Genomic DNA, 72,089 nt, shown 5'->3' with positions numbered 1-72,089 from the left:
TTTTAAAAAATAAAAAGAATTAAAACAAAGAGACTTTTCATCACAAGAAATTATCTCTCTTGTTGCTTTTGCCCCAGGGATCCCGTTTTCTGAAAGAATTTGATCCAAAATAAATGATGATAGTTTTCAATTAGTACTTAACTAATTTCCCATTTTTTAATGGATTGGAGATCTACAAATTACTAATCAAAACTTCTGATCGACAGAAATCAGACAGTAATTCCAACTTGAAGCACAGGTTGTTTAATATTTTAGTCCATTTATTAAGTATTACTAAAAATCAATGTGAATATCTTATAGGCTTTTTTTAAAAAGGATTTTATTTATTTATTTTACAGAGATCACAAGTAGTCAGAGAGGCAGGCAGAGGGGGGGGGGGAGTAGGCTCCCCGCTGAGCAGAGAGCCCGATGCGGGGCTCGATCCCAGGACCCTGTGATCATGACCTGAGCCGAAGGCAGAGGCTTAACCACTGAACCACCCAGGTGCCCCTAGGCTTTTTTTAAGTATTGAGAAATACACATGGCCTCCCCTTCCCAGCTCCGTGTTACCTTTGTTGGTCACTCATGGTGTGGTGTGAGTGAAGAGTCACTGAATGAGGGGCTGGGGCTTACTGTGAAGAATGGAGGGCCTCTGAGGGTGGATGGGTTGCAGTCTCCTGGTGGTGTAAGGAAGCTGTGGTGAGGATGGTTGGGATTCACTGTAAAGTGCACAGTGTACAGAAGAAAGATTGGGGGTTCCTATGGGTGTCAAGGGGCTGTGGAGGTGAGGGTTTGGAATCTGAAGGACTTGAGGGTTGTTACTGTGGAGTGTAAAAGGGCTGTGGTGGGTAAGCCTTGGAGTTCACTAGAAAGTGTCAAGTATTTAAGATAGGTGGGGTTTAACCTGGACTGTGAGGTGTTTGAGAAGGGAAGGTTGGGGCTTATGTAGAAGGTGACATGGCTATAGGGAGGAATGATGGGTACTTAATATCTAATATAGAGAGGTTTTGTGGAGGGGGGGGATTGAGCTTAACATGGGAGTGGAATGGGTAGAAGTGTGGTGTCGAGCGAAGGAACGACCTTTTCCATGGAGTATGACATGGTAACAGGTGCAAAACTGCTGCGGGGAAAACCGAGGCTTACTGTTTAGTGTGAAATACACATGGGGAGGGAGGAACAGTGCTTAACACAGAGTGTGAAGTGGTTGCCAGAGTAGGAGGGTGGATGCATACCATGGAGCATCAGGTGGTTTTGTGGTGGGCACATTGAGTTCCCTCTGGAACTTCAAGGGCTTGTGGGGAGGGAGGATTGGGGTTCACTGAGATGTGTGAGGTGGTAGTTGGAAGGAGGGCTGTCTTTTCTTGGAATATCAAGTGTTGTAGGAGGATGATTGTTGATTTACTATAATGTGTGAAGTGGTTGCAGCAGAGATTTGGTGCTCAATATGGAAAAGTGGTTGGGTTGTGGACAGGAAGGATTAGGGCTTCCTATGAAAGATGAAGTGGTTAGGGGATGGTAAAATCATGGTTTGTTGCAGTGTATGAAGTGGCCATAAGGAGGGGCAAGTTTTGCTTCATGTGGAGTGTGAACTGGTTGTGGCAGGGAGAATTGCCATCTACTGTACAGTGTGAAGAGATGGGGGTGGGGAGCTTATGATAGGATGTGAAGTGATTGTGTCATCAGGAGGATGATGGCTTTCTCTGGAGTAGGACGTGGTCTTCTGTTGTATCTCCAGTCTGCCCTTTGTGTTCTGCCTTTCCACAAACAATCTCCCCAGCCTGATTAGTTGTGTCCCTTCTTAGGAGGAAACCTTAGAATCAAGAGAAATTTCTACCACCAGTACATACCTCCATTCCTCCTCTTATGCAGCTGGTATTATTTGAGGACTTACCATGTGCCTGGCCCAGTCCCAAGAGCAGTACATGCAAACAGTATGAAGAAGACACAGGTTCTCTTCCCTCATGGGGCACTCAGTCTGAGAGCAAACGGGAGGCTTGAGCAGAGAGAAAGCAGGTCACTGGGTCATGCATGAGCTCTGGACTCCATGGAGAGTGTAAATTGCACTCTCAGGTTTCTATCTCAGATATCCACTTCAGTTCTTCAAGATGAAATGGTGCCTGGCATTCAAGACAGACATGCTCTCCTGGATAATGAAGGTGAATCTGACAGCAGCTATTTCTTTAGGGATTTTGGACAGAACATGGGAGGTGTCATAGATCCAGAGGCCCCTAACACTGGTGATCTCTGGGTCCTCTGGGACAAGGACATTAGTGGGCAGCATGGAATAATATGGTTAAGAGCGCAGACTCTGAAGTTGGCTGAACATGGCCTCTCATCTCAGTTTTATGATTGTGTTGTTTAGCCCAGGTGAACATCCTCTCCATGTTTTGGTGGTTCTCTACAGTGTGTCTCCTTTCCAATGTGTAATTCATGTTTCTTGTTGTTGGACCAATAGCAGCATGGACTCCATTAATCAAATGGGCATTTGAGGGAGAGTGAGATAGATTCATGGAGAAGGAGGCAGGATTCAGGGAGTCCATTCTGTTGGCACAGATTGATACAGAAGCAGCCTGGTTCAGGAGTCCTCAGCTGGGGAGGCAGATTCTGGTTCACAATGCCATGATCATGACAGGGCAGCCTCTCTCTGGGTGGGTTGGTTTCTTGGTGTGGCTCTGAGACTCTTTCCTGGTGGTTTAGCCCACATTCTGTTACTTCAAGCTCTTAACCAGTTGTGGGAGCCAGCGACATCTTTTAATGGACGTCTTTCTTTTAAAAAGAGCTAGATTTAATCATGTTGTCTGCAGTGAAGAAACATGACCAGTACAACTAATTCACTTGGAAACTTTGAGCAAATCAGCCTGCACAGATCCCTTGGCCTACAGGGGCAAAACAGCCTAATCATTAAGGACAGAGGTTCTGGAGCAAGACCACCTGGATTTGATTCCTGGCTCTGAGACTGTTACATGAACTTGAAAAGTTACTTCACCTCCTTATGTTTCTGTTTCTTTTTCTACAGACTGAGAATAATGCTGTCTTTCTCATGGGGTTGTTGTGACAATTAAACAGGCTAATTCATAGTAGGCACTTAGAAAAGCACATGTGACATATGAAACACTAAGTATAGATTAATTATCATTATCACCCTCTCTAAGCCCTCATTTTCCTCTTTTATAAAGTTGAAGCAACATATAACAATTAGGTGTTTAATGATTTACTTGATAAATCTTAGCTTGTTTGCTTTCCTCCTTTCTTCTTTCCTTCCTTCTTCCCTCTCTCCCTCTCTACCTTCCTTCCTTTCATTTGTCTTCTTCTCTTCCATTTTTCCTCCCTCTTAACCTCCCTCCCTCCTTCCCTCCCTTCCAGAATTGGAGAAGGGAAGAGATGACTCTTGACCAGAAACTGAAGACCCCTTAAGACAGTTATCAACGTATTAATAATTGACCTATTATCAATTTTTAATTTCTTCTTCTCTTTTGGGCCATCTACAATTACAACCACACCCCCCAAAATAATGCATTACCCAGGGAGAGACAGAGACTGAGAGGGAGTTTAATAACTATGAGTTGATAATTTAAGTCTGCTCTAAGGAGTCAAGCAGCTAATATTCATTTAAGCTCCCACTGGGCAAAGAACTTTCAGCACAATTTTTGTTGTTGTTCTTTTTCCTTATTTTTTTTAATTGCCAGGCTTTTAAGTGTACTTCATATGCCTTTTCTTTTCTTTTTTTTTTGCAATGTTCATAGTTTGTGGGGTTTTTTTTCCATTTTATACTGTGAATAATACCTTGTAATTAGATAGGAGCTGTTTTTCTTTATTCTCAATAATTATGTTCCCCACTAAGGAAGGTAAAGTTATTAGAACATGAACTTCCTTAGGCAATTATCATTACCACTCCGAAATACCTATAATTTGGGGGAAAACAGTAAAGAGACTTTAGATCAACAGTATAATTGACACTTGACCCACCTTTCTTTTCCCCATGTAAATTGTATCCTCTATATGGCTTGTATTTGTTTTCACTGCAAGGCATGGAAAACCTGACTCAGCTTGGTTTGGGAACCAGGAGGACATGAAAGATGGGCTCATCTATAGCTTGAAGTGGCCCATTTTCTTTAGTGTTAGTTCCATTCTAAGACAGGTGGAAGCTAGGGGATACAGCCTATGTTCTCCTAGGTTTATATCCCACAGAGAAGGTAAAGCTTCTCTTCCTTCAAAATTCCCACAAAATGCTCAGGCCTGATTATCAATGGACTAAATCACATCACACAGCCATATTTGGAAATCACTGGAACTAGGATAATGCCATGTTTTGATATTCAAAATCTGAATCACAGGTTCACCCAGAGCAGGTATAGACATTGAGGAGGGATAATGCCACAATAGAAAATCAGGGAATGGTTACCAAAATAAGAGAAAAAGGGTCCTGGACAACCCAACAAACCAATCATCTGCTGTGGTCATCTCCAGATTATGTTTGGACCATCAGTTGAAGAACTGAGGTCTTTTCATTAAACCCAATGTACATGTTGCTCCTACTGAAGTACGTGCTTGTTAGGTCAATGGGGTTAGAATCCTGAGATTTCAAAGTCCCACTCTGGATTGGTGATTTTCAGCCAGGAAGGACACCTCACACAGGGTGGGGCAAAGGGAGAAGGCAACTGAATATTGTTGGCAAAAGCTTTTGAAGTCATTTGAAAAAAATATATACTTAATTATAGACTTAATGACAAGTACATGCCTGTCAAATAAGAATCAAAGTCTTATTGTTATAATAGAAACCACACAGGGAATGGAAGATAACATTATCTTAGCCAATGACAATGGGTTAAAAAAATACTTTGCATATCTGCACTAACCAACATATCATCCACAAGAGGAGCTCCTCTTGATAATATACTGGTTAGTGCAGCTATGCCCCGAGAGGAGTGTATGCCATGAGAGGAAGATACTAGAATTTCAATGGCATGAGATTACTATGTAAAAAGTACTCTCACTTTTATTGAGATATAACATTTTAGATTTGCTAAAATGTCACCTGCCAACTCTGACCACCAAATTTAAGTTTGCATCCTGCCAACTGCTCTTCACAATTATTCCTCCACAGCCTTCACCACGGGGTGTGCTTTCTTTTTTCACCTGTTAATTGTCTAGCTTCTTCACTAAATTAAGTGTTCCATGAGTACAAACAGTGTGTCAGTTTTGTTTTCACATTATATTTGATCCCATAGGTTCAGGGAAGAGCATTATTTTAGTCAGGATAGGACAGTTTCTGCTATGGTAACAGATGAATCTCCAAATCTCAATGACTTAGAAAACCAAAGGTTATTTCTAATTCACGAAAAAGCCATTTCAGTATGGATGAATTTTCTTCATCTAGCCATGCCATTTGGAACATAGGTCCCCCCAGGTCACCAAGGAAGAGAATGAGAGAGACAGAGGAACATTTTAACTGATTAAACTCATAAGTGATACATTACTTCCACTCAAATCCATTGACCAGACAAAGTCACATGGCCCCAATCTAACAGTAAGGGGGACTGGGAAATGTAGGTGACAGCAGATGTGTGGAGAATGTCTACTGCCTTGACCACAATTATCCCCAACTTTTCTGGTTTCCTTGAGGAGGAATTTACCCTAAGCCCGAAGTCCTCTGTCCACTCTCTGTCTTACCCTTCACTGGGAGAGGAAGGGACTTTGCTACTAGGTTCGTATGGGAGAAGGAACTAAGCTTGCTGTAAGAGTCCCTCCCTTTCTATAACTCTCTGGAGGTGTATATGACTTCAGAGAGAATGTATTCCGCTGTGCTCCTCCACCCTGCAAATTTTGTAGAAGAAGAATACCCGCCAACACGCACAGAAATGGGAAACCCTGTGACAGTCCAGCAGTGCTTGAGAATGGGTGTACAAATCAGTTGCCTTCTGCTGTTGGTGGTAGAAAAGCTTTTCTCTGTTCCTTATAGCCTTCTGCCCCTCAGTAGTATTTGTCTATAATAGTGGTGATGTGTGAATCTCCCTGTCTAACTTCAGCATCTTCCTCTCAATTGGTTCTGAACTCAGGCTGAAAATAAGAGGGATCTTGATGGATCCTGCAGCCCAGTGCCAGCTTGCTCAGTCCTAATGAATTCGATGAATGAATGAAACTGGAGGACACCTAAAATATTATCTAGACCAACCTACCCTTAGCAGACATCCAGAAAGGTGATTTGATTACTCAGAGTCCCTTATCTCGACAGCTGATCAGCAAATCTCACTTCATCTAATATGCTGCTGATGGCAAACACAAATAGAATGTAAAGCAATATTTTTTACATGGCTCTTTCTCCCCATAATTCAGAGACCTTCCACAAGGAGGAGGAAAACTAAAAAAAAAAAAAAAAAAAAAAGTTAAACTCCTCTGAGTATATTTCATACTGTTCTTTTCCAGAAGGTAGGGGGGCCAATTCTTTTCCTTTCCCCACTCCTGCCGCCAAAACTATTGAATATTTTTGGGTGAATCATTTCCAATCTAAACCGATAATCCTTACAGCAACCTTTTCTTCCTCAACCATAAAAACGCGGTAGCTTGTTAATCATACAACTATTTAACCCAGACCCTCCCTAGTCCTACAACTGAGCTCTGAGCCTATTACTTATAATCTACCCACCCACACATATTGAAATGAGATTATTTTTCCCACAGAAAAGAACCTGCAGTTACACAAGTTCCAGCTCTGTTCCAGAGAGTGATAAAAAGGAGAAGGAAAAGGTCCGGAGTTGTTTGATAGACTTCTGAGGAAGGAAGCGAAAGGATGAAAGATTACCTTCCCAGGTACATAATGTGAAATAGTGTTCCTGCAAACATTCAAGAGTTCCCACCCTCCACCTGGGCATGCCTCCCTAGCCCTTTGATCTGGAAGCCATCGTAAATTACTGATAGTTAAAGGGGTGGTCCCAATGAATGCACTTATCTCCACTCAAAAATTAATAGCAGCCGGGGAGGAAGACTATCCAGGAAAAGAACACCATGGCAGACAAGAGCCCAGACTGAGGAATGCTTAGGATGGCAGAATGAGAAAAGGCTTTGGGGTCATATAGACATAGATTTTGGTCTCAAACTTATCACTTAGTAGCTGTGAGAGTCAAAAACACAACTGCTAATGGGGTCTATGTGCTAAGAACAATATTAGGTACTACAGTTGCAACTGTCTAAGAACTCAACAGAGGTCTCACCTGCTCAGAGCTAGACCCTCTCCTTGAAAACAAGGGTGATAAATTGATCTAATTGTTATAAAGTACAGAGACCATACAGGGACCATGGGTGGCTCATGGTCAGCATGCAGTCAATAGAAATGATTATTTTTGTTCACTCTTTGGGAAGGGCTAATTGCCAGGTGTCCTGGAGAGTGGGAGTCATTCATCCGAGGGCCAAACACCCAGCTGCAAGTCTAGAGACATTTCCTGATAAAGAAAGTTTGGAGTTTGAGTTTCAACCCTGACCATCCCAGAAACCAGAGTATGTCCTGTATTAAAATGACATACTACTTGGGACACTGGGAGGGGATTGAGAGGAACGGGACCTCTGGACTAAGAACCTGGAAGTAGAAGCCAGAGATGAATTTGCTGGGAGACTGCTGGAGATTTGGAACTTAGATATGCTTTGACTTTCCATCATTCCTTCTTAGAGAGGCAACTATAAACATCGTAAATCAGTCTATCCTGCAAAGATGAAGTTTCAGAGGCAAAAAGGCAAGGCTTGTGTTCTCTGGAACTGTTTTCCTGATCTCTCTCACTGTTGCAGCAAATTCCAGATCCCTTGGGCACTATGGCCTTATGCATGGCCTCCTTGTGTTGCTGAAAAATCCATTATTGAAATGTCTCTCTCCTCCTGAACGGCAACTCTTCCAGTACTAGAACTGTGTTGTATTTGTGTTGATACTAAGTGCCTTACACACTGACATACAGAGATATTTATGTACATGAGCACACTTTAAAAAATTAGAATAATACTATATAAGCTGTTTGGTACCCTCCTTTTTTTTTCTCTTGAAATTTAAAATTGTTTCCTTAACTTTTTAGTGGTTGGTTGTAAGTACTTCATTGTATAGACATATATAGACATAAGATAATGAAATTAAGCATTCTACTATTGACAGATATTTATAATTTATCCTGTTCTTGTTACTTTCTCTTATAAACTATCCATAGTGTTGCCATGACTGACAACTTCCTAACAACAGAATCCTAGAAGTTGTCATTACACTGTCTTGAGTATAGTGACACAATGAGTAATAAAGAACAAAAGCTCTGGGGCTGAAGCACATTGATATCTGTATGACTTTGGGTAGGATATTTAACTTCTCTGAGCCTCAGCTTCCTTACCTCAAACCATAGCTGATAATAATAACTAACTAATAGGGTTGGTGCAAACAATAAATAAATTAATATACTTAAAGCACACAGAACACTACTTGTAACATAGCCATTGTTCTATGAATGTTTGCTATTATTATTTATATTTAAATCGTTGCATCTGACAAGACTGGGAGACCATTGAGGGCAGTGACCTTTTCAAACCTCCACAACCTGGCACTGAGGGGGAGTTTTGTGCATGTTTGCTGAATAAATAAGAAATGCAGATGTGGAAATCAACTATTGACCTGGCTATTACCCAATATTCCACAACAGGCAGATCATTAGTTTGGATTAAATCTCTATCCCCCAAAATATATTGAAACTTACCAGTCCTTTGTAGCTTAGTTTGGCATGAGCTTATCGGATATTTTCTAGACATTGATTGACAAAGGGAAGGAGAAAAACACATAAAGGAATCCAAGTGCCCTAGAGAAAGACCAGAGCAGATATCATAATAAAATCAAAGGGTAGATGAATGGGAGTGACCAACCTGAAGACAACTGTCAATGGTGCCCAGTTTTGTCCTGGGTTGGCTCTGTACCTATACAATTATATTAGAGTCAGGCTACTATTCACATAACTGTGGCTGATTATTCCCCCTCTGTCAACAGATTAAACTTGGAATGAGGAAGCAAACAGGAGAGGAAGCTGATGGTTACTGAGTGCCTACCATATAACAAAGACTTTTAAATAATGATTGTATTTGAATATTACAAACACTGCAGGAGGTCTGTATGATTATGCCCTTCCTACAGATGAGAAAACTGAGATACTGAGTCTCATTTTCTCACTGAAAACTGAGTCATGCATAGTCAAAGACCTAAGAAACACAGAGCAATGATTTAAACCCTGACCTCTTTGCCTTCCTGTTCTATCCCTTCCTAGTTTAAGCAGAGCCCAAATAGACTTCACTCCTAAAGAACTGAAGTATTGCAAGCCTGGGATTCTGGCTTCTGACACTGGTCAGGAAAGGATAGTACATTAACTTTAGATCTGATCCATAAAACTGCCAAAAAGACAAGCACAGTCATAGCCTTTGTTTCTGCTTAGGTACCATAGTCGGAGATGGGAAGGAGCAAATGTGTTGAAACAGGTAGCAATAAGCCCGCCCCCTCTACAAGTGGGAACTTGCATCATCAGAGAACTAATGCTGTTGAATGTTCTGTAATTAAGGGGAAAGCAGCACAGCTGAATATCTGAGACAGTATTCCAAATTTTGTATAAATTTCCTTTCAATCACCAGCTTCCATCCTGGTTGTGAAAAGAGGGAAAAAAAGAAAAAAAGAACAGAATTCTGTTCTTAGTGTTCATTTTTGACTATCATACTGTGATCCTACTCAGAAAAAGCTAAAATGATTCAATGTAGTCCCTATGAGTTTGGCATTTTCTGGAGAAAGTGCAGATATATTTGGAATATATGTACTGCTTAGGCATATGAATCATTTATATTCTAGAGTCAAATCTGAGATATATATTCAATCTTGCTTCCAAGGATTTTATAAAACAAATCTTCCATTATTGCCTTATGTGTTATCATCTCTTAGTGGGAAAATAAACTGGAGACTAGAATTTATTTTCCCACCTATACAAGGGGTTAAGTAACTATACAAGGGGATTAAGTAACTCATCTAAGTATAGAAAAATGAGATGCATTAAGAAAAAAGAAAAGAAAAAAAAACTCATTCAGGGGCTTAGAATAATAAATTTTAAAGAGACCTTCTTATATGTCACATCTAGTGTGACATTACCATAACATTGCCACAACACAGAGATTGTCTCTAGCATATCCCTGGGTGATGACCATCCAAATCCCACTTCAGTACATTCAAAGAAGAGATGATGTGCTTCCTCTCAATGGGATCCCATTTTTCAAAGCAAAGATTCCACATGATCAATGAAGATACTCAGCAGTTATTGAGCAGGCCTGGAAAATGTTGTAATCTATCTGCAAGGCCATGTTAATACCAGGTGGTTTACTGTAGGTGAAACTGGTGGTTTACTGAAGTACTAAGTACTGTAGTAACAGTTATGTATGTGGCTGCTTCAAAAGCTGAGTCAAGACTTCACCCATCCTTATCTTTAATTTTAACCTTTTTATAGGGCTTCTATTTACAACCTTGATGTATTGAATATTTACTGAATGACGAACACTGATGAAGCACTTTCAAAGCTTTGCTCATTTATCCCTTCAGTCACTCCAATGAAGGATTACTATCACCATTTTATAGATGAGAAAATTGAGGGTTAACAATTTGTCCCAGTGAGGGAAGCCATTTGTGAGTGGTAAGTGCTGCCCTCAGAATTACTAGAGAGATCTCTAGAAACAGTAATTCCAGCTGATGGAAGGTGATCTATTGGAAGAGGGGACTTCTGAAATGGGCACTGAGGATGAACAGAGAGGAAAGCATTCCATACAAAGAGAATACCATGAAGAAAAGGTCTAGGACAGTGAATCTGTGAGACTTCTTATAGGTAACACCCCTGACTCCCTGACCAGGCTCTCTTTACTGTACCATTATGCCTGGTGTATATTTATTAGTTGCCTTATTTGTGGCTCAGATGTTTGACTTCACAGTGCTTGACCCTGGACATGGGTCTCCAAGCTCTCAAGTATAGGATTTGTTCTTCAACCCTACTTGATGTCATCATGGCAGGGATGGCATCAGAGAATCCTGGAGCAGGCAGGGAGGGAGCTCATTTCAAGAGCCAGACTTGGATGCACAGAATGCTCAGAACTCCTAATCCCTTTGTAAGTTGAAGATTTTCTTTTCCTTCAGTGATACCTGTAACAAATTTTGACTAAAGGGAAGAACTGACTCCACTCACCAAATGGCAATCAGTTATAAGTACCAACCCTCAGGGAATCACTCCTCTTTTAAAAAGAAAAATCTCCTTTAAATAATTACACATTGGCCTCTGGGTTAATGCAAATTATGGGATACACTACCAGGGCTTCTGCCAAGAATATATGAGACATTATTTGTAATACTCAATGCCTTCTGCTTTGAGTTATTAATCCATTCTGAGCTTTAATGAGATCAGCTGTGGATCTAGAACATTCTGGAGAGTTTGACACTGAGCCAAATGAGAGGAAAGTAGAATCAGAGAAATTGTACAGCTGGGAAGGTCTTACGAATGGCTTTTTTTCCCTAGAGTTTTCAAACTTGTTTTTAACAATGGAAACCCTTTTTCAGACAGTATCTTAAATGGACCGTGAGGTAGGAGTCTACTGCTCCTGTTCCTGTTTTGCCTCTTTCTTGATAAAATATACCTAAATTTTCTTTCAGAAAATACCCTGACTCCATTTATACTGTGGTGATTGGCCCTGATCCAGTCCATTGGGGCTGCCATTAACATTTGCAACCTGAGGCCAATGCTGGCACAGGAAGCAGATCTGAGAAATACGAAGAAATGAGCCCCTAAAGTAAACATAATTAACCTGTGGAACAAGGTGTACCTGAAGCCAGTTGTCCCTGGACTTCTTAGTTATGTAAATAAATAAATTATCCTTTGTGCTTAAACCAGTTTGAGTAGGATTTTCTGTTACTTGAAAGTGAAAACTAGGTAAAAGACTCCAAAACTCAACAATATAGAAAAGATAAAGCCTTACTCCTCTAGTTGAAGTATGGATAAGAAAACTGGAGCAGAACTCACTGTGTACTCCCAGAATTTCCATAAAGCTCTGTCAAAGGACTCTACTCTCCAGTCCTAACCTCTTTACAGATGGACAAACCAAATTCAAAGAAAAATACTAAAAATAATGACAGCACACTTGAAGAAATTAAAACATGGTACAAGCTTTTTTTCTTTTTTAAAACAAGCTTCAGAAAGTTAGGCAGAATGAGTAGTTACTGCCTAAATATTACAAAAGATTTATTTAGGGAAATCACAATAATAGAGTATACAAAAATAACAGTAAGAAAGTCACTAATGATTACACCACAATAATTCATATAATATAACCATGTTTCACAAAGTCCATAGAAATCATGTTTGCTACCTGATCATGCTTTTTATAAGCTTGTCAGAGAAATTTCTGGTATGTTCTGATAAAAAATGCACTTCCCCTTTGGGATCTGGCTTTATATTATGCCTTTCATATTTCCTTTTCAGCAGGTGGCACACAGCTTCACAGTGTTCTCTTGAAGACCATCACCATTACAAGATATATCCTTCTGATGAACTAAAAGAAATGCAACATTCAGATCAAAATTTGGTAGCACAATATGAAAGGCACTTGGTAGACCATTGTGCTGTAGCAGACTGGTAAAATATCACAGTCTATAAAGGTCAGAAAACCTGGCAAAGTTCACAAGTCAGAGAGAGAAGAATCTGACCATGAATTTATAATTAATGACTCATTGCCTCTTTCATTTAAATGAAGTTACCTACATAGAGGATCTAATTCCACAAGCCACACTGACTTTCTTTTTTCAGTGAGTGAAAAAAACAATCTAGTGGTTAGATAAACAGATTCTAGACCAAAACTTGAAAGAACATCATTTCCTTCTGTCTCTTATCTAAAGATGAATCATTGCATGACCCCTTTCTGAAGTCTAAGAACAATTTTATAGAAATGGTACATGATTAAGTTTGGAACTCAACTCATTAGAAAAACCTTTTATCCTTCTGTTTGATGGAATGGAAATAGTACTAGCTAGAAATACCTCATACTTTCTGGTTAAAAGGAATTTATTTTTGGTCATCGGTATGAACCTTGTTGTATAATTTTTTTTGTTTCTTGCTCACTCATCTAATATATTTAAGTAAAGGAGAATTTTTTAAAACTTCATTTGTGGGACTCCTGGGTGGCTCATAGGCTAAACCTCTGCCTTCAGCTCAGGTCATGATCCCAGAGTACTGGGTTTGAGGGAATACTGCTCAATAGGGAGCCTTCCTCTTCTGCCTGCCACTCTCCCTGTTTGTGGTCACTGTATCTCTCTCTCTCTCTTCCTTTGACAAATAACTAAATAAAATATTTTTAAAAATAAATAAAAACTTCATTCACTGTTAGTGAAAGTTGCTGAAGTATTTGAGAAACCCTCAAGGGACTGGGAGTTGATATATTAAAATATGATTCAATCATGAAAATCCAAGGAAATTATCTTTTCCCCATACACAGAAAGACCAATTTTGCTACTCAAACCTCTTCATCTTGTTTGGGCTATCTTAGGTCAGTGAAATCATCAATAACTTGTTAATAGAGCCAATGAGTTACTAGAAATGCCAGTTGGGTAGGTATCAGTAAAATTTGAGATGATGCAATTTTTCTGAGACCAGAGAGAGACATTGAGGGATCTAACATATCATGACAATATGCTACAGAGTTATTTGCCTGAATTCTAAACTGCTTCTGCCATTTACTAATTATGTGAACTTGGACAAATTATTCATCTCTCCTCAAATGACTTTCTCGGTTTTCTCATCTGTAAAATGGAGAGATATATGGTACTTAATAGGGTTTTTGTAAAGATTAGATGAGTTAATATATATTTAAGACTCTTAAGATGATTTCTGGTATATGATAAGCACTCGATGTTAGTCTTTATTAGCCTATTTGGCTAGTGCAACTGACGAAAGTAGGCAGTTTGTGCCATGAATAGCTTCACCTTGAGAAAGATTGAGATAAAAAACTAGATCTCACCAGCCAGATAAATGTCATGTTAGTATTTCAGGTCAGTCTGGATGTTCACTTGTTGTGGTAAATGGAATCCTAATATTCTCCCAAGATTTCTGCCCCATTATGTGCAGTCCCTTTATAATCTCCCACACCTAGGTATAAGCAGAATCATGTGTACCATGGGGTACCACTCTTGTGATTAGGTAACTAATCAGTTGACTTGGAGTTAACCAAAAAAGAAGGTTATCCAGGAGGCCCTGACCTAATCAGGAAGCTCTTACAAAGGACTGAGTTCTTCCAGAAATTAAAAAGGGCTGAAGTGTGGGGAGTTCTGTGGAAGATTCCATATGGCAAGGATCCGAAGTGGTCTTGAAAAACTGGAAACAGTCCCTGGACAGCAGAAGAATGGGGGTCTTGGTCTTATACCACAAGGAACTCAATACAAGCCTGAGTGAGTCCCTTGCTCCAGAGGAGATCACAGCCCCAGCTGGTACCTGGATTTCATTTTTGTGATACAGCCACCAGAGAATGTGGTTGAACTCTAGCCTGAATTTTTAGCTACAAAACCGTGATATAATAAATTGATGTCATTTTAAACTACGACATTTGTGGTAAATTGTTATATAGCAATAGCAAAATAATACACTGCAAATGATTTAAGTTGTACCTCATCAGCTTGGCTCATGTAAGGTTAGAAGGCTAGACAGTAAGAGTATACAGTCACCACCTTGCTTCTCACCTGTCCTTGTGAAAGAAGCACAACTTAGGGAATCATGTGGCACCAGCAGGTAGCTTCTGCAAGTCGATTGCTGTCATCCCTCAAATGCCTCTAGTTCCATCAGTACAGTCCCCAGAAGACCCTTACTCTGCAATAGCATCTCCTTTAGGCTTCTATTTAACAGAAATGGAAAAAAAAATCCTAATCACTTAATCTGACTTTGGTCTCCCAGAAATGCCCCTAACATCACCACTTACTTCCTTCATAATGTATATCTATGATTATCTTGTTTGTTGTCTTCCTGGCCTATATGGTGTACTTTATGATTGGAAATTAAGCAACATGTAAATAAGACCTCTATCTTGCTCATATCTCCAGAGCCTGGACAAATGGCTGCCACCTAAGGAATGTTTGCTACATGAAAGTATTAGAGAGAAATATGGACAGTGTCCTGAGAGCAAACACATAATGCTGTTACACATTCATATGCCAGGCATTTGTGCACAATTTTATTAAAAGGCTTTCGTAAAACATCATTCATATTCTTGTTTTAGGATTGTTGATACTGTTTTTATGAGATCCTGGAGGACAGAGATTATATCTTCTTACCTTTGTGTTCTTAGTTCTAAATATAGTGGTCAGTGCATGGTAGATGCTTAATAAATGTTTGTGGAATATAATGGAATTGATACTTAAGTTATGAAAATCAAACTATCCTCAGTATGGCCAGGCAAATATAGATATAGATATATAGATACACAGACATTGATTTGACTAACTGTAATTTTTTTTTAATTTTATGAGCTATAGCATTTTTCCACTTCTTTCCTAACTCTTAAGGCTTTTACAAAAGTCTTCTTCCAGTATTCATCTCCTTTTTCCATATTAACTCCCACAAGCACAAGTTTCTCCAAAACTTGACTAAATGACCTTTCCATCTGAAGCTCAGTCAGCCCAAGAGTACAGACCAGCTCCAATGATAGGTCATAGCATTTCAACAGCATCAGCCTACCCATTATGTATGATTTTACAATAGGTGCTCTTCCATGCCATGAGCTGGTTCTGACCCGGCAGCCTTCCCATCTGGTTTTCTGATGCCCCTATAGATATCTGCATGCAGCTATGGCTGTCCTTCCCTATCCCCCCAATACTGCACTTTTCCTCTAGGTGAACTCTCTGTCCCTCTGCGTGTAGAAAAAACTACACATAATACTCACTACCTGCCAGGCTTGAGTGTCTCCTACTCTTGATCTATTTTTCTTAAAAGACTTTCCAGGTATCCCATTTTCCAGGAGAACTGTAGATGAACTGCAACACTGAAAATGGAGTGTTAGTCTCTCCCTCTGGTCCCAGAGCCCCCTGCACTTATCTCTTTCACCGCACTTAGCACACGGTTGTCTAATGACTAGTTTTTATGTCTGTCCCCTTAAGTAAGCTCCTTGAGAAAGTGTTTCATTTCTATATACTGAGTTCCTATCATACTGCCTGCTACATAGTCGGTTCTTAAGAAACAGAGTTTGAACTAAGAAATAAATATACCATGAATGAAGGTACTATAGGCAGAACAATACCCTCTCCCCAAAATGTCTACATCTTGAATTCCAGGACCTGGATGGTAAAAAGACTTTTCAAATGCGTTTAAGGACTTTGAGATGAAGAGATGATTCTGGATTATCCAGACGCACCCATCACAATCACAATAAACACCCTTCTAATAGGGAGATAGTAGGGTCAGAGTCAGGGGAGGAGATACAGCAACAGAATTAGAGGTTGGAGTGATGGAACTGCTGACATTGAAAAGGGAAGATTCATGGAGCCAAGGATTTTAGGCCGCTGCTAAAAGCTGGAAAAGGCAAGGAAGCAGATTCTCCTGAAGATCCTGCAGAAGGAACACCGTTATTCTGACACATTGATTTTAGCCCAGTGAAACCCATTTTGGAAGTCCAAAACCCAGAATTATCAGATAATAAATTTTTTTGTTATTGTTTCAGGCCACAAAATTGGTGGTAATCTCTTATAGCAGCAGAAAGAGACTAAGAAATGAGTGCACAGGGAGGGAACTATCTTACAAATCTCCTCTTTATAAAAATCTGCTTGCATTGCTCACTGTCTGTTAGTCAATGGTGTTAAGTCCTGCCAACAATAAGAACCATGATTTTTATCTGTGGTAAAGCTCTCCCATCATCTCCTTGGCTTCCTCCTCAACTTTGTGCTGAATGTGATGTGGTTGAGTGGAAGCAACATGGGCTTCAAGAGCAGAGAAACATGAATTCAGTCCTAGTTCCATTACTTCTCAACAGCATGCATTAGGACAAGTACCTCCATACCTCTGATTCTATTTCTCCATCTCATTTTCAGCATTGTTATAAGAGTTAGACAACAAACAAAGAAATCATAACAAAAAAGTGGGTTATCTATGGTAAGCAAGGCAGCCTTCTGAGGAGGTGGGTGAAGTATTCACACTAGAGTGTTTCTTCTCTGGACATCCACGGGATTGTGTGGTGGCAGGAGGTGTGGATAGCTAAGTTCCTTCTTCACCTTACAGAAGGAGAAGACTTGGTGCCAATGGGCAGAATCATGGAAGGAAAAAAGGAACAAAGAAGTTTGGATGGTGATCACAGCTTTGTAGTAAAGCTTGAAATCAGGTAACGTGATGCCCCCAGTTTTATTTTTGTTTTTCAACATTTCCTAGCAATTGGGGGTCTCTTCTGATTCCATACAAATTTTTGGATTATTTGCTCCAGCTTTTTGAAAAATACCAGTGGAATTTTGATCAGAATGGCATTAAAAGTATAGATTTCTCTAGGCAGTATAGACATTTTAACAATGTTTATTCTTCTGATCCAAGAGCATGGAATGGTCTTCCATCTTTTTGTGTCTTCTTCAATTTCTTTCATGAGTGTTCTGTAGTTACTTGAGTACAGTACCTTTACCTCTTTGGTTAGGTTTATTCCCAGGTATCTTATGGTTCTTGGTGCTATAGTAAATGGAATTGATTCTCTAATTTCCTTTTCTGTATTTTCATTGTTAGTGTATAAGAAAGCCACTGATTTCTGTACATTGACTTTGTATCCTGCCACATTGCTGAATTGCTGTTTGAGTTCTAGTAGTTTAGGGGTGGAGTCTTTTGGGTTTTCCATATAAAGAATCATGTCATCTGCGAAGAGAGAGAGTTTGACTTCTTCATTGCCAATTTGGATACCTTTTATTTCTCTTTGTTGTCTGATTGCTGTTGCTCGGACTTCTAATACTATGTTGAACAAGAGTGGTGAGAGTGGGCATCCTTGTCGTGTTCCTGATCTCAACGGGAAGGCTGTGAGCTTTTTCCCATTGAGGATGACATTTGCTGTGGGTCTTTCATAGATATATTTTATGAAGTTCAGGAATGTTCCCTCTATCCCTATACTTTGAAGCATTTTACCTGATTTCAAGCTTTACTACAAAGCTGTGATCACCAAGACAGCATGGTACTGGCATAAAAACAGACACATAGACCAGTGGAACAGAGTAGAGAGCCCAGATATGGACCCTCAACTCTATGGGCAAATAATCTTCGACAAAACAGGAAAAAATATAGAGTGGAAAAAAGACAGTCTCTTCAATAAATGGTGCTGGGAAAACTGGACAGCTATATGTAGAAGAATGAAACTCGACCATTCTCTTACACAGTACACAAAGATAAACTCGAAATGGATAAAAGACCTCAACGTGAGGCAGGAATCCATCAGAATCCTAGAGGAGAAAATAGGCAGTAACCTCTTCGATATCAGCCACAACAACTTCTTTCAAGATATGTCTCCAGAGGCAAAGGAAACAAAAGTGAAATGAACTTTTGGGACTTCATCAAGATCAAAAGCTTCTGCACAGCAAAGGAAACAGTCAACAAAACAAAGAGGCAACCCACGGAATGGGAGAAGATATTTGCAAATGACAGTACAGACAAAAGGTTGATATCCAGGATCTATAAAGAACTCCTCAAACTCAACACACACAAAACAGACAATCATATAAAAAAATGGGCAGAAGATATGAACAGACACTTCTCCAATGAAGACATACAAATGGCTGTCAGATACATGAAAAAATGTTCATCATCACTAGCCATCAGGGAGATTCCAATTAAAACTACATTGAGATACCACCTTACACCAGTTAGAATGGCCAAAATTAGCAAGACAGGAAACAACATGTGTTGGAGAGGATGTGGAGAATGGGGAACCTTCTTACACTATTGGTGGGAATGCAAGTTGGTGCAGCCACTTTGGAGAACAGTGTGGAGATTCCTTAAGGAATTAAAAATAGAGCTTCCCTATGATCCTGCAATTGCACTACTGGATATTTACCCCAAAGATACAGATGTAGTGAAAAGAAGGGCCATCTGTACCCCAATGTTTATAGCAGCAATGGCCACGGTCGCCAAACTGTGGAAAGAACCAAGATGCCCTTCAGTGGATGAATGGATAAGGAAGATGTGGTCCATATACACTATGGAGCATTATGCCTCCATCAGAAAGGATGAATACCCAACTTTTGTAGCAACATGGACGGGACTGGAAGAGATTATGCTGAGTGAAGTAAGTCAAGCAGAGAGAGTCAATTATCATATGGTTTCACTTATTTGTGGAGCATAACAAATAGCATGGAGGACAAGGGGAGATGGAGAGGAGAAGGGAGTTGAGGAAAATTGGAAGGGTATGAACCATGAGAGACTATGGACTCTGAAAAACAATCTGAGGGTTTTGAAGGGGCGGGGGGGGGGGGGAGGTTGGGGGAACCAGGTGATGGGTACTAGAGAGGGCACAGATTGCATGGAGCACTGGGTGTGATGTAAAAACAATGAATACTGTTACGCTGAAAAGAAATTAAAAAAAAAAAGGCGGGGGGGAGAAGTTTGGATGGGACAGGAAAGGTCAGGGGATGGCAGAAGGCAGCAAGGTCAGTAGTGTAAACTACCCCAGAACTTCCAAATCACCAGAAAAAAGATATAGTACATTTTTTTTTTTTATGGAAACACATAAAGGCTAATTCATAGAATTTCTTTGACTTAGGGCAAAATAGAAGTCTCAGGTGGAGGGTGTTCATGAAAGAGTAAGCCGTGGGGCATTAGCAAAAAGTGAAGGGAGGACTTTGGACATCCATGGACCATGAGGATGAGAACTGAGCCACGCCTACCCAGCTTTCCCACAACACAGGATAGGAGTGACTGGCAAGTTACACACAAACAGCAAGGATTTCAGTGCTGGGGGTGTTCAGTACAATTTCTCCTCCCATTTGGAACACTTGACTTCCCAGTTTGTTTACATAGAAACATAGGAAACAGCTGATCTGAACCAACAAGAAAACAGTGGGGTCGGCAGGTGGTCGTAGCAGTCAAGAGATCCATTTCCCCCTCCAGCCCAGGATTTATCCCCTTTTTTCTCAATCTCCTCTCTGCCCTCTGGGCCACTGCTGTCTGCTGGGGAAGACTTAGCACAAAAGAGCAGGTGGCTTCACAGGCTTCTTTAGGTAATGAGTTAGAACCTTTACCTAAAGCCAAGCCCAAGGATGCTTCCAGCTGCTACACACTGGATATTGACAGACAGAAACGTGTGTGTGTGTGTGTGTGTGTGTGTGTGTGTGTGTGTGTGTGTTTGGGTTTGGGTTGACAGGGAGGCTGGAACATCTTCATAATAATCAACACATTCATAGCTGTTTCCTTTCCCTGCTCCTCCTGCCTTTCTTTTTGTAAACCATAAGTTTCTTGAATCACTTGATTCCTTTATGGGGTGATGAAAAGAAATCAAACCTAACTTTAGGTAATAAGCTACCTCTTCAAGCAATCAACTTTATGCACAATTTTCAAGGAACTCCTCATTGCCTCTTCTGAACTGCTATAGGAAAAGACTGGAAGGAGATAGGCAAAGACCAACAATATAGGGCGAGGCCCCTGGGCCCCTCTTAAGCTCTGGGTAAATGAATTGCATTCAGAGGACTAAGACAACTTTGGCAACTTAAGGCAGGAAATGTGGTCATTACCAACCCAGAGCTGGGTGTGCAAACACAGCCTCTATGTTTATATATATTTTTCCAGGTTGTGGACATTGTTTAAATGCGAAGGGAAGAAAGTGCAAGAAGGAAATCCTCTTCCTTTTGACAAGACCAAGCTTCACATGCTCGACCTGTATCTTTCGTCTCAAGGAGCAAGTGTCACCTCCTTTGTGTTGGGCATCAGAGAGAGAGATCACAAGCCAGCATTGCCACCACTAATGCCAGTCATTCAACAGTCATTTATGGAACACTGATTATATGACAGTCACTATACTGGGTGCCCGGGTTATAACAGATGAACAAGAAGTGCATGTCCTTTCCTCCCCCCCCCCCAGAGCTCTTGGTCACTGTTGTGGTTCACTTTTTCACACTCACCATCACTACCACCTTTCTTCTCATCATTTAAGGCAATCCTGGACATCTAATTGTGCTTACAAAGCATGTAAGGATAAACAAACATGAACATAAAAATAAAAATAGAATCTTAAAAAAATAAAAGAGTGGAAAATAATCACCTGGTGATTTCATTAAAATGCAGATTTCCAGGTATATTTGCATATTATGATTTAGAAAATCTAGAAACAGGTCCCAGGACTCAACATCTTCAAAACAATCTAGAAGATTCTGATGCAGGCATTTCATGGCTCACATTTTGCAAATACAATCTTCTGTTAAACTATCTTGTGCATTTTTGTCACATTCATTGTGTTTTGAATGTCACAACAGCCCAAGAAAGTAAATGGGATAGGAATTATTATCTCCAATTTATGGATGAGGAAAAGAAATGCATAAGATTGCCTATTCCAGCTGATTTAATATAACTGGCATCTAATTTTTTCAAGCTCTACACTAGAAATTATAGAGGATGAGACACTCAGTGGATTTGCATTAGGAGGGTGCAGAAGACAAGCACACAAATATGCCAGGTGCCTTCCATGCTGTTCTATCTGGAATTTACTTTAACACTTATCAGTATATACATGCACATAAATGTATTATGGTAACTTTATTCTGTACCCTGAAGGTGGTAAGTTCACTCATTCACTAATTGGTTCATTTGTTTTACCCAATATTTATTGGGCAGTTATTATGTGTCTGACATTATTCTCGGTATTGGGGATACAGTAGTAAATAAAATACACAAAAACATCTGTTTTCATGAATTAACATTCTAGTGGGGGAAAACAGAGACTAGGAAACCACATCACCCTTCATATCTGAAAAGATCTACCCAGCCCAGTGGGCTATAGGGCTGTTTGGGGCCTATTTGATGATGAGTATTTATACAAGTGGCAGAGACTGGCTTTTGTCAAAATATTCCTTCCAGAAGTAAGTTGGGAAGCAGGTGCAGGAACCTCACCTACTAATTGTCATAAACCGTTGTTTATCAAAATAACCTGACATGCCAATTCATAACAGATCATCTCATTTAACCTTTTCCAGTAATATTGGGGTATACATACTATCTCCATTTTACAGATGAGACATTCGAGTCTTAACAGGGTCAAATAATTTCCTGATGTTCATTGATTAAGTACTGAGTAGCAGAGACAGGATATAAACAGGTTTGTGGCCATATCCTGTACAATTTCCACTCCTCTATACTGCTTTAAGATCTTGGAGCAACTCTTAACACTTCCCAGTGACCCTGGGTTTCAGTTGGTCATTTTCTCTCATACCAGCAATATTCACCTCATCTTTGTGCTGCCTCTCTAGCCTTCTGGAGAGCCAGTTTAAGGTTCTTTTACCAAAGAATTTTCCAGGACTCATTTTGTTTGTTGATGATCATGCTCACTTCTTAGCTTGTATTAAATCTTGTCTCACAAATAACTTTTCTTGAGATTAAGGAGTGCTTTCCCTACACTTTTTAAATATCCCACTGCATCTAATATAATACAATACATGTGTAAGATGTATTCTTTGTTCCTTTGGTAGGTAAATTTTAATTGCACCACTTAGAACATAGTGCCTGGCACATAATGAATGCTTACTGAATATTATTGGCTTTGGTAGATAGAATATTCACAAGATTCTACATAATACAATGGATGTTGCTACCAATTTAGATAATCAAAAACAGAAAACAAGAATTTCATTTTAAGATTCTTTGATTATAAACAGCTACTAACTTACCTATTCTTTTAATATAAGGCTTAGAATTCTTGGAATGAGAAGTTCATTTTCAATATATAATGTTATGTATCCGAAAATCTGAGTCAGCAATGAGGTTATCTGAGGCCCAACTGTAGAAATATTTATAGAGGGAGGTTCTGGATAAAGTAGGTAGAAATAAAAAGGAATGCAGAATGTGGGAAAGGGAAGTATGTGTGGGGCCAAGTCTTTATATGACAGGTTTTCTCTTTTATATTATCAGAGGTTAGAGGAAGAAGTAGTGAATGAATCATATATTAAGCTAAAAGGGGCTATTTAAGCAACCCTCTACTTTGGAACACAAAACACATTTCACAGCTTGTCACTTCTCAACAATTAATACACTCAATTAATACATTTATTTGATGTCACTGAAACAGATTTGGCAAGTATTGGTTAATTATGTGTAAAAGTGATAGAATCATAGCGCTTAATATATGCACCTGTGTCTGTATAGATATACAGATCTTGTTTTTCAAGTCCAATACTAACATAAACAGTTCAACAGGGGATTTTATTAATTTATGAATTCCTTCACATTAATGTCTTACAGTGCAAAACACGTTTGTCACATTTATGTATATGTATTTGAAAAGAATAAAATTATCTGAGATTTGTACTTTTGCTGATATGGGAAATAAGTTTATTTTGTGAGCAAGTATGTACAATATAATCAAGGAAAAAAACTGTCTGAACTTTATGTAGATTCATGGATCAAAAATATTATGCCAGTAATAACATAAGAAAGAGTGTGTGTGCGATACACACCCATGTATGTACACACACATAGATACATGTGTGTTGAATTCCTATTAACAGTGATTTCATGAAGAAAGCATTTCTGACTACATTTGCTTATGTCTCTGAGCCTCAGATTTTTCTTCTCTAAACATAAGGATAGTCATAATACTTCTTGTATCAAGGAGATGTCAGAATTAAATGATACAGCATATATGAAAATGTCTAGTTCATGGGGGACATATAATAAAGGTTATTTACTATCTTTTTTCTTGCCTCTATTACTACTTATCATGAAGCTGGCCTTATGCTATCTCTTTGGAGAAGCCATAAGTAGACAAAAGCATACCTGCTCTCAAGGACAATCTTGTTAGGGAACCCAATTATTAATAAATAGATTAGAAAACTTCAAAAGAGTGGGTATAACCAAGCATTCACTTACGTGCTTCATATTCTTGTATATAAAGTAGAGGATGAGAATTTTGAAAAGGGCTGGTTGAGGTTTCCCCAAGGTTTATGCCTCTAGACTGTGACCAGCAAGAATTAGAGACAAGATCTTGAACAAGCCAGAAAAATCAGAATCCAGGTCATTGCTACACTGCAGAGGTACCCTGAATGTCGGAAGTCCCCAAGGAACAATCATGGGCAGCAGAGAGACAGGAGGAAGGACTAAGCACATACTGGATCCAGGCTGTAAGAGCCAGAAGCGAGGAACCAGAAAAGAATACCAACAGGAGACACATCTTCCATCTGAGCCTAAGCTCTAGGACCCTCTCCAGTCTTAAAGCTCACAGAGGCTCACCCCCGACCCAGGTACCAAGTGCAAGATAGGTAAGGAGCCCATGCGTTCTTCAATAACATGGACAGCAGCGTCCTGAACTAGTGGAGCAAGCACTGAACCAGAAGCCAAGTGGCCCAGTGTCCAGCCCCCCTTGTACTTAAGAGCTCTGTAATATTGGGCAAATAAATTCCTTCAATGCCCTCACTTATAAAGGGTTGATGTTTGCTCTCTCTTTCTCATAGGTCATGTGAGACCCAAAGGAAATAAATATGAAGTAGCATAGGTTGGTGGCCAAGGACACAGGCTGCCTGGATTCAAATCCCAGACCCACCACTTAAGCAGAATACAATCTTAGCAAGTATACCTATTTTCATAGTCCTCATCTGGAAAATGGAATAATAAGAAGCCTTTCTGATAGAGCTGCTCTGACTATTAAATGTGACCAGTAATACATGTGAAGTACTTATAAAAAGCCAGACACATAGTAAACAATAAAAGTAAAGTGAACTATGATTATTAATGAGAACCTGGTTTGTGAATAGGTGATGTGGGAAGCACAACGAATTTGGCTTTAGCGTAAGACAGACTTAAGCTCTGATTCAAACTCCACCAGTACGAGCTGGATGATTTGAAGGAAATCAATTAACTCTTCATAAATATTGATTTTTAAAATTTGCACACCAGGCATGATAGTTGACTGTTCAAAGTATTCTTTTTTTTTTTGTTGTTCAAAGTATTCTTATGAAGATTTTGAAATAGCCTATGTCAAACAAATGGAATATAGTATATTTTCAATGAATGGTAATTATTACATGTACATAGAGGATGATAGACATATGTAGAAAGTATTGCTATTAGAATTGATATTACCGTCAAGTTCTTTCCTAATCAAGAGGTGACTTCCTCAGATGCTAAGACAGAAACATTCTTGAATTGTGAGCAATGTGGACCAGCGCACTTGGGAAAACTGAGAACCTCATTTCAAACAAACATGAATACTTCTGCCTATGGAAAATCTGATCAGAACAGACTGATTTCACACAATTCAACCACTCCCAGTGGCTTGCATTTGTTGTGGCATTTTGCCCAGCCCTCTCTCCTCTGGGGTCCCATGTGTTGGTGACACCAATGGGGAGAACATGAAATGTCCTGGAAGAAATGCCACAGGTAGCCTGAGGACATGAGCTCTGTGTTTTGTGGGCCTCAGACCTCAACAACGCTGCCACTGTCCTTCCCAGAAAGGCTGGAAAGTGGAACAAGGGCCAGCTGGACCCAGCTGCCACAAAGCAGACCAAAGTGTTGCAAATGGGCCAGGAGGAAGGCTGGAAGATGGGCTGTTGAGAATGTGACTGGCGGTGTGCTCTCACAGTGCCCTTCAAAGTGCTGGACTCATTCCAGCTCCAAGTTTGCCAAATACCCCAAGGAGCAAGAAACACACTTCTAAATCCCAGTAGGACGTCCTGGCTTAGAGAGCCCACAAAGAAGAAAACAGGCCCAGCAATAATTAATTGTCAAGTACTTTATACCTTGACCCCATTTGATTCTCACAACACCTATGCCAAGTTCATACATAGCCTGGTCCATTATAAACCTTCAACAAGTGTTAGCTATTATTATTATTATTAATGTCATCTTTATCCTTATTACAAATGAAGAGAATGAGGCTCATGTCAGTGAACTCACTTGCCTATGGTACTAAAGTCATTAGTGACAAAGCTAGGACCCAAACCCAATTGTCTACCTCCAAAGCACATGCATTTTGGCATCAAGGCCTGCAGCCAATATTGCTTATTAACCACCTTCTCTGCACCCTAAGCCATAGTAGGTACGATAGCAAAGAGACAGGAAGTATCCACCTCCCAAAAATTCTCCTGTAGTGTTTTTCAAACTATGAACCTAGGCCCTCGGTGGTTCATAAATCCAGTTTGAGGTAATCACAAATGCACTTCTAATGATATTAAATAAAATTTAAATAAAGAGTACATCTTACATAATTCAACTAAGTATTTAATGATACTGTTGTTATAGTCATATATTAAAGCATATGTGTGCCATACTAGATCAAAATGTATCTTCAAAATATACAAAATATATCTTCTAAAGATCGTCGTCACAAGTGTTTGAAAGCCATCAATCTAGTAGGCACGCAAGAAGCAGACACAGAGGTTTATGTGGTACAATTTCCTGCTTTCTAACTCTTCTCATTAGTCTCTTGGGGACGGTATAGTGTGCCCTTTGCAGTACTCCAAATCAAAGAAGAGATCATAATGGCCCACACCAAGATAAGGGAAGCATAGGCTAGGACTTCATAGGTGGGACTTCTGATATCTACTGTGAACATCTCCATTATACTGAGTCCAATAACATGATATGAAGTGAATTTTGAATCAAGCTTTAGTTATTTTCATTCAACATTCGACTAACATGATTTGAACCCCTCTGGGTACCAGTCATTGTGTTAGGCACTGAAATGGGGGAAGGATTCCAAAAACAGATAGACTATTGCCCTGGCCTTATAGAGCTCAGAGTTCCTTCCACAACCATGAACTGAATACCTTCGATGTACTAGGACCTGAGCCAGGAGCTAGAAAGATCAGAGCCAGGCCAACCTATGTTGGAGCCTAAGGCAAAATGAATTTTAATATAATTTTTAATAGCTATTTTTTTAGAACAGTAGGATAGTTGAGATATCAACTCACAAAATTATTTTAAGCATTTTATTTATACCCCAAACTGAATTTATTAAAATCTTACTTCCCTCATTTTATTTACTTTTTTTCTTCCCTCATTTTTTAAAAAAGATTTTATTTATTTATTTGACAGAGATCACAAGTAGGCAGAGAGGCAGGCAGAGAGAGAGAGAGAGAGAGAGAGAGAGAGAGGAGGAAGCAGGCTCCCTGCTAAGCAGCAGAGAGTCCGATGTGGGGCTCAATCCCAGGACCCTGGGATCATGACCTGAGCCAAAGGCAGAGGCTTTAACCCACTGAGCCATCCAGGTGCTCTTCCCTCATTTTTATTAGAAAAAAAAATTATCAATAACCTTTCAAAATCAATTTCTTTCTTATCTCACTTTCACTTGGAGAGATTTCCATGTTTGACAATTTCTCTTGACCAAGCAATGACCTTAATTAATTCTTAATTAACTTCAAGGTACTTGTTCTGTCTTTATTTACAATTTTGGTATTGTGTTCACCATGGAATGTTTGCATTAACTTTTGTTTTTTTAAGTAATGCATTAAAATATTATTTATCTTTTTTTTTAATTGTGTTCTGTTATCCAGCATATAACATTGATTTTTTTTCCCCCTCCCACCAAATTCTGCACTCAGGGTAGTGCCTCACTCAGTTTACCCAATCCTGACACTAAGGGATACATAAATGAAACAGGATGGAGCCTTTCTTTTTCAGCTTTTATAATCCAATGGAAAACTCAAGCAAGTAGACACATACGAGCTAATACTTCCTGAGCATTATTGTTCTAATTACTTTACATGTATTAATTCATTTAATCCTTCCAGCAATCCCATGAAGCAGATATTACTTACCATAAAAAAAAGGAAATTTAAGTACAGGGCAGTTAAGAAATTATTCTGAGGTCACTTAGAGCTAAGAGATAGAGCCTAACTTTGAATCCAGTCAGCCTGGCTCCAAAGCCTAAGCTGTTAACCACTGAGTAGTCGCTAGGTCAAGGCAGGTGATTGTGGCTCTCAACTTAAAGAATCACCTGCTCAGCTGGAGGAACAAAAGTAAACATGATGTCAATGTAGGGTTTTAAACCTAACAGTTAAAAAATAAAACAAAATGGATGCCTGGGTGGCTCCGTGGGTTAAGCCTCTGCTTTCGGCTCAGGTTATGATCCCAGGTTCCTGGGATCGAGTCCCGCGTCAGCCTCTCTGCTCACAGGGAGCCTGCTTTCCCCCTTCTCTCTCTGCCTGCCTCTCTGTCTACTTGTGATCTCTGTCTGTCAAATAAATAAATAAAATCTTTAAGAAAATAAAATAAAACAATTAATAATATTTTGAAAGCACTAGGTAATCGACCCCCAGATAATTTTATTTCCTTCTCTCAAAAGAATGATCTTCTTTCCCTGAGCCATATGCTTCTCACTCCCAAGGTAGCTAATAGCAACCCTCTACAGATGCGAAAATTAATCAGACAGTTTCCTTAGGGTGGCAATATAGTATTGAATTGGCCCTTCCTCCACAGCAGGTAGCCACACCGAATGAACACATGGTACCCATGTTTCTTGCATATTTCATCTTATCGATTCATTCAACAAATATTTATTAAGCACTTATTTGGGGTCAGTTTCAGAATTCACAGTCTCATTTTAAAAGAAAATATAAAATGTCTTTAAAGCATCTATCCAGAAGCCTATTTTACTCTGAATTTCTCTGAAGGGATCCCTGAGGAAGAAGCAGAACTAATGCATGAAGCAATATACTCAAATATAAAACTATGTACAACTCGCATCTGTATTATGGTTTATAGGTTACAAAGTGCTTTCATATGCATTATTTCATTTGTTGTTCATCCTCTGGAATGTCTCAGGAAATAAGTAAAATTAAAATAACATGAATTTAAAATACTCTAATTAAAGAAACCTAAAATCGTAAGTAAGCATTAACAATAGATAAACTTTAATTGTTACCCCACTAAGGAAGAGAATTTGAAAAAATAGGTCATACATACTACTTTCCCTGACTAAGAAAGGAAGATAAAATGCTTGAGCCCTGTCAAATACCACTTGCGTGATGTCAGGTTAAGTCATTAGGTTCTGTGTTTCAGTGTCCTTACCAATAAAGTGAGTGCTCAATCACATGCCAGTTCATCTCAGAGAGTGATTGTGGGGACTGATAATACATCCCTCAAGTGAAGAGAGATGTAAGAGTAAAGATCTTTACACTTCTACAGGCTTAGCACAGTTCCTGCTATGTGGAATGCATCCAACATGTGTGTTAGTAGACTGATGGATATCCATCCATCTATCCATCTGATAGATGGATGGATGGGTGGGTGGACTGACAAATAAATAACTAATTGAGCTGGATCCTTCTATCATTGGGGCCCTTTCAATGAATTTGTACAAACCTCTCATCACATGAAGCTAGTTGTGAGTACTAGCCCATTGATGGTATTTTCCCAGGGCCTTTGCACTTGCTGTAACTACTGCCTGGTATGCTTGTCTACCAATTCTTTACCTTCTTTGTTTCTACTGCCATTTGGATCCCATTCCAATTGTATTCTCAAAAGGATCATTCCTGATTAACCCCTAATATTGCCTTCTCAGTCCTATTTTATCAGCCACCCTGCTTTTCTTTAGAGCTCTTGGTACCCCGAATATTCTTATGGATCTTTGTTGACTTGCATGTATGTTATCTCTTTGTTCCCTTGAATATAAGCTCCAGTAAGGTAGTGAATTATTGTCTCTTACTCACTGTTGAACCCTCAGTTCAAAATATGCTGCTGGCACACAAAAGCATATAATAAATGATTGTTGGATGAACAAATGAATTAGCCTAGACCACCCTTCCAAGTATCATTCTAACCTAATTATCTTTTTAAAAATTTTCTGGTTATTGGCTCATCTGATTTTATTCTTTTGTTCCCAACATTTTCTTCAGGTCTGTCTCTCTATTTTAGAAATTTTCTTATCAAACTTAACCAATTTGAATCTACCATTCACTAATTTTCAGAACTCTACAAATAAGAGAATTTTTCTCCTCCTTACCTGTCTCATTAAAGTCTTACTGGTCAGGATTATTGTTATGTTTCCTGTTAAAAGAGGAACTAGAAATAGATGGATGCACGGATGGATGGATGGACAGATAGGACAGACAGATAAATGAATTATGAATTTGAAAATGCTTTCTAAGTTTTATGGTCATTTTCAGCAGTTAGTATTTGTTACATTCTTTTGTTCTCTCTATAAAGATTTCTCCCATGGATAGAAGATTACTGTTATCCCAGGACCCCAACACTACTCTTCTTTTACAAAGAATATGCACAATTATGTCTTCAATCACCATTTCAGTCATCTGTAGTATACATACAAGCTGAATTTTCCTGTGTGAATTCAGAAACAATTGACTGATTAAGACAAAAGATTCAAACCTGAATCTGAAAATCAAAACATCAACATTATAACTAAACAACCTGGATTGGAGAAGGTGATGTAGAGATATCATGGCAGTGGGTTTTATTTCAGTTACCTGCTGCTACATAACAACCATCCCAAAATCAGTAATGTAAATGAACAGCAATCATTTATTTTCCTCATGAACCTTCAACTTGGGCAGGGCTTAGTGGGGGCAACTTGCCTCTGCTCCATGTGGCATAAGCTGAGGTGGCTTTTCTAAGGCTAGAGGATCCATTTTCATTATGGCTGACTCACACAACTGGCAGGCTGGTCCTAGATATTGACTGAGAGCTCAGATGAAGCTGTCAACTAGGGGTCTTGAATCCTCTCACTATGGGCCTTTGCATGGGCTGTTTGAACTTCCTCATAACCGAGGGGTGAGTTGTAAGAGAATAAGAAGTACAAGAAGTTCTGGCCAATATAAGAGGCATCCACCACAGATGTCTGTCCTTGTAGAACTTAGGGAATGACTAGACTGACTAGAGAGGAAGAGGCTTCTGACTCCTATAACCCAATCAGACCCATTGAAACACAAGGAAATCTTTGCTAGGGTTTCTAGGACAGAGAAGAATATTCTCTTCTGTGGGACTTGATAGTGTGAGGATAGGCTTACAGCAGCTTCAGATATTTTATCAGCATTAGGAGAAATAACCAAGAAATAAAGCCCACACACACAGGAATCAGAGACAAAGATGATCTTACTAGTATTATTCAACTGAATCAAACTATACCTGAAACGGATTCCACTCTTGGACTTTACTTGCATGTCCCAACAAATTCCCTGTTATTTACAAGACACTGAGTTGGGGCTTGATAATGATATGTAAATTCTGTCTTGGAAATTCTCTTCTATCTGGTCCCTCCGTTTCCAGTTACTCCTGTAACGCCTGATTCAGATCTGGGTAAATTGCCTCCCAGGCTTCTCCAGTTGCCTCCCCTTTAGTGAGCTTATCCCAGTGACTCCCACACCCAATGCATTTCTCATACTCTCCACTCAGCACCTTCCCTAACCAATACCCACATCTTTTCTGACCTGGTCACATCCTTTTATTAATTCCCTATTTCCCACTCTATTAAGGATAAATGTCTTACTCTTACCTTCTAAGCCTTCCATTCCACCTTCTCAGCTTAAATCCCATGTAACTTATAATTCATCTAGACTGTATAACTCATTCTCTGAAAAAAAAAAAAAAAGATGCTCCTCTTCTTCCTTATTTCTTGACTTTGTTCTTATCATTCCTTCCACAATATAGATAGCCACCAATTCTTTGATACTCCTTCCATTAAGAAAGGAAGTCTGCCTTGAACATGGACTGACCTTGGTGACTTGAATGACCAATAAAATGCACCAGAAATGCATTTCTGGGAAATAAATGTTTGGTATTTCTAAGGCAAGGTGATAAGGAACCTTGCAGCTTGTGTGTGGACTCCTTAGATATATGCTCTCAAAGTGCTTTTCCTTAGAATGCTGTCTCTCAAATCCCAGCCACCATGCTGTCAGGAAGCATCAGCCAACCTTGCAGAGTAGATGCAAGTAGAACTAAATGCCCAGCTGGCCTTCCGCGGTTCCAGCCATCCCTGCCAAGATACCAGATGTGTGAGTGAAGCCATATTGGACCTGCTAGATTAGCCCATTCATAAGCTGATACCACCGAGTGACCTCATTTGGTGCTGCTTGGAGCAGAAGTGTACAGCTAAGGTCTCTTAAATTCCAGATGGATCCAATAGGTATATCAAATGGCTACATTTCAAGCCAGTGAGTTTTGGAGGTAATATGAACATAACAATAAACCAGAGTCCAGCCAAGTTCACCAAAGAAATAACCATGAGAAAAATCCCTCCTGACAGTTGAAAAAGTTTACGGACAAGAAGTTTTCACTGAAACTAAGTGATAGTAGACAGTTTTAAGGAATATTTGAAGCATGTGATCTCCTTATTTAGCTTGTGATCAATGAATGTATGGAGCTGGCAAAAGAACATCATTGGAATAGAACATTATATGAAAGGGAGTAAAATGAGGAAACAGTGTTACTGTGTTAGAAGTCCAGGAACGACTCTGAATGATAATACCGTGAAAAGAGAAACCATCTGCCTACAAAGGATCCCACACCTAACAGCTTTTTTCACAAAATGTAAAAGACAATCAGTATAGTTTATTCTCTGTGATAAATATTTTTAAATTACTTTTCACAAAAAAGATGATTTTTCTCTCTCCGATGCTCCTAAAAAAGAATGAAAAGGCTATTATCTGTTATTCTAAGTTTCTCTCTTTAACCAAACTCTTCCTGCTGCTTATAATTTGCAATTGATTACAGTTTTACACATCAAAATAGAGGATAATGTTGTGATATTTGAAAGGGGCCTAGGTTACATTATCTATTTCCCTTACTATTATAAATGATCAACCAAAAGAAGAAAAAGAAGGAGAAGGAAGAAGAAGAGGAGGAAAAGGAAGGTCAAAGTGGAAATACTTGCTTACAAATAATACTGCATAATTCTCTGCAGTTTTTCAAACTTTTGTTGAGAAAATAAACCTTGAATGACTTGAGCTTAAACTTTGAACGACTTGATCATTCCCCACCGTTTTCAGGGCAACACTGCAAAAGTAAAACATGGAAGGCACAAAGCAATTTCTAGCATAAAGATTGAGTACTAAACAAAAAACTCTAAACATGCTTTGAGTACTTTTGTAGAAATAAGATACCATGATCTAAAAACATATACACACACATACATATATACATACATACCCATCTCAATATTTATCATTGTTGAAAACTTTTCTTCAATTGGTCTCAAACTCTGCATTCATTCATTCATTCATTCTTACACATATTCATTAAACAAATGTTGATTGTCTACTCATGCCAAATCCTGTACTAGATGCTGAGAACACCATGATGAACAAGATGGACATTTAACCAATTCTAGATCTTAAAATCTGATGGGTAGACCTAAATTAAACAAATAATTAAGCAAATTTTGGTCATAATTTTTGTCTTTATTTGGGTGTGATTTATAAAAAAAGATTTCAACTAAACTATTTATACTATATATATATATATATATATATAGAGAGAGAGAGAGAGAGAGAGAGAGAGAGATAGCATCCAACATAGGGTATTACAAGAAGAGCACCAGAACCCAGAACCAGATGATCAAAGAAGGCTTCTTCCTTGGGCAGAACTACAGATTTATCTTTGTATCATGTAGTCTGGCTTCCTAACTGCAATTCCAGTTCATTTCTTCTTTATCCCCTTCTGTCTTCACTGAGAGGCTACAAATGCTAAATCTTCAGTCTGGGCCTCCTATGAAGCTAGGGATGGTTATAAGACTCAATTCTAGCCAAAAAGACATTAAGGGTCCTTTGCTAAAGTCCTATGATAAGTATTTTCTCTACTTTGTTAAAAGTAAATAGGCACAAGAGGGGAGATCTCCCTCTACTTTGGCCTCCCCTTGTTTGATGACTTTGAATTCAGTTGCTGCAGGAGATCACCATTTTGCAGCTATGAACAAAAACAAAGGAGAATTACATCAGTGGTGGCCTAAAGCTCCGATATTCTTGAACCACTGAGCCAGCCATGGACATCTTGCCATGTGCAATTATGTCTTAATTATTCTAGATTGGCTATTGTGTTACTTAGAGCTGAAAACATTCCTAGCTTCCAGCTTCCTAGAGAAAAAGTGATAGTAAACTGATCCTCCTGAATCATGAAAATATCTACTGTATGCTTTAAGCAAAGCCAGCATCTTATTATATCTGCCATACAGCATGTACTTCTCCATATTGTATATTGTCATTTTCTGAGTTCCTTTAATAAGCTACTGTCCTCCAGGGCAGGAATCAGGACATAGTATTCTTGGTATCTCCAAGCCCTCGTGGAGTGCCAGGCTATACTCTACTGTAAGTTAGTAACCGCACAGTAAATAACTAAATTAAATGAAGGTAGTAGAGATGACACCACTGTTAGTAGTAGTCGTAGATGCGGTGCTGGGGCAGCCACAAAGAGAGATTTTGGTGGAAGTGTTCCTGGCAGTGAGAGTGGTAATTCTTTGGGCGGCGGGGGGGGGGGGGGGGGGGTGTCAGAGGATGGGTTAGGTAATGGTGGTGACAGCTGTGCTAGCAATTGTTGGTAATACAGGTGGTAGTACTGTAGAGTACGGATCAGAAGGAGGGGTGCTAAGTTATCAGGGAGCGATATCATCTTGATAATGAGGGAAAACTTGGTGATAACCTGATTTTCAGTCTATGCCACAGTTTGGGGGAGGAAACGGTAGACTTTCATTCTCCAACAGAGGGCATAGACCTGATGAATTAGACAGCGGAGGCCATTAAAAGAAATTTTGTCAACCTCAGGAAAGATGGCCTCTGGAGAGTCCTTCTAGCTGGTTCCCCAAATGCTTCTTTTTGCCCCAGGACTTACATTTTTTAAGGAATTGAGCAACAAATATAAAAGAGAGATAAACAGTCACACCCAAAGTGACTTCCAGCTCCTCATTGTCTCATGCAAAGAAAAGAAATTCAAGGAAGAGGGTTCCTTCCAAAGAAAACATCCTGGCACCCAGGCAGCCTGCTCCTAGATCTCCAGTAGCCAGCAAGCTGACTCACATTTGTGAGGCTCCCTGGAGCCAGTGAATTCTAATGAGGACATTCCAGGCAGTCAAGTTACTGGGGCCCAAGGGGGTGGGGAAGTGGAGGCTGCCCACACAGGTCACTTTCTAGAAAGCAGGTTCTGAGAATGGCTCTCTGTGCTCTGAGAATGAGATCTCCCTCTTCCAACAGGATATATTCTGCCCATAATATACATAAGTTGAGGGAATTAAAATGTGCTGGGTTTAGTTGGAAGCTTATTGTACTTAAGTTCAGAAAAATTAGGTAGTCATCAAGCTTATTTACTCTGCACTGTATTTAAACCACCTCCCTCCCGCCTTTGTTCTGTAAATAACTATTCCCAAATCCAGACTGCCTATCAAACAACAAACCAATGATTCCGCTAATAATTATAAACCTGAACAATTTAGCACACACCCACATACAAAGGAACCAGATATCACTTGCCTGAAATATTTGACAATCATACAAAAAAGTAAATTGGGCTATGTGAACACAACAGTCATGTCAGGAGCCCTTGGAGAAGGGGTAGGAGCGGGAGGATTTTTGGTTTTTGAATGAAACCTCACCTAAGTAGTCCCAGTTGATTCTTTCCCACACAAGTTCAAGCCTATATATCACTGAGGTATTAGATCCGTTCACTTCCTTGTGCTTTGCTCCAAGAATTAGTGAGTCATGTTTTGAGCACAAATTCTTAACATAGGTGCTACCGGGGAACAAAGTAAAACAAAACGCCTCATTCTCTTATTCATCCTTTGAAAGGAAACTCATGGCGGAAACATTTGTATAACATTCCATTTATATAACAGGAGAGCTAATCAGCTGAAGGAAAGAACGTGCAGCTGAGGAAGGGGGAACCTGTGCGGTTTCTTTTCACAGGGCTGCACCCCTCCCAGCCTAATCAGTTCCTAATGCCCTATCACAGATCCCAGGCCAGCAAGGAAATGTGAAGGCCATCACAGGAGGCAGTGAAGTGGAGGGGAAAACAGCAAGAGAGCCAGCCGAAGTCATTCAGCAGGGAGTAGGAAATGGCTCTGCAGAGAGTTTGCAAAGCATGGACTCCACAGTTGGGCAGCCTAGGGTCAAATCCTGCCCGCTATTTCGAGGAGCCCCTTACTTGGCTCCTCACTGCCAAGACTATGTGGCCTGGGGCAGGTTGCTGAATGTCTCTGTGAAAAGGGGTTTAAAAACCTACCTTCTGTGCAATTTATGTGAAACTGTGTCTGGTACAGAAACCAAGTTCAGAAAAGCCCCTGAGGTCCAGTTTGGGCTTCTCCTCTTGGATCACCATTGTGCTTCCAGTTTCAAACTCCTCACCTTTCTCTGGATCTCATATATTCAACTTTGATGGAAAAAATACAGGAATGTTCTGAAATGGGAAGTCACTGGGCACCAGCCATCGTTCAGTCATGAATCCTCAGTATCAAGGAGGCATCACTTGCTTTGTGGTCATATAAGAGAAAGGAATACAAATGAAGGTCCTTTGAACTTCTTATAGCCTTGGCAGTATCTTGGAAATGTTGGAAAAGACCTTTATTTACCGTCTTCAAGTCACTTTATCAATGCATAATTTTTCTTGAATCTTTTCAAACCAAATGATACATTAGACAAGACTCTGGATGCAGGCAGGTTTTTTGTTTGTTTGTTTGTTTTGTTTTTTATGTTTGTTTTAAGATTTATTTATTTATTTTAGACAGAATGGGAGGAGGGGCAGAATCTTCAAACAGACTCCCTGCTAAGTGCAGAACCCCATGCGGGGCTCAATCTCACTGAGATTGAGATCATGAGATCTCAATCTCAGATCATGAGATCATGGCCTCAGCTGAAACCAAGAGTCGGATGCTTGACCCACTGGGCCACCCAAGAGGCCGGACAGGTGGGGTTTTAATTACAGATGTTCCACTATGCTCCCCAGAGCAACTCACTCTTTCCCTTCAGCAGGCTTGCCACCATTAATGTCAATCTGTTAGTCCTTGCTCTTTTCAAAGAACCAGCGTTTGCTCCTCTTTATCTTTTCTACTGTACTGTTTTCCTACATCATGAATTTCAAGTATTGTGTCAGTTCACGTGTTCTCCCTCATGATTTATTTACTTTATGATTCTTTTTCTAGATTCTTCATTGACATCATTCATTTATTTTCAATAGTAAAATAATTAGCAGTTTAGGTTATCTGTATCTCTCGAACTATAGGTTAACATCCAATAGGTTTTGATAAGAAGGAATCTTCTTTTTATGATTCCTAGATAGGATTTAATTTTTATTTTTATTTATTCTTTGCTCCCATGCTTATCCTGGAGAGGATTCTATACTTTCCTAGTGGTAAAACTTAAAAAAAAAAATGATTTGCTTTGTTATTCTCTTTGTTGTGCATATGAATTTTTGATCCTTGATTCCTAGGTTTACTAAATTATGGTCAGAGAATGGCAACTTTGAAAATCTCTATTGGGGGAAATTTTTAAGGTATTTTTAAATTGTGACTAAAAACAGGTTAGTTTTTTTTTTTTCCAATTGATACTTTGATGTAAGAGAATGATTAATAACCTCTACTATTTGTGGGATCCTTTCATATATTAAATCAAACCCATGTGAATCATTCAAATTGTCTCTATATTTCTGGAATTTTTGTCAAATTTTGTCAAATTTTTGTCAATTTTTTCTGTCACATCATAAAATAAGCAGCTTACCTGCTTATATTTCCAGGACGTTTTTTTCTGTTTGAGGCAAAAAGGTTTATGACATCTTTGATTTCTCACCTCACTATTTCATAATAAGGCCCTGCTTTAATGTTTTGGACTTTGAATTCATCTTTACATGACTGACACTGTCTCGGAGCCTCACTTTACTTATCCGTAAAATGGGACCAATGATGTCTACATTGCAGCCTTGTTGTAAAAATATACAATGAGAGAAACACTGTGAAGGGCCTGGGGGAGTGGTCAACATACAGCACACATTGACCCATTTTAACTCTCTTCCTTCTCACCCTGTAAGTTCTCTGTCTCACAGTTGGAAGAAGGAAATCCTGTAAGTGGAAAAAGGTCACTTGATTTCCATTTAGGAACCCTTTAGAGACCAGGTCATTGGGATTCTTCTTTGCCAGTAACCCCTGGGCTATGGGTTTGAAAGAAGAGTGTAATATCATTCTAGACAGAAGTATGGAAAACTGGTGCTCTGAGCCAGCACGGAAGGGATTCTGTGAAATAATATGCTCATTGTTCTCCACAGTCTTGTTCTAATAGGTCAAGGATGCACTGGTGTATCTGGGGTAGCTATGGATCCTGGGATTTCCCCTTTACCACAAAAGAGATGACGTAGATGTGAAATTCCAGGCCGCTTGCCAATCTTTTGCAATCCGTGCTTCCTTTCTTCTCTCCACTGATTTCTTCAGATTCTACCTCCACAGCCCACCTGGCTTAGAGCATCGATGCTTTTCCAAGCCCCTCCCTCCCCCCTAAACTTCCCAGCAACTCTGACTGTACCCAGGAAGGTGGACTCACTGTTCTGGAAAATGAACTAAAACCACACACAATGCTTATCAATATCCAAGAAATTCTTTTGAGTTTCTTACCCAACACATGAACCTCAGCGTTTTAAATGATACACCCTTGCTCATTAAATATACACTGGGCTGCTTGCTCTCTCTCCTTTTCTTCTCCCCTAAGTGTCTGACAAAATGTTTTCTTTCCCCTGCAACTTTAAATACCTCTACACAGTGACGTCTTTTGAGAAAGAATACATTGCTTAGTACAATAGGCATAACGTTTGTTAAATAGTTCAGTCTGCACCTGTGTATAGCACCACCCTGCATTTTCACAAAAAGCCTGAGAGAAGATGATCCTGGGCACTTTTCTGAAAATGAAATGGAAGCTCAGAAAATTAACCTACCACAGAGTTCTCACCTGGCAGGTATAGGAGTCTAACCCTTTTCTGTTAGGTTTAAAACCATGTTTTTTGTTTTTTGTGTTTTTTTCCCATGCCACCCTCCCATGAAGCTCCCTTGAATATTAGGAGGGCCACAAAGTGAATGTGGTGTGTTTTGCCTGAGTTTCCTCTAGTTTAAGTTGGTCAAGGAGCCACCTCTCCAGCAATATGAGAGTGCGGGGAATCCCCTACATCCTCTAACCCCTTTAAGAAAGCTGCTGATGGTTTTGAGAAGTTTGATGAAGGGAAATCACTAGAATGGAGTTGGGAGGTTCAGTGGGAGGGCAAGGGAGCTCTCACACCCAGCCGCTCTTGGCCAACTGCAAACCCAGCAGGAAGAGATGGATCTTGCTTGTGGAGACTACTGTGCTATCCCAGCATGAGGGAAATGCCTTAAATCCTCACCTGGCAACAGCCCAGCCAATGAGGGACAGTCACAACTCAGCCAATGAGAAGCCACTATGCTTCCAACTCCCAGTTGACTCCAGTGGATCCTCTGTTTATAATGACTCCCAATTCCTTCCTTTTTTCTCTATGAAAGAACATTCTTCTCCTTTGTTCAAGGGATCCAATTATGGTTCTGGCACAGCTTTCTTCTCCTGGACTACAAATCTCTGCTATTCCCAGAAAAACTCATCTTTTGCTGATGAAACAACTGGCAGTTTTTGTTTGTTTCTTTGTTTTTTTTTTTTGTTTTTTTTTTTTTTTGTTTTTTAAGGTTAATAGTCCCAAATGCTCATCTGGCCCAGAAGGACATTTTGTGCTATTTTGTTTGGTGTAAGGATTGACAGTCCTCAGAGGTAGGGTGCTGTGTTTCAGATTCCTATTTTGTAGAAAACTGGTAGGAAGAAATGGGGTAGGAAGTCTCCAAAGATAGCACTATGTTTTCCTTCCCATCCTATATGCACACATCACTCACCCATCAAGATATATAATCCATGTCCTGTTCACTTAAACCTGGGTGGCTTAGAGTAGAAATAGTGCTGTACCAGTTCCAGGCCTAATCTTAAAGAAGACAGGCAGCTTCTCCTTTCACTCTTGAAGCTAGCAACCATATAAAAAAATTAGATTATGTTGAGACTACCATGCTTTGAGAAAACCCAAACTATCTACATGGAGAGCTGCACAGAAGAGAGCAAGGCCCTGTACACATGAATGAAGATTTCTCAGATCTTCCAGTCCAGCCTGGGCACCAGCTGAATACAGCCAAACGAGTGACCTTGCTGATAGTAAGTGGGGCAGAAGAACCAACCAGCTGAGCCCAGGCAATCTGCAGAATCTTAAGGAGTATGAAATCACTTCTGTATAATTTATTCAGTTTGGGGATATTTTATTATCCAAAAATGGACAGTCAGATGGATGTTTACTTCAAGAACAAAGGGAAAACTTCCAGTCTCCCATAATAATTCACCAACGGCCAGGTTTTTGCAACTTGTATGAGAATCACCTGGAAACCTCTCTTTACTAGAGATGTTCAGGCCTACTATAGATTTCACGTTGTAAATCTCCGGTGTGTATATCTCCATGTTTTTCCATTCCCCAAATATCCATAATGTACAGTCACTGTAATAAACCACAAAATAAAAGATTCATTTACTTTCAGAAGTTCTTTCAAAATACGAATTCCTTCTGGGAGTGTTAGATCAATCAGATGGTCGCAGGATTATATCCCTAACTAGATTGTTTTCCTAAATTCTGGCTAGGATTAGCAAATGTTAAGTATAGTGGAACTAAAGATGGAACATGCACACACCCCAGCAAGAAGCTGTTGATTGAGGTCTCCAAAACTGTCATCTGAGCAGTCTAGGGCCTGCTTGAGTCTGGTGGGTGCCCAGAAACCAGAAGACAGGCACAGAGAAGGCAGCCGAAAATTGACAATGCTGAGTACCCCTATTCTGAGGCAATGTCCTTAAAAATCACCTCAGGGGTTACCTTTGGAACTTGTTATTTAGGAGCCTGAGAAATGATTATGGACGTTACTACAAGGGACAGATATTAACACCTGTGTTCATGCCTAATAGCCCAAGAGGCCAGAATATGGACTTTCCCCATTACTTTTATCTTAATTATATAAATAAAATGTGTCTAAAAGGTCAGTCCCTCAAGACTCAAGGTTCAATACCGAAAGCAGAGCTGAAGGGAGAAGTGAGGTGAGGGGATAAATAATAGGGGAAGCCCCTGAGTCTTTCTCCTTTCTTTCTCTGTCACTTCATGTTTCCCCCAAACCACCCCATCATCTCCCCACAAAGTATCCCAGGCTGATGGCTTCTCCCTGAGGAGCTGTGAGTCAGCTCCTCTGAATGCTTTTCGTTTTCACTCTTCTTTGGTCCCACTCATTCTGTACCAAGACACACCTGGGGGTTTCATGCCCCCAAAAGAAAGGAAGTGAAAGGGCATGCATTTCCTACAAAGCTCAGCCTTCCTTTCTTGCTGTGAAGAGAAAATAAATCTATAATTCCTGAAACTTCTTTACTTCCTGTGTTGCTGAGTCAGTAAGAAGAGATGTTGCATGGGCTCAGCACCTACTACATACTAATTGACTTACCTACATTGTCATACTGAATCCTCATGTCCTGTAAGTCTTCCTTCTTGAGATAGATTTTATGATCCCATTTTACAGGTTAAGACACTGAGGCAAAGAATTCTGAGTAACTTAGGAAGTAATGGAGATGGCTTTAGAGCCCTACTTAGACTGACCTAAATCCTATTTTTCTAGCCTACAAAGTACACCTACAAAAAAAAAAAAAAAATATATATATATATATATATATACATATATATATTATATATCTTTTTAATCCATTATTTCAGGATGTGGAATGAAGATTTATCATCAGATCATTTTTGACACCATACAACCCAACCCAATGACCTACTCTTCTAAGTGTGGTTCATGGTCTAGCAGCATCAGCATCACTTGGGAGTAGTATTATTCAAGAGTGGTCCCTGATGGGCCTCATGACATGACCTGGGAGCTGTTAGAAATGCAGCATCTCAGCCGGCCCCCACCCCCAATCTACTGAATTAGTATCTGCATTTTAACATGATCCGCAGGTAACTTAGTATGCACATTAAAGTTTGAGAAGCACTGACCTGAATTAAAGTGTTCTAATTATTTGAACTTGGTATGTCACCGAACCTCAATTCTAAACACAATGCTATTTAAATACTTGAATTCCTAGAACCATCGAATCTCACAACAGGAGGACCTTGCAACCCACCAAGGCAAAATAGGTCATCTCAGGCATCCCAGAAAATTAGTGGCTGAGTCAAACCTAAAGTAACTCCTTACCATATACCCAATTCCTGTCATTTAGTCAACCGTCACATATGAAGCTCATGTCTGTGTCAGCGATCTTGCTATGTGCTGAGAAGTCAGAGACAGTAAGAACAATCTGTGTCCTCAAAGAACTCATGGTCCATTGGGTGAGACAGACAGACACCTGGATGGTTATAAAACAATATGGCAGTAGAGTAACACAGAAAAGTACAAGGTCTTATAAGGCCACCATGCAGAGACACTTGGGGCCCTCCAGAACTCCTGGAGGAAGTGCCACCTTTCCAAACCTATGGACTTCCCTGGTGGTCTAGTGGTTAGGATTCGGCGCTCTCCCAAACCTATGGACTATACTACTTCATGAGTAATTAACTTACCATTCTATCCCCTTCACCATTCTCCCTGGAATAGGGCCTTTCTGCCACTCAAATCTTAATGCTTTCCTTCAAGATTTTTCCTTTCTGCCCTCCATACTCCACAAATTCTCCTTTCTTTATACATCCACAACTCTTACTTACCAGCAGTCTCCAGACCCGACTACATATTCAAATCATCTGAGGAGGTTTTTTTTTTAAATGCCCCGGAACAGCCCCCCAGTCTATGGAGATGATGCTAGGGCATTCACATGTTTCATGGCATCCCATATAATTCCAATGTATAGCAAGGGTCATGGGGACAGCATGTTTTACACTAGTCACTTGACACTTAACCCTGGTACCTCGAATTACAGAGAGATGCAATGTTTTACAAAATGCTTCCACACCAACCATCTCCTTTAGTCCCCATATCAGATGTACCCCCTGTAAAATGACAAGTGAAACATGGTTATCCCATTTCACAGATAGGAAAACTGAGTCATAGTTAAAGTAGCATGCCCAAGTTGCATAGATTGTGGACCTACACTTTCTGACTTGTCCTATGTTGTTTGAAAACAGATATATACAGGAGCACCTGGGTGGCTCCTTTGGTGAAACATCTGCCTTCTTCAGCTCAGGTTATGATCCCACAGTCATGGGATGGAGCCCCACATGGAGCCCCAAGTCAGGCTCCCAGTTCAGCTGGGAGCCTTCTCCTTTTCTTCCTCTGTCCCTCCCCGTACTCGTGCATACTCTTTCACTCTCTGTGTCAAATAAATAGATAAAAATCTTAAAAAAAAAAAAAAAAGTAGATATACCCATGTAGTTAGGAAGAAGGGAAGGCCATGCCTTTCTTTCAATGTCCCCCCCCACCACACCCCACCCCACCCCAGGTCTACCACATGGAAGTTCCTCTGGACAGAGCTAACGGGTCTATGCCAACCATCCATCAGACACATGCATCCCTTCAAGAGTTCACAGGTCTCCCTGAGAAAGAGGAACTAGAAGTCAGTGTAAATCAGATGCCATATGACCAGACACACTTGAGCGAACTCTGTGAGAAAAGGGAAGGATGCAAATAGCCTGGGGTATTGGAACTTTCCTCAAAATCAATCAGGAGTCACATTTTGATTATATGGGCTGATAACAGGATCATGAGGACTGAAATGTTCTAGAGTTTCATTTCGTTCCGCCCAACAGCCACCTGCAATTCTGGCTCACCAGTGCTCATGTGAATGAACCCCTTTTTCCCTGGTCTTGCTTAAAAAGCAAACACGGAAACATTGGCTAAGCTCCCCTCTCTCTCTTTCTGAAGTAGGACGGACTAAAAGAGGCCTCAGCAAACAGGAACTTGGGAAAAAAGGGGTTTGGAGTGGGGGATGGGCAAAAAACCATAATCCTCTTTTTTTTTTTTTTTTTCTGTGTTGTTATTTAAATGGCTTCACTAGACTTCCTACATGATCTGCTTTACAAAAACACTCATGTTCTTGGGAATGTGTTCTACGCATATTTCATTGCTCCTTTCCCAGGAAGAATTTCCCAGGCAGAATTGCTCTCAAAAAAGAGCAAGACAGAAGGAATGGCAAGGGACAGGCTGCAGGGGCGGAAGGAGACACCAAGAGGGTCACGCAGGCCGGCCGACGTCACAGATCCGCGGGTCGGCGTTTCTGCTGCAACCATAATGTTATTCCTATGGAAAGCATGTTTGAAACCAGCAGAAAACAAATGTCCAAGCATCTCAGGCTGTGGCTTTCCTGGGTCACATGGAGTCTTGCTGTCATTTCTCCAGCACACTCAGTCTGCAGCCCTAATGTGCTAATGCCAGAAGGCGCTGGTCTTCATTTTCATAAATAAGCAAACCCTCATAGGCCTTTGGAATCTGATTATATTTGGAACAAAACTCCTCAATCTAGGGCCCTTATCTGACACCATGGGACCAACCCCCATCTCCTAACCTAATTTTGGCGACTGGAGAAGGGCTAGCTTCTAGGGCAGTGCCTAGGCCTGTAAATGGGGTCTCCACAAATATCCTGGGTTATTTTTGTTGCTTAACGCGGTGGGGACGGGAGAGGGGACAAATGACTTTCTCTTGGTTACACAAATCATTGCTTAACTTTTACCTGGAAAAACTCTCGTCTCCTTGTGTATCATTTTTTCGCTAACAGGACAAAGTCCTAGTCTCAGAGAAAAGTTTAATCCCCACATCCCCCTTCTGTGTCACTAACTGGTGGAGAGGTTATTTTCTGTCTTAGAAAACTGACCCATCCCCAGCTTGATTTTTTTTTTTTTTAAAGTTAAGGAGTGAGCTCCCTTCCATTCATTCCCCAGAAATTGATTTTTTTTTTAAAGATTTTACTTGTTTATTTAACTGAGTGAGAGAGAACGAGAGAGAGTGCATGAGCAGAGGCGAGGGACAGAGGGAGAGGGAGAGAGAGAAGCAGGCTCCCTATCAAGCAAGGAGACCTGAGAACCTGACCTGAGCCAAAGACAGACGTTTAATTGACTGAGGCACCCAGGCACCCCCAGAAATTGATTTTCTAATGTGACTACATCCAAAAAGTAACTTGGCCAAAAGGTCAGATGTCTTTCTTTCTCTTACAAAGCTGTCAGCCTAATGGGTAGGAAGATGTTAATAAATACTCACAATGTAAGTAACCCTAAGTGCCTTGGAAAAGGGGGTTGTGATGTCCTAACTCTGGTTCACAGCCTAGCCTGGAGCTTCAAGAAGGGTTTCTCTGAGGAAATGATGTTGCATATGAGACATCTCAGGTAACAATGGGCTAGTGAAAAGAAGCCCGGAGGACAGTGTTCTAGGTAGTGGGAATGACCACTGCGAGTGCCCTGAAAGGGGGCCTGCAGCTGCCTCCTCATACCCTGCCCAGCAACTGGGACAGTAGCATGAATGCAAAGTGAACCACAGAGGGCATGTGATGGGAACACGGAGCAGCCACAACTACGCCTGAAGGGGAGAAGCACCAAGGTCAAGAGAGGTGGCTGGGGAAGGAGGTGAACTAAGATGACCCGTGTGGGAGCTTGATGCCCCAGGGTTGGGGAGGGCAGAGAGGAGGAACCACCTCAGGGAGAGATGAACCCTGTGGGGCACGGTGGGACAAGGATGGTTTGGCATTTCCTGCTGGCATTCAGGGGGCAAATCTGGAAACAGAGATTCCTGTTAAGAGGCTATAGAAGAAACACAACCTCAGACTTCCCTAGGTTTAAAAGCATAGCTTTATTTTTTTTTAATTTTTATTTTTTTAAGATTTTATTTATTTATTTGACAGAAAGAATCAGCAAGAGAGGGAACACAAGCAGGGGGAGTGGGAGGGAGAGAAGTAGGCTTTCCGCTGAGCCGGGAACCCGCTGAGCAGGGCTTCATCCCGAGACCCTGGGATCATGATACCAGCCAAAGGCAGACCTTAATGACTGAGCCACCCAGGTGCCCCTAAAAGCATAGCTTTAAAAAAAGAAACTCGAATTTCTTTTTCTTTGAGCTTTCTTGAGCCCATGTTTTACCTGTATTATTGTGGACCAAGTTCTTTTTTCACTTTTCCTTTCCGTGGGTCCCTTGTGCCCTCCTGATGATGGCCGAGCCCAAGGGTGACAATGCCTTCTATTCCCTATGGCTTGCGGACGAATTGCAAAGTAGTGATGAGCGGATGATTCCGGGGTTTGAGGCACCGCGCAGCGTGCGAAGGCTCGTCCAGAAAGAACGGCAAATGGTGAGATCCCGCTTGTATCGGGCAGCTGAAAACTTTTGGAGAAAATCTAAGGTGTCCAGGTGCCTGGTCCTCACAAATTCCACAGTCATAAAACCAACAGTAAGTCATCTTCCCTCGAAATATTCCTCCCCATCCTTGGGTCCCTAATGTTGACAAGAATACCAGGAATTGTCCTGGATTTCTGAAGGGACCTTTCTAAGATAAGATACAATCAAACCATTTCCCTACTCAGTATTCTGCAAGAGACCCTCATGGCCAGGAAGCTCCCCTCCCCAGCTAAGACTTTCAGGATCTGGCCCCTGCCTCCTTGCCCATTCTCATTGTCTTAAAAAAAATTAAAAAATAAAACTTAATTTCCTCCCTTTCTCTCTTGGAGCATTTCTGCTTTTACCATGCTATATGATTTGTGTCCCCAAACATGGCAAGCTTTTTCACCCCTAAACACCCGCATATGCTCTTTCCCATGCCCATCCCACCACCCTCCCACAGAGGCCACTCTTTGCCTAGAGAAGTCCTGCTTATCCTTAGGTCAGATGTTACCTTCCTCTAGTTACCCTTAGGGACTCTCTTCCACTACTAGGACATAGCTCATTAAAACAATGTTGTGTGGTAATGGAATCAGGAGAAGATCCAGGTGTTATGGGACATGAGGCCTTATGCACATCTAGGGGGTTCTCTTTAAGGGAAAACACAGAAAATACGTATTACAAAGTTGGACACAGCTTATTTAGGTTAAAATATATTCCCATTGCAAATTTTACAAGAACATATGGACCATGTGAACCTCTTACTAGGACTGTGGAAGGGGGTCTGTGTGTGTGAGGGGACCTGAGTCTGAAGTTTCATGAGCTGCATGGCCAATCTACTTCTGACTGTGGGCTATCATGCCTGTCATCCCAGGAGATTGTGAGCTCTTTAGGGTCAGGGACCATGTCTTCTCTCTCTAAGTTAATTATTTTTAAGAGGCCAGCTTTATGCCAGGTCACATTTTATAAACTCATACGTCTTTTCTCTCGATTCTGCATCAGCTAAGAATTATAATTTGTTTGGACTAAAGTTAATTTTTTTTTTTTCTGGAAGTAAAACCTACATAGGAAGTACATGATAGTTGTTCAGAGGTTAATGTTTGTGGGGCACAGGAAACTATCACTGCTCCCAAGAAAGGGGTGTGTTAGAAATTTTCCTCTCATCATAAAGACTCAAAAATCTCAGCCATTTACTGTTAGTTTGTAGCCCAGCAGCTGTTCATGGAAAGTGTCACTTTCTGGGTTATAATAACCAGTTTCCTATACATAGCAGTTGGAAGAACAAGACAGTGAACATTTTCTGCTTTGCAGGCCATATGGTCTCCATTACAAGTCTTATTGTATGCAAAAACAGCCATAGACAATATGTGAATAGACATGGCTGTGTTTTAATAAAACTTTATTCACAAAAGCAAGGGACAGTGGGCTGGATTTGGCCCATGGGCTGCAGTTTGCTGACTCTTGCTCCATACACAGACTGGAGATTCAGGAAAAAGCATGGGATGTATATTAACTCAGTGTTATTCTATTTTGGAGAGAAATGCATCACATGAAACCAACTTGTGGACCTCTCCTTCTAAGCTAGTTGAGCTCTTGCAGTTCAGAAACACAGAAAGTCTGTCAACAACTATTTCTTAAGAGTCTGCTAAGCGCCAGACCCTGCGCTCACCCTAGAAAATCAGTGAGAACAAGATCAGTGGGACATCTTTCTGTCCAGTCTGTGAGCAGGTATGTGTTCATCGTTTATCATGTGCCAGGCTCTGTGTGAGGGCCACGGAATTCATTACTGAACAAGATTGATGGTGCATCCATCCCTCCATCAGCCCATTCATCCACCTATCTACTCAACAAGCAGCTAATGAATTTCTCCTAGTACAAGACAAGTTGGCAGAACTCTGTGTAATTTATCAGTAACCAAGCCATGGCTCCTGCCTCCAAGTTGCTTACCGTCTAGGGAGGAGATAAGCCATGTGCATTAATATCCAGGGTCTGAGGTACAGAGAGAAATGTGCTACATGAAAAGTACAGATGGAGGGCTGTGGGTGCCCAGAGCTGAGCAGGATTACTTCCAGCTGGAAGAGATCAGGAAGGCTGACAAGATGACATCCAATTTCCTGTTAACCCTTTAAAGTGACATATGAGCCTGTGCAAATATTACAAGCAGATTCTGAGAAGACAATACTCTTTTGTACATATTACCACCCCTCGGGTCGCACTGGGACAAGCCTTGCACGCACTCTGTGGATTCAGAGTTCCAGGGAATGGCCCTTCTCCCCTCCCACACAAACAACGCTACCTCTCAGTTTGTCTGCTTGTGAGGAATTTCCATATTTGTAGGCCCTTGAGTTGTGCACCAGAGGGAGTTGTTATTATGCAAAAGAATAATAATAATAATTCTTGCAACTCTATGGTGTTGTTGTATCTACTTTGCAGATGGGGAAGTTGAGGTCAAAGGGGATTAATTAGCTTACTGGGCAACACAGAAGAGGGAGAAGCAAGCCCAGAACCTATGTCTTTTGAGTCTCAGATGGCTCTCTCTTTGACAAACTGTTTAGTTGTTAGTTTCCAGATAAATAAGCTGGAGTTCATTTTGACTCCTTCTGTGCTCTTCTTCCATCCAGACCAGCTCCCTGCTTAACACTTCTTTCTCCACTGTATTTTTTGGAGACATGGCTCTGCTTTACCCACTCAGCCACCACACCAGGCTTCATTCACTGGGTCAGCCAACATTTATCCCCTGCCCCCAGGGAGTTCACGGTCTATTATTTGGGCCTTTAAATTGGCCTGCCCACCTCCTTCCTGCTCCTTTCCAATTTATCAACCGGACAGCATAAATAAGCCCCTCCTTAGTTTGACTTAAGACATATTCACTGATTATCTCCCTTCTACCAGACTCTGTTCTGGGTCCTAAGGAAGGAAAATTACAAATTTATAGATCTCATTGTTTACAAAGCACTTTAGTTAAGTCACAAGCGTTTGGGGACAAATAGCAAATCTCACCTGAACAGGCAGCAGGCAAGCTGAACAAAAGAAACGTTCCAGAAGCAAGAAGAAAGAAAAGATGGTTTTTCTGAAAGAGAATATTGACTCATCAATGAAGAAGGTTTGTGTGGCATTCATCACCCCTAGACGTTGCAACATCCTCCAGCCAACAACAGGAGAGGAAAGGGAGAAAAAGCATCTCATTCCCAGTTCCAGAGTGAGGACAGCTGCAGGAGGACTCAAGACCTAAATGGGTAGGGGCTGCCCTGTCTGAGCTCAGGACTTTAAAGCCCTTGATCATCCTCTGTATTCAGAGGCTGCTCCCCAAAGATGGTGGGTTATGATAATTAAACTGCTTTTTCGAATAGGAGCAATTCCAAGAAGGCAAGTTGACCTTTGGGAGAATTTCTAGTAGAAATCATTTGATGATCAGAAATATCTATAAATACGTGTGTCCTGAGAGGTGAATGAGAAATGTCTGTTGTGATTTTCTCCCTAACGAGTCCATTTGTCCTAAGAGAACAGTTTGGCAGAGAGTGGCATTGAGGGAACACAAGTGGCTAGTGAGGTGAGAAGCTCCACTGGGAAAGGACCTCATGGTGCTGGGATTTAGGGGTTGGGGAGGAACAGAGAGCATAGACAGAAGGCACTGCAGAAGAGGAGAGTAAACATAATATGATTTTAGGTCACAGAGCTGATTTTTGGTAAGAAAGCATGTTGAGAAAAATAGAATCAATGTTACCAAGTTTGAACTTTATCTTCCTAAAAACAGTGCTTCTGTGGGCAGAGTTCGTATGCAGGAGTAATGAATCATAGCGACACCCGCTGTGTCACCCCTTGGGAAAATATCTCTGCCTACACTGAGGTTTCCACAGATTCTCTTTTGACATTCAGAGAAAAAAGAAGAGGAGAGGGAAATACCCTTCCCCCCCCATTATTCTCTCAGGCCAGAAACCCACTTTGGAGGCCACAGTGGATGACAAACACATTCATGCAAATTCTGTGCTTACTTCCGTGCTCTGTTTCTTCACCAACTATGCAACTAAGCAAAATGGAACAAGAAATAGTGTCTTGGGAGAAATAAAATTGCTGGATTAGATACAGGCCACCTTTACATAAAGAAAAAAAAAAAAGTGAAACTGTGGCACTGCTGAAAAGAGTCTTGGAAGTTATTGTAGGATTTTGTGTGAGACTGAGAGCTGGTTAAGGGGAGGATGCCTGACTGTGAATATCTTTGGTAATCAGTAGTTCTAGAATTAAAGGGAAAAATCTAGTGCAGCACTGAAGTTGGCAAAATGCGGCTCTGGGCCAGCAACCTGTTTTTGTTTTGTTTTGTTTTGTTTTGTTTGCTGGCCATTGAATTCAGATTGGTTTTTGTATTTTTAAAGGGTTACATTTTAAGTAGTTATGTAAGCACCTACCTAATAGCCTCAAATTTGCCTGTTGGGCCTCAGAATCAAAAATATGTGCTATCTGGGCCTTTCAGTGTTTGCCAACCCCTCATATATTGGGTAAGTATACATAAGCTTCAGGGTCAAAGAGATCTGAATTTGAATTCTACCCAGACATGTCATTTCATTCATTTGACCCATACTTATCGAATATTTCTTTTTCTCTCTTGCCTCCCTGATTTTCCTTCTTTGTCGCTCATGATTTCCTCACTATCTCCTAATCTTCCTGGCCTCTTAAAACTGGGTCCAGGACTCAGACCTTCGCTTTCTCATCCATCTTTACCACGCATTTGGAGTCATCTCTTTCCCACTGCATTAACTAAGTACTGATGACTTCCAAGCTTAATATTTCTAGTCCCCAAACTCCACAGCCATAAATGCAAGTGTCTTCTTTATATCTCCTTTTGACATTTAGTGAATATCTCAGACTTAACCACGTGCAAAACTGAGCTCCAGACCTTCATCCCCAAACCTGTTCTTCCTACAATCTTCCTCCTCTTAGTACGTGGTTACTCCATTCTCCTAGTCATGTCACATGAGGCAAATCACTTAACCCTTCCGAATTTCAGTTTATTTATAAAGTGAACATCGCACCCATCTCGAACTCAGTGTGAAGATCAAATGGGATAATATGATGTAAGTGCTTCTCAGGATACCTGCCACAGTTAGCACTTCAGTTACAGTGATTTAAGTATAACTTTGCAATTCTCACATCCTAATGTCTCTTAGTTCCATCTTTTCTTTCTTACTTTTTAGACCTCAATTATCTTATCCCAAGACTATGACAAAAGTTTCTTAATGGGTAGTCTTGTCTTTTTCTTTTTTTAAGATTTTATTTATTTATTTGACAGAGATCACAAGTAGGCAGAGAGGCAGGCAGAGAGAGGGGGGGAAGCAGGCTCCCCTCCAAGCAGAGAGCCCGATGTGGGGCTCGATCACAGGACCCTGGGATCATGACCAGAGCCTAAGGCAGAGGCTTTAACCCACTGAGCCACCCAGGCGCCCCAAGATAGCCTTGTCTTAATAGTAAAGTAGTCATCATAGATATATGATTATCTCCATTTAAAGATAAAGAAAATGAAAATCATCCAAGTATGACCTAGGTCCCACAGCTTAGCAAGCACCAAAGTAGTATTTAAACCCAAGCCAAGCGAAAAGCCAGTGCTCTTTATTCTCTAGTACTTAATAGGCTCATCCTCTTGAATGCAGCATTTACCCTGCTTACTACCAGGTGAAGAGCAGAACCTAGGAGGTATAATATGATAATCAAAGAGGGCAACTGAAGCATGGAAAACAAGAGAAGTCATTCTTAAAGTGGGTTGATATGTCACAATTCTCTGGATTTTTATGCAGATTCCTGAGCCTTGCCCTAGAGCAACTCTATGAAAATTTTCATGGATAGGGCTCAGGAATGTACACTTTTTAAAATATTTTATTTATTTATTTGAGAAAGAGAGAGAGAGCAGGGGAAGGAGCAGAGGGAGATGAACAAGCAGACTCCCTTTTGAGCTGAGAGCCCAAAGCAGGGCTCGATCCCAGGGCCCTGAGATCATGACCTGAGCTGAGGTCAGACTCTAAACCCACTGAGCCACCCAGGTGCCCCTGGAATGCATATTTTTAAAAAAGGCTCCAAAGGCAGTTTTGAACAGTCAGATTTGAGTTACCCTTGCTCTAGAACTCTGGCAGATTTCATAATATTTAGAGCCAATAAGTATGATCTTGTAACCTAAAACTCCAAAGGGGCAGCCAGAATTCAGACACTCCAATATATAAAGGGGCAAAGAGCATGAAAAAAGAATTCATAAAAGAGGAAGAAAAGTGGCTAATAGAAATATTTTAAGATATCAGACCTATCATAGTCGAATGAGTGTCAATTTTTAAGAATGAATGGTGTGCCATTTTTTGTATCTATCAAATTAGTTACCCTTATTTAATGCAAGTGAGGATGTGACGAGATGAGCATTTTCCTAAGCTAATGGGAAAATAAATATTGGCACTACTACTTTAAAAGGCAATACAGTAGCATTATGAAATTGCTGGAAGTCATCTTTAATTCAGAAATTCTTCTCATATGAATGTATATCCAATGAAATAATCCAAAAAGAATGTAAGATATATTTTACATATAAAATATATTTATAACAGTCTCATTTGCAAAAGCAAAATAAATGAAAATAAGCCCAAATGTTTAACAATAGAAAAAGTGAATTATTCAGCATCATTATATTATCACACAGTTATCGAATCTTTCAGAATATCATATATTATTTCATTTTACTCAAATATAAAAATATATAGGCCAGAAAAGAAGTTGAATGTCCTTAAACAGTGTTAACAACAGAGTCTGTGAGTAGGACATCATATTATTCTCTCCATCTCATTAGGTTAAAGCAAAAATTACACCAATTCCAAAACTCAGATTATTCTGCTCTTCTTCTTAGAAGGCTTACTCAGGTTTCTACACTAGGAAAACGTTTTTATTTTAAGAACTAATGTAGCTTCTTTGTCTCTTACCGGAGTTGTGCCCCATTTGCCCATTTTATTTACTAGCATAGATTACTTTTACCTTAGCACTTACTTGCCATTCAAAAATTCTTTGTTGGTGCCATTATGACTCCTAGTAGAGTATGAGATGTTTGAGAGTAAGATTTGGGAGTCCCAGATGCCCAAAAGGGCTTATTAATGGACTCTATGGATGACAGAGAAAGCCCAAAGTGAAACTCACATTGAGTATCTGTGATTCCATTAAAAAGAATTTTGTCAAAGACTTTTGGTTTCTGCTTAGGATGTGGAAAGTGGGAGAGTGTGGCATTACCATGGGTTCTGCAAACACAATGCCAGACAATCTGCAAATTCACAAAGTTTTTTGAATCAATTTGAGTACTGAGGTCATAGGACAACCAACTTACCCTAAATCAAAAGAAAGATACATGCCTTCAAGAAAAACCAAGATCAAACACTTACCTAAGACAGATGCCACCAAAAGCCATAAAATCTGTTCATAAGAATTCAACTAAAATTTTTAACACATTGCTAAAAGCCACACAGGGGTAACATGAGATTATAGAAACCCTGGCACCATGGGAATTTCTGCCCACTCACTGGCTTTTCTCAACAGACAACAGACCTCAGTGGGTGCTCAGAAGAATGATGGAGGCAAGGTGTGAAACCTAAGGGACTCTCCCTCATGACATAGGTCTCAGAGAGTGGGCTGCAGCCACCATGGGAAAGGCATGAGCCTACCTGGATCCCTCTACACTTCCTACTCAACAAAAGCATTAAGTTTTTAGGTAAGGAGCAACAAATAATGTTGGCCCTGGACAGTAGTGAAAACCCACCATAACTGGGGAAAGAAAACGGACAAAAAGTATTAAAGTATTAAAGGAAGACTTGAAGACCATACCCAGATTTTGTAAGTAGGAGAATAACTTCCCAGCTTTTAAAGTTAGAGAACCATTATTCAAATTAAACCATGTAGAGAAGCATAAAATTCACAACAGATGAAAAGAGAGCAAGTATGGACAAAAACCCTATTGATGTATCCTCAAACTTTACAGGCAGCCTAAGGTTCCACTAGGAGATATCTAGTGGATATCTAGGGCTTCACTACACATGCTTTTGAATTCCCAGATGATGGGGTCTGACATGATGTGACCACTAACTAATATTTTTTTTAAATTTAAATTCAACTTAATGAACATATACTGTATTCTTAGTTTCAGAGGTAGAATTTAGTGATTCATCAGTTGCATACAATACCCAGTGCTCATCACATCACGTGCCCTCCTTAATACCCACCACCCAATTGCCCCATCCCCCAACAACCTTCCCTCCAGTAACCCTCAGTTTGTTTCCTGGAGTTAAGAGTTTCTCATGTATTGTCTCCCTCTCTGATTTCTTCCCATTCAGTTTTCCCTCCCTTCCCTTATGATACTCTGCTCTATTTTTTATATTCCATACATGAGTGAAACTATATAATTGCCTTTTTCTGATTGACTTATTTCACTCAGCATAACACCCTCCATTTCCATCCATATCGATGTAAATGGTAAGATTTCATCCTTTTGATGGCTGAGTAATATTCCATTATAACACAGATGTCCATTGACAGATGAGTGGATAAAGAAGACTGTAAGCTTTTTAAATTATAGAGAGGGATTTGGACACAGACAGACTTACTCCAGAGCCCACCCTGACTTATAGAACAAGAACTATGGAAGTTTTAAGAATGAAGGCCATGGCAGCTGAATTACTGAATTCTACATCTGGCACTAATGATGAACTATATGTTGACTAATTGAATTTAATTTTTAAAAAAAAAGAAAAGAAGAAAAGCTTAAAATCTTGGACAAAGCCCATAACTTTTTGTTTGTTTTATTTATTTTTTTTAAGATTTTATTTCTTATTTGACAGAGAGACACAGTGAGATAGGGAACACAAGCAGGGGGAGTGGAAGAGAGAGAAGCAGACTTCCCACCAAGCAGGGAGCCTGATGTGGTGCTGAATCTCAGAGTCCTGGGATCATGACTTGAGCCGAAGGCAAACACTTAATGACTGAGCCACCCAGGAGCTCCTATTTTTTTTTTTTTTTTTTTTTTTTTGCTTTTAAAAGCAATCTCTATACCCAACATGGAGCTCAAACTCACAACCCTGAGATCAAGAGTTGCATCCTGTACCAACTGAGCCAGCTGGGCACCCCAGGGCAGATTCTATAACTTTTCAAGTTTCAGACTCTCTGTATCTTGATCTCGAAAATAGGGATACTAATAGCATCTACCACAAAAAAGTTTTTTTCAATAATGAAGAAAGGAGTGAATGTATATGAAGCATTTAGAACAGTATCTGACCCATAGTAAACAAGTAATAAATGCTAGCTATTATTTTTCCTAGACATCAGCAGCTTTTGGAAGTGCAAAGAGCAAGAGCTTTGGACCTAGGTTGACTTGATAGTACTTCACGTTGAGCACTGCCAGTTAGTAGCTCTGTAATCATAGGCCACTTACAGCAAGCTTTTCACTTTGTTGTCTTTATTATGTATCCCACTTTCATTGATTAAACTAATACCATGTGTTAGGCATTCTTCCTGCTTCTTTTTGTACAAAATTGGTATGGAGGATTAACAATTACAAAGCTAAAGGATGCAAATAAATCATTTAGTAAATCCAAGGATGCCAAAGAAATTAATATTTCCTAATTTCTCTCTGGATCCAAGGTCTGAAAGTGTCCTTTCAGAATATTTTCTGTGTCTCTGTATCCCTTAATTTTATAACAACCTGGGACATAATTAACACAGTAACTACTTGCTATAAAAGTGTAGTGGTCATACAAATCATGATAATAGCCCAAAGAGGGAATTGTGATGTTCTCTGTGGGGCCCAATAAGTTGTGGGAACATCCATTCATAGCAAATCAGAAATAGGGCTCTTTGATGTATGTTGTTATTCTTTACATCTCAAAACTTAGCACCATATCAGCATTTTTCCATCTATTACATTTATTACCATCCATTCATTTGGCTATGAACCCGCTAACAGGAAAGTCAAAGCAGGCTTTAAAAAAAAAAAAAAAAAAAAAAAAAAGGTAAGGGAGAACAATTATAAATTGAAAAGAATTCTATTTTGTTTATTCTCTTTTCTGTGAACTGGAGAAAAATCATAGTGATTAATATAGCCAAGGACCACTCAAAGAGACTTTTCGAATAAGGTATTCTATAAGAATGGAGTTTTAGAATCACTGTTGGATGGATATAAATCAAGCAATTTCTAGGATTCAGTTGGCAACAATGAGTCATTCTCATTTGTGAAATCACAGAGTTGAAGCCAAAAATAAAATAAAATAAAATAAAGATTATGCTTTCTGTAGCCATCAACCCCCCCTCCACAGACACACACACTTTTAAAGTAACTATTTCTTAACATTTAGGCCTCTTCTTGTTCTCCAGGCAATCTATTTGGTCAGTCCCCACCACCTGATCCTTTTTTATTATTTAATCCCTTGAAAGACTTGAAATGCAAACCTCCATCTCTCACGATGTTCTTCTACTTTCAAGCCTTATGGGAAAAAAATGCACCTTATACAATATTACCTTGAATTATTTGGGATATCTTATTGTATTTCTTATCCTAATTTGTTTATGTGTGCAAATTATTGAGGTTTTAGGAGAAATATTTTAATAGGGCAATAATCTTTAAGAGGCATATTAAGGGACCAAGTGTTCCCCAGAAGTGCCATGTGCTCCCTCTCCTATGTGGCAATTTAAAACATGCTATTCTTTCTACTTGTCATGTCCCATCTTACTTCCACTGGCTGGTGAACCTCTCCCATCCCTCACAACTTGGTTCAAGTATCAGTTCTCTTGTGGTCTTTTTCCTTCTTCACATCTTTTGATGACCTCTCTGGATGTTTTGTCTGTGACCTCTGTGATAGGCAGAGTAAACAAACTTCCAAAGATAGTCAAATCTTAAACCCGAGTACCTATGAATATGTTAACTTACATGATACAAGTTTCAGAGGTGATTAAATGATGAATCTTGAGATGGGGAGGGTATCCTGGATTATCCAGGTGAGCTAAATACAATCCCATAAGCTTTGTAAAGGACAGAGAAAGGCAAGAGAGTGTCAGAGATGATGGGATCAGCTAGAATGAGGCAGTGAAGACAGAGAAAGGGATCACACCAGGGGTCAATGACTGTAGGCAGCTTCTAGAAGCTAGAAAAGCCAAAGAAACATTCTTGCCTAGAGCCTCCAGAGGAACACAGCTCTGCCAGTACCTTGATTTTAGCCCTGTGAGAGTCATTACAGATTTCTCATCTCAAGAACTACACATAATAAATTTGTGCTGTCTTAAGCCAAGTTTGTGATAATTTGTTATAGCACCATTAGAAAACTAACACAACTTCCAAGAAACCAATTGTCTTAGGGAATGAAGACTTCAATGTGAGGATTTTTCCTCTTGCTCTATTGTCAATTTTCCTATAACTATTAGTTCTATAAGGCTTAGTAAATTAATGATGGTTAACAAATTAATATATGCATGGATGATTCACTGAACATTTCTTGCAAGCATTTAATTAAGGATAAGATGGTACTGTAGACAGAGCTACAGACTTATGTCAGAAGCCAGAGTTAGTTTTAGCTCCTCCACCGGGACAAAAGTAAATTACTTCACCTCTCTGAATTTCAGCTTCTTTACCTGAGAAAATAAACCCAAGATACATACATATTTTTTGACCCCCATGCTAACTTTCAGCCATACAATTATGTGACCATATGCCAGGAGATTTTTGGAAGACGTGCCTGAACTGGGTCAGGGGTTGGACTGATGACCTTACAGGTCTCATCCAGCTCAAAGATTCTATGACACAGACACAGCAGGACACATCTTGTGTAGAAAGTAACTCTAAGACAACTGATTTTTCAGAGACTCCTGCAGGGAGGGGAAGTCCTCTGAGAGCAAACAAAGGCACCAGTAGCTTTGGGTCAAACCCTGCTTCTGATTCAGGCCAAAGGCAACTTGAATGCCACAAAGAACATCAAAGGACAGAATCTGGCCCTGGAACAAGAAGACGGATGGAGGGGAAGTCATGATCTGCAGTAAAACAAATAAATAATCTTTAAAATCACATCTGCAGACGGTCTAATGTTTTTAAATGCTTTCCAATAAGCTTCCCTGGTAGTTTGCCACAAAGCCTGTCCAAGAGGATTTACAACAGATGGAGTCAGGGAATTGCAACCCAGCCCTGATGCTGCTACTAACCATCTGGGTGACCTTGGGCACATCATTTCACCCCTGTGGCCTATACAGGGTTTCTCATTTCAAAGACAGGGGACAGAATTAAATGACTTCTGACCTCCATTTTAGCTTCAGAATCTTACCACCTCAGCCCAAGCACTGAACATGGATTCTCAAAAGCATAGTGATTAGTTTTATGCTAAAAAGCAGACATTTACAGGATTCTGCAAAAGAACCCAAATTTAAATTTAAATCCTAGCCTTGGGAGAAGGAAGGGTAAGGAAGGAAGAAAGAGGAAAACAGGAAGTGTTACAAAAGCTGATATGTTTTCTCCTTAAACCATTTCCTCATTGTTTCCCCCTGTTGATACACCTTCTCAAAATCAACCATAACCAATGTCCTTGTAAATGACCCCACTCTAGCCAAAGATGTACAAGTCAGGCTTAGAGCTATTACTATCTTTCTGTGCTTAGGCAGAGCTGCAGGGTTGGGCCTCCCAGGCATGAAACCCAAATCCTAAAATAATGTTTAGGACAGTTAATCCCCTTTTGTCTTCAGCTTTCCAGTATAGAGACCCAGCAAGATGGAACACTGAGCTATCTCCCAGATTCCCCATTTTAGGGCAGGTCTTGAAATAGTTTATGATGTAACTGTTTCCATTGCATTTCTTTTTTCAGACCCCTTCCTATATAAGCCAAAGTTGTGAGAACAAGAACTTTTAGTTTTTTGAGGAAAAACCCAAATGAAAATCAAAAAGGAGGAAGGGTTTACATTTACCAGAAGTTAAAAGGTGTTCTGAGTTTGAACTTCAACAAGTTTAAAATTTTACCAAGATCTATCTTCCACCTGCTCCCCAGTCACCATATAAATACGGGGATAACTATGTCCATGGGATTATTTTGAGTTTCTAGACCCTGGCATGTATTTGCCAGGGAAGAATGGAAGAGAATTATAAAGACAATAAAGTGTACTCAAAGAGCTAACTATAAATAATTCCATCTATTCGCAGAATATGCTAAAGCAGTGTTTTCCAGAGTATGGTATACACACATACGGCAGTATACAATATAAAAACAATTGAAAGCAAGACATGCGTGTGATACATGATACATTGACTATTCTTACCACTTGCTCATGGGTATCCCTATTCTTAGAGTCCTGTCCCAAGAAGAGAGTCTGTGAAACTTAATGTGATGAGGACACATATTCCATCACCTCAATGATCTGCCCACTTCCAGATGGGTCCCCTTGCTTACCTGCTGCAGTGTCACCCTGGCAACTCCCATCCCTCAAGTCTTATTCAACATCCCTCACCACCTTTCATCAGCATCCTTTCCTTTAACTTTCTCAATAATCTTGTGGTCCCCAACCAACCTTATGTCTCCTCAAGTACCCCCAGTCCCTCAACCCTGACCCTTATATGACCTCTTTAAACCAAACCTTTCTCTAACTTCCTAGCTCTTCTTTCTCAGTCCCAGCCTCTCCCTACCAATAGAGCCATTACCCTACCAGTACCTCACCTTACCATTCATTATAAGTCACTGACACCACAGTTCTCTCTTTCTCCCTACCTCAATCCTCCTTTTCAGGTTAGGTTTCTCTTTCAGGAGATCAACCCACTGCCTCAGGTTTTCCTCTTTCTTACTCATTCTATCTGCCTATTTTTGGACCCAACACCCTGGAAAACTCATGCCCAAGCCTGAGACTCACACCTGTCTGTTCTTCCCTAGCATACACATTGAACAACTCTCACTTTCTGAGCTGAGATTCTTCCTAGATTTCCCTCTGTCTTTATTTCCTTTCCATTAATTCCCCTTTATAGATAAATTAATTTATATTTTTAAAGTAAGTTGTCTTAAAGAAAAAAAAATACTAGATATTAAGTAATAATGCACAATAATATAGATATATCTCAAAGTTTGATGATTATAAATGAATGATAGACTGACAAAGACTACTGTAGAATTTCAGAATATTTTCTCACATTTTTTTTTCATTTGTCCTTGTGACATCCAGTAACAGCAGGGAGGATGCGAGTAATTAACCCACTGTTGAGATGAGGAAGCAAAGATGGAGAATGGTTGGAAAAATTACCCAAGATCAACAACAAGTAGCTGGTAGATCCAGGACTAAAATGAAAGCCCACTGACTTCAGGTTCCCTGCTCTTTACACTTCCTGATGGTGACACTCTTCCCTTGCATATACACTTAATTATAAATCCTTCTTAATTCAAGATGCACAATGGAGACCTTAGGAGATAGTATTTGCTAGGAGTAAAATGAAGAGGAATTTTAAAAAATTTACCTCAGGTACTTTGAATGTATGTCAAATTAAGAAAAAGTATGATCTATAGCCAAGGAAAAGACAACAAATCACTGGAATATAAATAAGGTTCCCTTACAGAAAGTGGCAGAAATATGGAACAGAAATATAACTCGAGGAAAATGAAATAAGACTCTTGCATTTTCAAATATCAGATGTTTGAAAAGAGAAGTTGCTAAAAGATGGGTAATGCAGATTGTGAGTGGAGTCAGTTTCCAGGAACATCATGGTCACACATACCAGGCTCCAATACATACTGAGACAGCAGGCTGGTGGGGAGAAGGGAATGGGGTGAGCCAGGCATTGAATGAGCTTTAACCACTGCCTCAGCTGTAGATTTGGACCCAAAGGAGAATGGGCATATACAGATGGCCTGAGACAAAACTTGGTGTTAAGCCTGAACTTTATGGAATGTCTTCTTGCATCATGATGAAGAGTACAGGTGAAGTAAGCAGAACTGACTCATGCTTAAATCTCAGCACTCTCACCTGCTTTCCAGGTGTATTAGTGATGTGTCTAACATCCTTGTATCTCCTTTCTTCACCTTTAAAAAGGTGGCAAGAACAGTACCTGTCTTCTAGAACTGGTGCAAGAACAGGGTGAGACAATTCTTCTAAGAATATTACAACAGAAAAAGTCCAGTTAGTTGCAACAGAGGAATAAAACAATCATCTAAAAAGGATAAATAATTAGAATGAAATTGGGCTTACGAACAACATTCAAGACTGCAAGTTGATGGATAATAAAACCCTCAAACACCAGGGCAAATATGGCTTCAACCTAGAATACCACAACCCTCTAAATTATCAGTCAAGTGTATGAGGAGATAAAGATATTTTTAGTCATTCAAGGTCCCAAAATATTGCCTACCAAACAGCTTTCCTCAGAAAGCTGTTGGAACCCATACTCCGTCAAAGTAAGGGAATCAGACAGGGAAAAGATCCAAGAAACAGGAGATCCAACTTAGCAGAGAAAAGGAGGTAATTCCAAGATGCTGCTAAAGACAAGCTCCAAGGTCACTGTGGTGCAGCCAGTGTGCAGAGCAACAAAATGAGACAGAAGTAAGAAAAAAAGGACTACAGGAGGATGCTTCCAAGGGAGAAAAAACAAAAAAAATGACAGATTATTGACAATAATATGCAGAGTTTTGCCACCTGGAAGAGAGTTTGTAGATGCATTTGTGACAGTTACATGGAATAAATGAAAAAGTAGGGCAATTTTTTATCTCCTGAAACACACACCAAAATGGAAAAAAGAAAGCGAAGATATTATAAAACACACTGTGTGGCTCAGCAATGAGGAATATATCATATATACAAATTTAAACAGTGAATATTGGTATAGCAGAACCAGGGGAAGGAGAAGTGTTTAGGATTGTGGTATGGAAAGAGACCTAATCCCTTATCTTCCAAATAGGAAGACAAAGACACATATCCAAAAATGTAAAACCAAGCAATTATAATATGAACATGGTATAAGAAAATGAGATAAAGAGTAGAAAAACTGGTCAGATCATTTTAAAAATAGTGGCCTCTGAGTTTTATAATAAGCTTTATAATACTATATGAATTTTTAAATTCTATACATGCATTGTTTGAATTTTTTAAAGAAAATGAAAAATAGCAAACAGAGTTTCTGGCATAGAGATAATAGTCTCTAAATATTAGCTAGTATTACTGTTAACATTTTTCAGGAGATAAGTTCCAGAATTAGCTGGGCATTGTCAGGCGAACTGGTAATCCGGAATCTAGTATTTGCCCAGCTTTTAGTGGTAAACTGTCAGAAGACAGAGACCATGTCTCTCATCCTTTATGGTTTACCACTGTTCCCTACCCTGCTTCAATCTAGCAGAGAGCTGGTACAAATAGATAATCAAAATATTGTCATGGAATGAATGAACAAAAGGATGAATGAATGAGAAATATAATATTCAGTTGCTAACATACAGTTAACTCAGTCTACAGGTACAGAAAATAAAGTTGGATACATTTAAAGTGTTGATTCTGACTAGATCTTAATTCACTCATTTATGGACCAAGCACAAGAGTCAATGACCATTATAATTCTCTTCCTTGACATTAATTTTAATGAGCATTGTAGTTCATGTATTATGTCTCAACAACTTGTGTTCACCACCTCCCCACCCCTTAGAATCTTGAATTTCCAAGAAGTTATTTTATAGAGACCTGGAATGGGATGATGACAAAGAAAGGTGGGCAGGAAGAAATATATATAAACTATTCAAAACTATCTAAAAAGAAAAATGAAACACAATTTCACCTCTCAGAAATATGATAAACAGGGCCTGTAACATTTCCCAGGAACAACCTCCAAGGGAAAAGGACACTAGGGCATTCTCAATCCACCATGTGCTGTACCATGTCATGTCACAGGCTGACAAATATGACATCCCTGAGCTCTTGTTGCCTGCAGAAGTCATAAAGACACCAGGTGGGAGTTTTGGCACAAACTAGCTTTCTAAAGCATGCATCTTATAAAAATGAGGGTTTAATTCATATGTTAGATACTTTCTGCCTTCCTTTTGAGATCTATTCTCCATACATTTTTCAACCCGCTAACCTGGCCAATATGGTTGCAAACTCTTCACCATCTGGCTTCTGGTTGTGAGATGCAAGAGGTCACGGACATAGGAAGTATGCTCAGGCTACTGATTCCCAGCCTGCACCCCCACACACCCACTTCTTTCTGCTCCATTGGCTCTATTCCTTTACTGAAGCAGATTTCTCTATTGAAATCTTCTTTCTGGATGCAGGTAATTTCTCCTTCCCCTTGCTCTTCAGACACAAAGTTCTTGACAACTCATTGTTGTTGTCAATCCTTGAGATACTGCATTTTTTCCTGTTCATTTCTCCAACGCTTTGCATGGAGTCACTTTATAAAACTCTCCCTCTACTCACCCAGGGTAAGTTTGGTGTCTGTCTCCTGCATTACTAATATACACTTGATTTGTATAATGATTGCATAGTCAACAAAAGCTACCAGGACTTATCAGATTGGGGGATTGTCAATAAATGCAACTTTTCATGAACCCCTATTCCTCTGATGGGGGAGCAGGAGGAGGGAGGGAGACTTGCTTGAATTAGGACTTATCACATTCTGCCAATCCATAATGAAGTCCTTCCATGTACCAGAAAGCCCAAAGTTGTGGAAAGATAAATGGAGTTAAGGTCAATGATGTTAGTCTCTGGAGGGCAAATGCTGGAGAAAATAACCTAGCGAGAGAGGAATAATAATAAGCAAGTGGGATGTATAAATCAAGATTTGGGAGAGATGTAATTGCTGGAAATAACAAAGACTAGAACATGGGCATGTGATTAGGTGGCTGAGGTGGGGCAGAGGAAAAAATAGTCAGACCTAAGTCTGCCAAAGTCTGAATGAGCACAGTCATAGATGACCCAACTTCATGGATGCTGAATTTGCTAAGGATGTTATAAAGCAGAAAGGAGGAGAGGAATAGGTAAGCCAAATATTCAAGTCATCGATGAATTAATAACAATAAAAAATAGCAGACATTATTATGTCACTTATACTATGCCAAACATCATTTAGAGTACTCTCCAACTACCTTATCCCCATTTTAAAGATAAGAAACCAAGTCCCAAGGACATTAACTAACCTGCTCTAAGTCTCACAAATAAAAAATGGACAGAGCTTGGATCCTACCCAGGCAATCTGATTCCAAAGTCTATGTCTCTAACCACAAATTTCCTCTTCTGCTCTAAAAAACAAAAGTAAAATGATAAAATATATAATTAAGGCTAACACTTTGGATGCACTTCCTCTGTATTTCTGTACCTTTGTACTCTTCAGCCAGGTACTTTTGGGTACTTTTGATATGCTTCAAAGCAGCTGGGATTTTTGAAGTAGGAAAACACACCATGTGGAAAAGGAATAATCACATCACCTTCAGGCCCTAAGTTGTGGGGTATGAACATGAAACAGCCACCATTGGAAGCCTTTCAGGGTAAGCTGCTTCACCAGGGGACAAAAGACTTTGCTTAGTTCAAGAAGGTGATAGGACCTTTCAGAAAGAAAGTTTGGAACATAGGGGATATGTTCATGGCTCACTGTGAATTCCAGGAAACCACGGGGGTTTCAGAGGGCAGGAAGAGGTAGGGATAGAGTCAGATTTGGGAAGCCTAGAGGCATGTTCATTGATAAAGTATTAGCTGTGAGCCTTGACTTCTGATTGTGTCTAAGAAGGAAAGGATGGAAGGTGAGAGTCCTAGAGGTCTGGGAGCATCTGGGAGTGATAGAAATCCTAAGTGGAGGAGGAGCTTTTTAGATTCAAGGAGGCAAGACCCTCAGCGCAAGTGATCTGGTCCACAAATGTGTCTTATTGGTGTGTATAGCCCTAGTGTCTGGCACCCATCATGGTTTACAGAACAGAGCTGGTACCTATATTCCTTACAAGGGAGGATAAGGGGCAGCATTGTGTGGCCCTACCTATATCTCTTACTTCATCCTGAACTACTATCCTCCATGTTTATCTAACTCTAACCACACTGGGCTCCGTTGTATTCTCCAAACACACCAAGCTCCTTTCCGCCTTAAAGTTTGCATATTTACTATCTCACATCTGTCTGGACCCCTTCGCCCCACCGTCAACCAGTTCCTCACATGCCTGGCTCTTTCTTATCACTCACATCACTGTTCAGATATCACCCCTTCATTGACACCTTGCTTGACCCCCAACTTTGACATCTCACCCCAGTCTCAATCCCATCCTCCTACTTTATTCCCTTCATAGCACATATCACTTATTGCTTATTTGTTTATTAATGTGCATGGTACTTGGTTTTTGTATATTTTCTTTCTCTCTGCACTAGAATGCCCATGAAGGCAGAAGAATAATCTGCTTGCCTTGTCTTTATGCCCTAGCACTTAAAGTAAGTTAATATTCATTGAAAAAAAAAAAGACAAAAAAGTTTATTTAAACACTTTCAAAATTTGAGTAAGATATGTATCAGAAAAGCCCTCATAATTCATGAAGCATTCTAAAGCTCAGCAAGATCAAGACTTGGCTCAGTATCCCCAAGCCAGCTCATCATGCTTCATCTGCAACTAAGTGTGTGGGTTCAGTGGCCGAAACTGAATGGCTCATAAGGGGAGTAAGCAAATATTTGGCAGGTCCATTTGTCAGAGTCATTGCCACTTGATTAAAAAACAATTAATTATGGGAATTAAGGGGAGAGTATGGCCTGCATGTCCCAGGGCCACCTTTTTCTGAATGACTCGTGTGGCCCAGGGCAAGTCAGGACATAAAAATAAAAATAAACCATGTGCTCTGAAGCCACAGCGAGGCTTTGACAATAAAACTGATGAGATGGCAGATCAGAGATAAGGTGACCTGAATGGAGAAGATTTGAAAAAGCATGCCTTTGAACTTCAAAATGAACAGAGGAAGAAACAGATTATTAGAATTAAAAGGAAAATAAATAAAGAAAAAAAAAAAAAAAGAAAGAAAGGAAAAAAAAAAAACCAGCATTAGGTTAAAGAAAGATAAGATTTACTGCCCTGGGAAAACCAAGGAGAACTTGTGCAAATTGCTGTTATGGGATGAAGCAATTGCGATGAGCCCTTTCCAGCTCCGAATAGAGGGTAGTAGTTTGAAAGCAAAGGGGGCTTTGTGTCTTCCATTTGGTTCATTCATTTTTTTTTTTTTTTAATTTTCTGGTCAATTTGACCTTTGAGTCTTACTGTAGTGATTTCTGACCTAGTTGTGGCATGGAAGCCTGAAGCTCTCTAAAATAAAACTCATTTGATTACAGTGCTTAGCCACTATGAAATTCCTTCACTTTTCCCTTACTTTTCAAAACATTTTCCCACCTCAGTTAAACCAGACTAGTCTTTTCAATTCATGACTACAAATAATAGCTGTATTGTTTTAGTACCGTCCAAGACTAGGAAGTGAGTTTAGCAATCATCCAGTTAGTTCCTGGCTCTGAGGAAAGTCAGCCCCATAATAATGAGAAAACTAAGTCAAGAGCACAGCTAGAGACAGGTAGAGGGCAGGGAATCCCGAGTGTGGGTCAGGAGAACCTGAGCTTGAGTCCACCTCCACTATGTGCTAGCTGTGTGACAGTCACCATAGCTTCTATACCTACAACAAACCAGACTATTTGTCTGACTGAAACAGTCCTCATATATAATATGGTGAGAATTCCATAATTTCCACAGGTCTATCATGTACAAATGCTCTATTGGGACCTGGAGATTTAGTACAGATACAACACAAAATAGACACATGGATTTCACCCTCTCTCCATAAGTTCATAACTATGATTATCTTATTATCCAAGAACTCAGATACTCTAAGCAGGGGTTTTGGGGAGGAAACAGAGAGCAATTTCTCCTACCCACAGCTAAGGCTATGAAGACCCTACACCAAGAGGAGCAGTAGACATATGTCTAGGTCCATGTTTTAGGGCCTGCTGAAAAGAAAAGGCTTCTTAGCTCTCCTTGCTCCATACTTTAAAGTTCTAGGTACAGACAGTTCTTTCCATACCTTGGTATGCAATATTCTGGAACACTGTCTCCTACTCAGTAGAAGTTATCAAGGACCTTCCCAACCTTTTCCATGCCATGGCACACACAGCAAATGCAGCCTTTTAGCACCCTATGGCCTAACACAGGGGTTGGCAACTTTTTCTGTAAAATGCTAGAGAGTAAATATGTTTGACTGGGTGGGCCTTCTGGGCTCTGCTGCAACTACTCAACTCTACTAGCGTAGCTTGAGAACAGCCTCAGGCAACATGGAAATGGATAGGCATGGCCATGTTCCAATAAAACCTGATTCACAAAAACAGATCCTGGATGGATTTGGCTCACTGACCATAGTTTGCCAGCCCCTGGCCTAACACAAAGTAAAATGTCAATAAATACTATTTATTAGTCATTCATTAAGCCAAAAAATATTTGCTGAGTACTATTTGTCAGGCCCCTTCCTGGGTGCCAGGGCAAAGGGCATATGTAAAAGGACATGGTTCTTACCCTCACTGAGTTTACAGTCTACTGTCTGATTAAGTAGGTACAAAGCAATATTAAAGAAACAAATGTGATTTTGAGCTAAGGAAAAACCAAGTTCTCAGCTCTTCTGACATCAAAGCTTAAGTTTTAATATTGTTTATAAGCTACTTTGGGGTAAAAAAAAAAAAAAAACTTTATTACTATTAATTCTTATTGCCAGGCACAGTTCTGGGCACACATTAATCACTTCACTAAAAACATACTGATGTTTATCTTACATTAGGGGTTTTGGGTCCTCATGGAGACTCTTGCATATCTCTGCCTTTTCCAATCTCTACAAATTTTCTCTCTGCAGATGTAGTAAGAATTGGTAGGCTAATTGACATGCCTAATTTTGTCTTTAGGCTCAAGGTCATGGATGATATTAAAGCAACTTGTTCAAATTCCAAATCTCAAATGACCTCCAGAAAATTTGTGGATGAAAAGTGGGAAATCATCCAAAAGACTCATCCTAACCTAGGTGCCCCCAAAAGAAGTGCACCCTGGACAAGGTCTTGCAGGGAGTTTATTGTGAAGAAGTGATCCCAAAGAACAGAAGAGGGATTGTGAAGGATGAAATAGGGAATGAAGAAAAGCTTGGCCAGGTGCACTGTCCAGGAGATCACCACATGGACAATTGGGGCTCATCCCCCTAGGACCGTCTGGGGAACCTTATAAAATATACCACATAATGGCTGTCTAAGAGACAAATGAGAGGTATATTTATCTACCTGCTCCCATTGCCTATTGATCAAAGTTTGTCCCAGGAGGTGCTACCCCTCCTATTCTCAAGGCTGCATATACTTCAGAATGTCTGAGCAGGTTCCTTTAGGTACCTTACATTGGCCATGTCATAGAAACTCCAGGGAGAACACAAGAGTTAGAGAATGCAGCTGAGGCCAGATGCTGTTAGATTTGACCTGCATGGTAGCCGGTTCTGCAGCAGTGGGTAGAATAGAAAAGGTAGACCAAGAGGATATCAGGTGGGCAAAAGAGATGTTAAGTCCAGCCAGGTACTTATATTAAGCCAAAATATAGCAGGTGCACAGAAGAAAGGTGGGCTCTAGACACAGTGAATATCCAGTCATTTGTCTAGTATAACCAGTTCTTACCTCTAACCTCCCTCTTCTGACGCAGATACTGGCAATAACTCACCTTTGGTAGCACTTGCATGGCACTTTTATGAACATTTGACTGTCAGAAATCTTGTGTTTTACCTAAAGACTAAATCATCATTCTTCCCTTTTCTCAGATAAGGAAACCAAGCTTAAATAAGAGAATGAATCATCTAAGGAAGCACTATCCAACAAAACTCTTGGCAATGATGGCAGTATTGTGTTCATCACTCAGTGCAGTAACCATTAGCCACAGGTAGCCCATGAACACTTGAAATACAGCTTCTAGGACCAAATAATTGAATTTTAAGTTTTATTTCATTTTAATTAATTCCGATTTAAATTTAAATGGTTTCACATGGATGGTGCAACCATATTGAAAAAAGCTGCCACAGACACGAAAACATGTATTTTTTACATTGTATTTGAAATATTTTTCACTGGAAGTTCTGTGAAAGAAATCTGTTGACTTCCCTCATATTTCATTTTTGTTTACATATGTAGCGCTAAGTTAAAACTATTTCACATGCATTCTTGCTATCACCTGGTGGTTTTCCAGTGCTAACTGTGATGTATAAAGGAAGGACTCACTCAAAATAGCACTGAATAACTAACGTGGGCTGAAGCACCCAGAATCTTCACAGGAACAGAACAAAGAACAGCTTCTCCCTTCCCTCTACCCACCTTGCTTCTTGCCTTCAGTTTGCACTTGGACACAAGACCATGTTGTGCTTCCGTGCATAGAGGGGAAAAAAACAAACAAACAAAAAAAAACCCAAAAAAACAAACAAACAAAAAAAAACCCTTCATGCCTAAAATTACGGTAGTGCCTTGGGGAACAATGCACCTAAGATCCATTTGTACAAGGCAAGATGCCTAATTTGGGGACATCTATGCCTAATAAATAGCAGATTTGACCATGTCAAACCTTCAGAGTTTTAATTCCATGACTTTTTACTTCATATCTTACCACTTCCTATTTCAAGTATGATAAGTATGTCAAATCCAAGTACATTCAATAAATGATTCAAGAGCTACTAAGTTACAGTACAATTGTGCTTAAATATTTATGTGTTGTTTGGAGGGAAAGAGGCATTTTAAATCTAAGACAGTCACACATCATCCACTCTGAATTGTTAGAACGAGGCACCTCTCCTTCATGTATTTTTCAGAAAACAAGCTATGGTAACCTTTAAAGACTACAGTTTCTAAAATCCTATCCACTTTTGCTGGAAATATTTCTGAAACACTTTCCTCCTTCTTATGCAGAATACAAACATTATACTCTTTCATCCATTCACTTATTCTTTCATTCTTTCAACAAATATAAAATAAACATCTCCCTCAGGCCATGCACTGGGAAAGGTTCTGGCTCTGAAGTACACCAAGCAAATAAGTCATTCTGCCCTCAAGGAACTCAACAGTCTTGATCCCCCAGCCTCCCATCCTGCTATTATTACACAGAACAGGATGAATATAAGGCAAATGTGGGATACAATGACACATTCTGGAGCACGGCTTTCCCACGGAAATCCAACAGGAGCAGTTTAGGTGATTTTAAATTTCTCAGAAGCCATGTTTAAAAAAAAAAAAAAAGGGAAACAGCTGCAATTAATTTTAATAATATATCTTAACCTAATATATCCTGAAGTTATCATTTCAATTAGATTAAATATTTAAAAACTGTTCATGATGTATTTTTCATTCTTTTTCATAATATTCAGAGTTCCATGTATATTTCACATATATAGCACATCTCAATTCGGATCAGCCACATTTCAGATGCTTAATAGCCACATGTGGCCAGTGCCTTCTGCACTGGATGTCAAAATGCTCAAGCTCATAAAGTATGAATGATTAATTGCCCCTTCATTAAGTGGAAGTAGGCATTTAAATATTTTAACTCCATATGTCTGCTTGTCCTAGTTTCTGATTTTGCCTTCTTACTCTCAGCCAGCCTGTTTTCCTTTCTTTTCATTACAAATCTGCTATCTCTACCAAAAGCCAGTGTCTCCTGTTACTCATTTATTCTTATAATCTGATACAATCAAATTTCCTAAAATTGATAATAAGATAACCCTGTCTAAAACAGGGCTCTGTTTCTTAGAACCCTGAGTAAGATTTAAAGAGACATTTTGTGACCAAAGCATCTGAGTAGTAATATATGACATTTCTAACACAGATTTGACTTCCTAAGATGAATTTCACTTCTCTCTTCCAGGCTTCTTTTGGATCATTGGTTCCCAAAATGTGGTCCTCGGACCAGTAACACCAGAATCACCTGGGGAGTTGTTCAAAAGGTGGTGTCTTGTTCCCCACTCCAGACCTACTAAATCAGAAACTCTGGAGATGAGTCTAACAATCTTTGTTTCAACAAGTCCTCTGGGTGATTCTGGCACCTGTTAACATCTGAAAACCATTATTCTAGAAAAAACAGACTGTTATACACATGGACTTGACATGGATAAGTACTCCTTTGTTTCTTTTAAATTCAGTGTTCTAATTAATTGGAGAAGTATTAAAAAACATTATTTTTTCTTTAAAACCTGGTACTAAAAGTTGTGCTGGTAAATATTTGTATTAACTTCCCATTGTTGCTGTTATAAATTTCTTTAAATATATGCACACAACACAAATTTAATTTTTTAACTCTTTGATTCTGTTTTATGTTCTTTTTTTTCATCATTTTTCATCACTCTTTAATCCCATCCCCTATTTCCCATCATCTCCCTTCTGGTAACCATCCTCTCCAGGACACCTGTGTCCTGGTAACCCTCTCTGTTTTTTTAGCCTTTGCTCATCTCTGCTCTTTCTTAAGTTCCACATACGAGTGACATCATATGGTATTTGTCTTTCTCTGACTGGCTTAATTCACTTACTTTATATTCTCTATCTCTGCCCATGTCATTGCAAAATGCAAGATTTCATTCTTTTTTATGGTTGAATTATATTCCCTAGTATAGTTACACCACATCTTCTTTATCCATTCATTTATCCATGGA

The sequence above is a fragment of the Enhydra lutris genome, unplaced genomic scaffold (assembly GCF_002288905.1).
Source record: "Enhydra lutris kenyoni isolate GAN:26980312 unplaced genomic scaffold, ASM228890v2 scaffoldscaffold14, whole genome shotgun sequence".
NCBI lineage: Eukaryota > Metazoa > Chordata > Mammalia > Carnivora > Mustelidae > Enhydra > Enhydra lutris.
Note: the sequence above shows the minus strand (reverse complement) of the source record.